General features: G+C 40.3%; 3 protein-coding genes across 4 annotated transcripts; 1 reads left to right on the top strand and 2 right to left on the bottom strand.

Annotated features, from left to right (window-relative positions):
• Positions 1-23,353: 23,353 nt before the first annotated feature.
• TRAM1 (translocation associated membrane protein 1) lies at positions 23,354-42,327 on the bottom strand. Its single transcript, XM_015855718.3, has 11 exons — positions 42,065-42,327; positions 40,351-40,414; positions 39,632-39,753; positions 39,324-39,440; positions 38,366-38,424; positions 37,908-37,992; positions 34,941-35,011; positions 34,747-34,851; positions 34,004-34,147; positions 33,121-33,281; positions 23,354-29,718 (listed from the first exon to the last, which is right to left on the bottom strand). Exons 1-11 carry the CDS (start codon positions 42,185-42,187, stop codon positions 29,645-29,647), a joined length of 1,125 nt encoding a protein of 374 aa, XP_015711204.2. The 5' UTR covers positions 42,188-42,327; the 3' UTR covers positions 23,354-29,644.
• Positions 42,328-44,489: 2,162 nt separating this feature from the next.
• On the bottom strand, positions 44,490-56,161 carry LACTB2 (lactamase beta 2). The gene is made up of 7 exons (XM_015855734.3): positions 55,982-56,161; positions 55,424-55,587; positions 54,543-54,669; positions 52,539-52,717; positions 49,077-49,225; positions 48,430-48,511; positions 44,490-45,401 (listed from the first exon to the last, which is right to left on the bottom strand). The coding sequence occupies exons 1-7, from the start codon at positions 56,101-56,103 to the stop codon at positions 45,358-45,360; spliced, it is 867 nt and encodes a 288-aa protein (XP_015711220.1). The 5' UTR covers positions 56,104-56,161; the 3' UTR covers positions 44,490-45,357.
• Positions 56,162-59,536: 3,375 nt separating this feature from the next.
• XKR9 (XK related 9) lies at positions 59,537-69,970 on the top strand. Of its 2 annotated transcripts, XM_015855731.3 has the most exons (5): positions 59,537-59,685; positions 61,138-61,893; positions 62,156-62,614; positions 68,215-68,438; positions 69,049-69,970. In XM_015855731.3, the coding sequence occupies exons 3-5, from the start codon at positions 62,340-62,342 to the stop codon at positions 69,684-69,686; spliced, it is 1,137 nt and encodes a 378-aa protein (XP_015711217.2). In that variant the 5' UTR covers positions 59,537-59,685; positions 61,138-61,893; positions 62,156-62,339; the 3' UTR covers positions 69,687-69,970. The 2 variants fall into 2 exon arrangements, with proteins under 2 accessions (XP_015711217.2, XP_085393450.1); XM_085537324.1 differs by lacking the exon at positions 59,537-59,685 and having other exon boundaries at positions 60,665-61,893.
• The last annotated feature ends 1,938 nt before the right edge of the window (positions 69,971-71,908 follow it).

Raw genomic sequence — 71,908 nt, 5'->3', positions numbered from 1 at the left:
ATATAGTCCCATTGCTGATGAAGAAAAGAGTATACAGGCCTGTAGTATAGCATTTCCTGCCAGTGGAATTGTATCTCTCTATCTTAGCTTGCCCAGACTTTGAGGTCTTTAAAAGTAAGCATTATCTTTTTCTTAGGCTAGCTGGGAAAGGAACATTCAGACTACACATGGAAAGCTGAGATATCTTTCAAGATGAACAAAATAACAGAGGAAAAATTAAAAGAAAAGAAGAGAAAAAAATAAACAAATACCAAAACAAACATGTAGCGTGGATTCGCTTACAGTTCCATTAAGAAATGAAGAACAGTTCTCCAAGCAATTCATCTGGAGACGCTGAGCAGACATTTGTTTTCTTCTGAGCACGGGTTTTCTGACGTGTATGTTTGATTTCATTAGAAACTGAACCAGAAGCCACATCTCCAAGGATGATATTGAAAGAAAGAATCGTGTCTATATTAAATACTTTGCATAGACATGACAAAAATAAATGCCACCACCAGCAGCAAGAGAAAAACAAATAAATAAATAATCACTGTGCAGAAAGCAGAGTGCAGTACAGGAGAGCGTGTTCTCTTCATGAGATCAGTGAAAGAATGTTGATTTCCTATGAAGAAGACTTGATAGGAGTAAATGAATGTGAGTAGAAATGTAGCAGGATCATAACAACTCCAGTTTCACCACAGGAATACCAAGGTAACCATAAAAACAAAGTGAAAAACATTTGATTATGATAAACAGGCAAGAAAATCATTTGAGGGAGGAATTTAAAACTGGTGTCTACATATTTTCAATTAAGTAGAAATTGTTATGAAATCGGTAAACCACAAGAATTACACAGCAGCTGAAATTCCTTAAATTAAATGCTTTCTACTGCAAATGCATAACAAGAAAAAAATAAGCTTATTATTTTTATGCTAGATTATATGCAAAGTACACAGTATTATCTAGGGAAATGAATCTAGTAATGGCCAAGATTTAGCTGTTGGTAATTTCAGGGTAATTGAAATTTTAATGTGGTCTGTTCTCCTGTCCTCAGTGCTTTCTAAAATCAGGTCCCCTCCAATGTTTCCACAAAATCTGGGGCACATAGAGTAGCTGGCAATTTGTCCAAAATGTGGCCTGAAAGTACCTTCAGGAAATAGATAACCTCACAAAGCTTGGTGCATATTCTAGCTGACTTCAGTGCAAATTTTGAGCAAATACAGAATACTCTGAAATATCAAAAGATGAGTATTAGAGTGGGAGATAAAAGTCACCTCCCATCAAAATAAAAACAAAAGGTACAGCATCACATCTGATAAGGTTCTGAAGAAAAAATCCGAACCATATATGAAAAGGAGAAACAATCTCCCCAGCGCGTCCCTTGGCAGAATAATCACTAACAAATCAAACAGTGTCAGATATATTAACTAACTGCTCTCAGAAAGTACCAAAATAATACCAGAAATGCCCGATGACTCTAAATTTAACCATCTAACCGTATCACTGTGCAACAATGAGGAAGTTCTCTCTTCTCACTTCACCACAATAATATGTTACTATCTGTACTAGCACCACAGTGCATTGAGGTGCTCTAAAACTAGAAAATGATAACAGCTATAGTTTTATTATTACCATTACAAAGCTTTTTATATTTTATCTAGATACGCGTATTAAAGTCTTTGAGAGGTATGACTGTACCTGAGTGTATAAGGTAGCCACTACAGAAAAAAGAAAAACAAACAAAAAACTAATTCATTTTGAGGTTATTTTCCAGAAAAACTTAAGAATGCTCAGAGATACTGAAATATAGAGTGGAGAAAGTTAAGATCTGATCAGACCTAAAACACAAACCAAACACCACAACAAACCCATATATATAAGGCTCTACAATTAAGTCTACTTAAAATCTTACTTTTCCCTCATCCTTGTATCAAGCAGATTTTGTAGTCTTCTGCCAGGCCTTGTAGGCACATGGATGCCTATTTTCTTGAACTGAAAGTGCATTCTGGAGAATAATTACCCCTTATGTGCCCTTGTGATACATGTTACGAATAACCTGACACAGGAAATGCCAAGGTGCTTTGACTTTTGTTGCAAAACATTAGGCCAGAAGAGAAAACAATTGCTCTGAGTAAGATACAGCATCAGGCCTAACGCACTACAAAGAAATCCCAATGACTTACACAAAATTGATGGTACAATCTCATTTAAAATGCTTAAAATAAATTGAAGGAACACCTGTAGTATGCAACCAGGTTGCCCTCCTGCAATAGCAGGGCCTGTTTCACAGGTTTTTGTGGGGGTTTGTAATGTGTCTTCTTCATCTTCCCTAAAGGGTGACTACAAGCTGTTTTTCAGGTCTTGAAAGCCATCTATAGCCATCTTTAAAGATCAGAAAGTTAGAACAGTGATTATTATTTAAGCTTATTTAACTGTGTTTAAGCTTAAGGAGGTCTGTGAAACTGGTTTCACCTCTTTCAGCATCTTCATTAACAAAACTGGGTGCTAATCACATCAGGTAATACTAAAATAAGAGGTGCTGGAAAAAAAAGGTAACAGAAAAAAAGAAGCCAAACCAAATGAAACCAAACCAAACAACAACATGAAAAGACAATCAGTGAGGATGAAAATGCTTAAATAAAATACAATCAGTCTTCTAAAAATTATTGCAGGGAGAACGTTTCAATCACCCTGATATTTACTGAAAAAGAAACACTGCCAGGCACACACAGTCCAGAATGTTTCTGCAGTGCGTGGGAGATTACTGATGTAGGTGTGAAAGGAGCCAATGAGGAGAGTTGTACTGCTGGACCTTGTTCCTACAAACAAGGAATGTCTGGTTGGGAAACTGAAGGTTGGGGGAAGCCTTGCATGCAGTGACCATGAGGTAGTGGAGTTCAGGATTTTACATAGAAGAAACAAGGCAATTGGTAGGACTGAAACCCTGAACTTCAGGAAAGCCAACTTTGACCTCTTCAAGGACCTACTTGGAGATATCCCTTGGGTAAGTGCATTGAAAGAAAGGAGGCCCAAGAGAGCTGGCTGACATTTAAGCACCTCTTTCAAGTTCAAGATAGATGCATCCCTATGAGTAAAAGATCAGGTAAAGTTGGCAGTAAGTCTACGGAATGTGGAAAATGGGTCTGGACACTTTGGGGGAGACATAGGAACATTGTCAGGCATACAGAGATGCAATGAAGAAAGCTAAGGCCCATCTGGAATTAAATCTGGTGAGGGAGGTCAAGGACAACAAGAAATGCTTCTTTAAGTACATTAATAGCAAAAGGAAGACTAGGGAAAATGTGGGCCCACTGCTGAATGAGGTGGGTGCCCTAATAATGAAGGACACCAAAGAGGCAGTTAGTGAATGCCTTCCTTTCTTCAGTCTTTCTACCAAGACTCACTCTCTGGAATCCCAGACCCTGGAAATAAAGGAGAGTCTGGGCAAAAGAAGACTACTTGGTCAAGGAAGATCTGGTCAGAGATCATCTAGGCAAGCTTGACACAGAACTGAGATGCAACAGCTTATTTTGGATGTCATCTCCAAGAAAGGAAAGAGAAAGAGGATATCAGAAGTAGTCAACACAGGCACACCAAGATGAAATACTTGACCAATTTGGTAGACTTCTGTGATGCCATGGCTGGCTGGGTAGATGAGGGGAGAATAGTGGATGTTGTTTATCTTTCAGCAATGCTTTTGGCATTGTCTCCTATGACAACCTCATAGATAAGCTTAGGAATTGTGGGATAGATGAGTGATCGGTGAGGCAGATTGAGAACTGGTGGACTGTCAGAGGTCAGAGGATTGCGATCAGTGGTGCAGAGTCTAGTTTGAGGCTTGTAGCTAAGCTGTATTCCCCAGGGGTGGGTACTGAGTATGATTTTATTCAACATCTTCATCAATTGCCTGGATGAAGAGATAGAATGCACCTTCAGCAACTTTGCTGATGATACAAAGCTGGGAGGAGTGGCTGACACACCAGAAGACTGTGTTGTCATTCAGCAAGATCTGGACAGGCTGTAGAGGTGTGCAGAAAGGAACCTTAGAAGGCTCAACAAGGTTGAGTATGGAGCTACATCTGAGTACAAATAGCCACACGAATCAGAACAGATTAAGGGCTGACCTGCTGGAAAGGAGCTCTGCCGGGAAGGACATGGGTGTTTTGGTGGAAAACAGGATGGCCGGGAGCCAGAAGTGTGGCCTCGTGTCCAAGAAGGCCAATGGTACCCAGTGGGGTATTAATGAGTGTGGTCAATAGGTTGAGTGAGGTTCTCCTTCCCCTCTACTCTGCCCTAGTGAGGCCACATTTGAAGTGCTGTGTTCAGTTCTGGGGTCCTCAGTTAAAGAAAGACAGGCAGCTTGTAGAGAGAGTCCAGCAGAGGGCCACAAAGATAGCATCTCCATTGTGAGGAAAGGCTGAGGTTGTGGAGTCTCCTTCTGTGGAGATATTCTCTCAATAATCCTCAATTTATTTCAGGAACCAAATTCATCACAGGGACAGAGTAGTTCATTATCTGCATATTTCATGAGAATTCTGACCAAAATTTAAAGAAATATGTCATTCTGAAAGCTGGCACTCAAATCAGGTTAAATTGTCTGAAGAGAGCCACAAACAGCCATTTAACAGAGCACAACTACCAGAGGACCTGGTAGTTCCTCATGCCACAAAAGCTTCCTTTAGATCGTGCTGTTCCTATCTCTATTTCAAGGTTTTCCAGCCCTTCTCTTAGAACCAGTGCTTAATGTAATGGATGTAACTGACAGCTTCCTTGATCACTGACAATTTCAGGCCTAGTGTGTGATAAATATTAGTGTAGTTGGTAAGGCTTCAGTAGGATTTGTATGCCACCTTTTCCTGTTAAAGTGATCACTGATGCTGTTATTCTCTGAAACTTTATAGTCACTATGTAAAATGAACCCATCTTCTTTACGAAGAAGGAGAATGTATATTTTAATTAGTAACTATCTGAAGCGCTAAAAACAGAACAACATGCACCTAATGCAACAAGAGCACCTCATTCTTAATTTTATGCACTCAGATTAGAAAACCATGAATCATAAGATTAATCAAAGGACAGTGCGGCTCTGCCTTTTGATTCAAGACAGAAAGTCTTGCATGCCCTGTGAATCTTGGGCTCCAACTACATGAAAAAGAAAAACGCTGACTGGATCTAATCAACCCAGCCAGCATGCAAAGCAGAACTGGAGAAGATTCAGTATTATATATCCAGTATCCCTCACCCCTTATAGCTTCTTCCTTTTGGCCATTCCCCATGATAATCAAAATAAGCATATTTACTCGGCTTACTCCTGAAGTGCACCTTCAGCTGTGGGATCTCCAGGACTCCCACTCCTCTCAAAATACAACCATTTTGTGCAGTTATCAGCAGCAATAAAATCAGTGGCAAACTCTATTGCTTTGCGTACACTTACATCGTTTTGTTCTTTAAACTGTTATTACAACCAGGACACATATTTAGGAGTGACAACTTTACCATGCACTCTTTAGTGACATAGAAAGTGGTCACATATCTCTGCAGCAGTATTGATCTGTGCAATAAAAAAGGCCTTCTTTTTTTTTTTTTTTTTTCCCCATCAGAACTCTGTACATGGGAAATTTCAGCACACCACAGGAAGCAACAGTATGTTGTCTCTGAAATTATATATTAATAATCATGAAAAAGGAAAAGAAAGGAAAGGAAAGGAAAGGAAAGGAAAGGAAAGGAAAGGAAAGGAAAGGAAAGGAAAGGAAAGGAAAGGAAAGGAAAGGAAAGGAAAGGAAAGGAAAGGAAAGGAAAGGAAAGGAAAGGAAAGGAAAGGAAAGGAAAGGAAAGGAAAGGAAAGGAAAGGAAAGGAAAGGAAAGGAAAGGAAAGGAAAGGAAGGAAAGGAAAAAGAGAGGAAAGGAAAGGAAAGGAAAGGAAAGGAAAGGAAAGGAAAGGAAAGGAAAGGAAAGGAAAGGAAAGGAAAGGAAAGGAAAGGAAAGGAAAGGAAAGGAAAGGAAAGGAAAGGAAAGGAAAGGAAAGGAAAGGAAAGGAAAGGAAAGGAAAGGAAAGGAAAAAGAGAGGAGAGGAGAGGAGAGGAGAGGAGAGGAGAGGAGAGGAGAGGAGAGGAGAGGAGAGGAGAGGAGAGGAGAGGAGAGGAGAGGAGAGAAAAAGAAAAGAAAAGAAAAGAAAAGAAAAGAAAAGAAAAGAAAAGAAAAGAAAAGAAAAGAAAAGAAAAGAAAAGAAAAGAAAAGAAAAGAAAAGAAAAGAAAAGAAAAGAAAAGAAAAGAGAAAAGAAAAGAAAAGAAAAGAAAAGAAAAGAAAAGAAAAGAAAAGAAAAGAAAAGAAAAGAAAAGAAAAGAAAAGAAAAGAAAAGAAAAGAAAAGAAAAGAAAAGAAAAGAAAAGAAAAGAAAAGAAAAGAAAAGAAAAGAAAAGAAAAGAAAAGAAAAGAAAAGAAAAGAAAAAAGAAAAGAAAAGAAAAGAAAGCAGAAAATTAAATGAAATCTGATTTTAATTCACGATCTTGACTTCTCTTCTAAGCCTTCCTGACACTGGTTCAGCCTCCCCCACTCTGCATCTCGCTGCACTGAATGCTGCCTGATCACATGGCCACAATTCAAAACGAGACCAAATGACGCAGAAAACTAAAATTGAACTTTAACCCCACCTCCTCCCCTCAGCTATTTCCCCCCTGCACTGACAGCAAAAACATATATTTATATAATAATGAGGAGAAAAAAGATCCCAAGCAAGTAATTCCCCGCAAGTACTGAAAACAAACAGCAACAAAAAACCTCATACATTTAATCTGACACAAAGACTTTTCTTCTTGCACAGTTCTGTCAGGCATATTATCTGCGACTGGAAATAGAGCATTTAGAATGAAGAGCAGAAATAGAAATGTAGGGGTGGGGACTGTGAGCTCAGAAGATCCTTTTGTCTGGCGATACTGTGACTAAAGATAATCTTTGTTTATCTTGTATGTTTAACTTGTGCCTTGTATATCCAAAGTGTTGGAAAAAAATGTGGAATTGCAAGTGAGTAAGTGAGCAAACCCATAATGCAGGGTATAATTTCTAGGCATGGCAAAGGCAGGAAAACAAACTCTGCAGTTATTACGCTGTATTTTTTCTTCACAATAATCTCTCCCAGACTTGAGACGCAAGAGCGTTGCAGTTACAGCGTACCTGAAGTGAGGATTTTACAGCAGAAAGAAACAAAACGATGGTCACATTTATTCATGTGCTAACGCAGAAAAACGTAGCTGCAGCGCACCCCAACTATGCAGGTACAGTTTAAAGATAAAACTTTACGGAGAAGAATGAGTAAGCTCAAGGCTGTGGAAAACTGAATAGGATTTAAGTATTTAGTGTCATCCAATCAGTGAAATATGATTAATGAATCTGGAGGAGTACACTGCTTTTTAGTCTGCAGAGTAAAACGAGCATGGGGGGAACATATTTGAGCTCTTCAGTGATAAAAGAGGCAGCAAAATTCTGCACAGCTAAACTCCACGTTATATCACAGTTGCTTATTTCTCCTCTGTGTGATTAGAGCCTCCCTTTCCCCTCATTACAGGCTTGATATTATTGAAGCAAAGCCAACAGCAAGTTAGCAAGCCAGCAGGGGAGCAAATTGATTATACAGTTAGCTGTGGAAAAACTGAAATTCTTTATTAAGGGGAAATGAAATACAGTTAATTTATGCTCCAGCTCAACCCCTCCCACACTACACTTACTCTGCTGGTACTCTGAATTTTCTCTGAAGCTACGAGACAGCCAAGAAATTACAGAAGCTTTATTGATATAAAAATAAGTCAGGCCTTCAGGATTCTTTTAAAGGGCTTTTCTATTGCTAATTACCATAACTCACTCACTATATAGGACAACGTGGCATTAAAACTAGAAAGAAAGGTGGAAGCGTTTGGTTTAATGTACACTAAAAGACTTTGCTATCTGTCTTCAAGCATCTTACAAAGGCGGTTCACAAATAAATGTAAACACCAACTCATCCATAGAAAAACAACTTAACTTCTGTGGTTATCTCAATTACAGATCTTCTTCCCCAAATGCAGGAAGTAATCCTTTGGGACCATAAGTCCTTTTCTGAAAGATACATTAGGCCATTTACTTTATGTCTGAAAAGAATGGCATGTTAAGCAGACCACAAGATAAAATTCACTTCTGAAATGAGATCTCACAGGAGACATCACATGGTGTCACCCTTACCGTGGCAGTGATGGTATTGGAGAAGCTCAGTATTCCTTATAAAGCAGAAAAGGACCAAAACCTCCTGTGCAGATTGCACCTGAGGACACCTCCTCCTATATTTGCAGCCCTTTGTTCTCCCACCCCAAATGCTTGCCCTTGGCAAAGCCCTGAGAAATGGGGCTCTCAATGGGACCCCACTGAGAAATGCCTCCTCCCAAGTCCCTGTCACATCCCACTGTTTTCATCTGGGCTCTGGCCACCGGCTTCCATTCCCAAAGGCAGCCACTGCTCTTTCTAATCTATTTTTCATCATCCCTTTCCATCCCCTGATGGGATGAGGGATACATCATCTTCAGAGGGCACCTTGCCTCCTGTCCCATGGGGCGTGATGGGTGGGGGAACTTCTCAAAGATGAGCAGTTTACTAAGAGACAGCCCACACGAGAAACCCACAGGGGGAAATGTTTAACCAGAACACTCCCAAGGAAGGAAAGAAAAACAAACCATCCAACATGCTTTTAATAAATAGTGTGAATCAGTCAGGATTCACATGCACCAACACAGCCTTCATCAGAGTGGTGAGAAGAGGCAGCACTAATTGCTGGCCTGCTGCAGGTACACCCCTCAGTACTTCAGCCTGTTTGCATCAGCTTTCCTTCTGCTTTCTGTGTTCTTCTTGCCACAGCACTTGTACATGCAGTGCACCAGATGCTGATTAAGGGCTTTGAGATTTTCCCCTCATTTTCAGACAAAACTTTAACCAACACTCTGCACCTGTCAACATCTTTTGGCTGAAAACATTCAATAAATGCATTAGTATAAAAGCAACAAAGCCTTGTTTGCACTACATGCTACATGAATAATAATAGCACTACAGGAGAAGTAAAAATACATGTTATGCTTTTATTTCCTGTTGCCTCTCCCTTCCCCCAAGTACTGCAGAAAACAAATGCCTCATTTCTTATTTGCTGTTATAATACCCAGTGACTAAACCAGGGAAGTGATAATAAATGCAAGTGAAAGTTTGCATACAACTTGAAGTGCAAAATGGCTTATTTCACTGAAAACTGGATGTTCACCAGGAAACAAGGAGGGATCCAACTGCCCCTGCAATTGCTTGAGATATATTATTTTTAAAGATGGTATTGAAGTAATATGCAGGAGGAAAGAAACTGTTTAAAGGATAGTGCCAAGACTGGCAAATCTAAAATTTCCTACACACAGTCACACTGCAGCTATTTTGGGAGCCACAATCACCTCTTGGAAAAATAAATACATTTCCACAGAACAGCAATTCTGCATGTTGCACTTGGCCAACTTGTCTGAAACCAATGGGGTAATGACTTTTACAAGCGGCAAAACCCAGTCCTTCCACAAAAGCAGCCCCTTATCTCAAGAAATACAGAGCTAAAAGAAAAGAAGGCATTGGAATGTGATTTTACTTAAACGTACATCTTAACAGAATTACAGGCATTTATTGTTTGTTAAAATTTCTCCAAATTGCAAATCTGCAGTACACAAACTAATATAAACAATCATTGACAGAAAAAGATGATGCTCTTGTTCTGAGAGGTGTTTTTAAAAAGAAAAAAACCTAATGGCTTCACCAACATACATATATATATATATATATATGCATATAAATATCAATGAAACAGATTTCAGTTAAATTCTTTGTGCCCCTCTGAACCATCTTTCCTGATCTATGGCTGCTATGCATTTTAAGTAGTACTATTCACATACGATGCAAAAAAACTATAAGGAAACCAACAAACCAGAAAAAGCTAACCCAAAACCAAACAGTCTACCATAGCTATTACTGGGATGCATCCAAAAAGCACCCAGAAAGAAGTGGGTGTATATATGTGCGTATATATGGAAGTATATCTGTGTGCCTATATAAAAATAGATTAAATATATGTTGTAAAAATATCTAAAAGAAGTCACAAAACACACGAAAACTAAAATAAGACACTGAAAAAATGTAGGAGGAAAGCCTATGCAAAATAGAATATTGAATGGGAGGGTGGCAAAAGACTGTGGGAGAGCTGTAGCTCTTCTCTTTTTGCAAGGTAATGGAGGCAAGGGCTGGAGATAAGTCCATTGTGAAAAGCAGCCCTAACATGGCCCAGTTATGGGGCCTAGCACTCCTTAGCGAAGCAGGGACATCTTAAGGAGAGGGTTTGGTGAAACCCACAGCATAGGCTCCAATTTGATTAGCCCCATCATCTGCAACACGCTTTCCAGACATAGTCAGTATTACATGATTTCATAGTGCATGACCAAAAAAGCTATGATACATGAAAAGCAGAAGGGACAGATGCTTCCTGTATTAGCAAGAAGTTGTTTTTCTAGGGTAGGGGCTGTATGTATTTAAGTGAATTAGATTACTAAACATATCTGTCCATGTGCAACAGATCTGGAGTCTGCAAACGGTGTGAACCTTCATCTTTGTCATGATGTATCCAACCCACTTCAGTCTACGTGGTTGGCCTTTTAACCATCCAGGGTCATAGATATCCCCAGATTGCTGTCAAGTATTTTGTGGCACAAGATCTCCTTTGGGTGACCCTGATACTGGTCTTCAATATGAAATAAAATATGATTTCTTATACCTTGAAGGAGTGGAAAAAAACACACTTCTGTACAGTAGGCAACAAAAAGAAAGGTGGCTGAGAGCACAAACCAAGTGAATGGCACAGCTAGTGTCTCTATCCTAGCTTTGCATTTTGTATAATACAGTTTTCTAATGCTTTCACAGTTGTTTCTAGTGCTTTTTCATTGATAAGCTCCAAATGCTTTGCAAGGATTCAGGCATTTCGAAAAATCATTACTGATTTTGAGGGCAGTTTTCTGTGAACCAAAGTTGAAGTCCTAAAAGAAAAGATGAAGAAGCTGACCTGATATTTAGTAAAACAGACATGCATCTCAGAGGCAGCTGGTATCAAGAAGTGACAGGACTGAAGGCACTCAGAAGTTCTCAGCAAGTTTCAGAAAACTGTCACTTGTGAGTGCCATTTCCTGCGTCTTTAAGACACAATAAGTCACACTTCAGCATCAGAAAATACCTGACTGCAGCTAGAGCAACAAGCATTGCTGATATCAACTACAGCTTTGTCAGACATAGGACCTTGTACTTAAATGATTGTTAAATGTAGGTGATTCCTCGAATCAGGTGCAGCGCAGAGGACAAGTGCTTTTCCATCACCTTACTGACAGCTGGATCCTGAAGAGGTGCAAAGTCCTCATCTACCTCACTACCAGAAGCGAAAACTAAGAGTGAAATTTCCTTACTGAGAAAACACTGGACCATTTTTTTTCTTCCCAGTTTTATACTGTTTGATAGGTCATATCAGTCTAATTTCACGAATATTCCTAACAATCCGGAAAGAAAGTTGATCAACACAAATTAAAAGAACCCTAAAATGAAAAAGAGATGGAGAGTAACATTTTACTGCAGTAGAGCTCTTCTATTAACATCATCTATTGAGTAAGGCTGATGCACAGCAACCTCGGCTGTTTTGCTGTAAGTGGAGAGTTACCCAAGCAGAATGTCTCTGCAGAAATGAAGAAATGCAGCAGAAAGGTGAAGATTTGAAAAGGAGGATCTGGTTCTTTGAAGGAGTAGAGCAATGTAAGAACAAGTATAAGAATTTGGAGAAATGTTTCTTATCATTCTTGAGATGCTAAGAATAATGTTGTAGATTTATAGTCTGTATAGAGTCAGCTCTGCATCGTTTAGACTACTGGAAGATTTTAGAAACCCCAGACAACTGGAAAGCTCCAGAAGAATATCTGGAGCAATAGAGCTTGGCTGATTCCCTATGGAATACTAGGTAATAAATCCCATCAAATGTAAGGTTATATGGGGATTCAAGCTGAGACTCAACAGGAAAGAAAACGAAAGTAAAAGGAAAGAGAGGGGCAAGAATGATGATTGATGTAGTTACAAAACAAAGGTTTTTCTTTGCTAAATTCCTGGATATAATCAGGGCAAGTTGCATTTTGAGATATTACAGGTTCCTTATGGCTGAAAGATTTTCAGTCTCCAAGCCAACAAGGATGTTATGAGGCTCAATAGCAACTGTTTGTTTCTTTTATGCAAGATTATATACTTGAGAACATGGAAGTCTGGAACAAGGATAAAAGGGGTAAAACTATCAAACATTCTTACAATTTCTGTAAACCTTTTCTTGTCTGGGAAGAAGGCAGCTCTGTCTGGTGTCAGGAGATCATTATCATAAGCACAGTGTTAAAGCAGATAAATAATGAAGCAGGCAAAACATCCAACTGATGCTGAAAAAGCAGCTCTGAAGTGAAGGTATCCAGAAGTGCCCAATGGTCAGGGGAAAATCCCTATTTTTAAGATCTACTTTTAATTCAGTGGTATTTAAAACACATTTTCAATAAAAGTGTTTTTAAAAGCAGTCAGAATTTACAGAATGAGGCCAAAAGGTGAAGTCCTGGATGACTTTTGGTTGAAGGGGGAAAGAGAAGGGGAATCGCTGGCACACACGTCTCAGAAAGATGGCCTTGCCTGCATCCCTGGCCAGATACCAGTTTTGATAACCACTCTCAGCTTCCCCCAAGTCAACTTTTGGCTCTGCCTCCTGCTCAAAGCTATTGTGCAAGATATCTCTGAGTTGTCAGACTGATACTGCTCTTTCAAGCAGAAGTAGCTGTGATTCAGCCAGTAGTAGAGTAACCCTTCTGAGGCTAAAGCTCCCCCAGCTCAGCTGGAATTAAAGGTGGTATTGTAAACACAAAGAATTTGTTTTTCTAAGCTTCTCCACAATCACTGGATTGTTACTATCTTTGTGCATATGATGTCTCATTGGTAATGACCAACCATGTGCTGCTGAACATCTTTCACTATAAACAGGAATAAGGTTGGGCGTTTCACAGCAGCATTTTAGTAGCATGAGCAATATTATGAAATGGGTTTTTCATTTGTTCATCATGTCATCTCAAAAGAACAAGAGAAAAGAGGATGTTCTGGCATTACAGAAGCACTTGCAGTGGTGGGGCTGGCAAAGCAATGACTTGAAAGCTGAGACACTGCTCTAATCAGTGTTTCTTCAGCATCTCCAACAGCAAACCAGAATTTCCTTTAGGTTCTAACACAAGCTGTTTCCTACCTGTCACCCACTGTTCTTAGTTTGCTTTCCAGTATGCTCAGAAGGTTGCATCTGCAATGTTTGATTTTCCTAACCCAATTCAAACTTCTGGTCATTGGCAGCTGTACCTCAGCACTGATTTCCTCTTACTCTCCCTTTTCTGACTAGTTCACTAGAAAGACTCCTTGTTTCTGTGATGCTTTCTAAATTGTTTAAACAGTTCTAAAACAGCATTCCACTTTTCCATATCCTCCAAATAACGCTGTTGTTGACTTACTTGTGGTACCTTTGTGAGTCAAGGTTAGTACTTTATGGAGAAAAACACAAACGTTAAGATTCAGCTTGCCTCCAACATTTTAGAAACCAGAATATTCATACATCAAACATCACTATAGTAGTCAATTAGGAGAGCTGCTCCTGTTAGCTTTTTCTCCATACCACTGCCTTTGTCATGTGAATGAAAGACCCAGTATGATGCCTCTAACAGTGATGGAGGGAATCTGTGTTTTCAGAAAAAAAAACCTCAGGGACAACTTACCACTGCAATTTAGTTTCTTACAAATGAATTGGAAAGGGAAGAACAGGAAAGGAACTAACCTCGGGTCTCTTAAGTGACGAAGCTTCCATGAGAAATGATGCAGAGAAAATAATCAGCAAAGCAGCTAGTCGTAGGTATAATAAAATAGTTTTTGTACAAATATTATATATATATGTAACTCACGATATTTTTCTCTACAATGTATGTGTAAAGAAAAGCAGATCAAAACTGCACAGTTCTGATTTAAAGCATATTTTTTGGTTGTATTACAGAAAAATTTCTTTGGGCTACACCCATTGGTAAGTTCCAGCATTTTTGGTCATGTTGGCTGTCAAATATGCACATGGAGTTTTGTTCATGGGAAAGGTCCATTTCATGTTTCCAGGCTCAGACTCTTATTATAGCTGAGATCAAACCTTGTAATAAAACCCTCTACAGCCGCCAATTCTATCATACGCAAATACTTACACTTCCACTGAATCCTCTAGCCTAATCTACCATCTACAGCTTTACTTACCCCAAGAATATTGCCAAAGGTGCATTTTTTCCTCATCGTTTCATATTCCAGACATGGCCAAAGTATAAAATTCAATCATTTCGTTCATCTTACAGCAGGAAAGCAACAGCCTTAACAGTACAAGCTCACAAACAACAACAAATTCAGATATGCTGTTACAGTTTAAAAGCCAGCTTTCAGACCCTCATGGCTTCTTTAGACAAAGAAAAGAATAAGAAAAAACAAAAGCCAAATTCACAACTTCCCCATAATGAAGAAATAATCCATCTCTTTCGTTCTGCCTTCTGTACTTCTGCCTGTGCAAACTCTGTGAATTCCTGGGAAGAGTGTGGAGTATTATCAGGCTTACTTGCATGAAAACCCCAAAACCAAAAGCACACCTTTAAACTTCACTTAAATTTTCATCACTTGACAAGTCAAAGAAGTGCATGTGAAATGTTTATGTGGAACTGGAATGGGTACGCAGGGACAACAAAGAGCATTCTGTTAAATTATATTCCAATCTGTGCCAGATCATCTAGATGAAGCACTGAGGTATGCAGGCCACATAACTCTGTATCTGTCTTGTAGGTACATACAACAGCCATTTGGTCATGCCTATGAGATGTGCTGCTAAATCTCCATGCTGCACACCCCTCCTTTCCACAACGCTCTTTCTTTTTCAAGCCTTATATCCCACCATTCTCCCAGAGCAACCAGCCTCTTCCCACCTGCTGCTCCCATTTTGTGCTGTTTTACGGCTGCTGTCATACAGCTGGTGCAGGTCCATTAGTCTGTGGCTAGTGGAGGTAATCAGTCCTCCCCCATCAGCCTTTTCAGCTCCTCTCCATGGGTGTTTTTATCCCAGCTCAGGGATCACTTAGTGAGGATGCCTATGTACAGGACTTCAACTTTTTAGTAGATTAACTAGAATATTTTAGAGGTAAAAAAAAAATTACAAAAACCCAACATGGAAAAAATGTACCAGCAGCTTGGAGCAGCAAAAAAGAATCATTTCCTTTCTGAACTCATTTGCTGCTGAGTAAATTATGAAATAAGATTATATTTCCAATTGCTGCCTTAAGGAGAGCAGAAGAGAATTGGAAAGAAAAGCACGGTGCTGAAGAATGGGGAGCTGTGAGTGCAGTTTCCAGCTCTGCTGCAGGAATCCCCTGACGGAGGCCGTACGTCAGCCAGGCTGCGGGTCGGGCACAGATTAACCAACGTACAACAGAGACTCTGGAGCTCTGTGCAGCTTTCAGGTGAAAGTCAACATAGTTGGAGGCTCCTCATCAGCAATGTTGCATTTTAAGGCTTTTAACTTAGCGCTCTCTTTTCCAGGCGCTTTGCCAAGAGATGTGGAAAAACGGAAACAGAACAGTGATAAAGACTGAAAATGAAGAGTTTTTACTTCGTAAATTAATGCTAATCCCTCCTGGTTGAAGCCACGTTCTCAGTGATGCTAAGCATCGCTCCCTCTCGTGGCTAGAACTAACCATTGCTAACTTGGGGGCACTTGGAAATCTTACTGTGGAAGTTCATCTGAAAAGGAATTCTTCACCTAAACTTCTTTCTCAGTGCATGGTCACATACCCGTTCACATGCACAAAGTATGAGTCAAACAGTACACCATGCTTACAGTTCATACTGGGTATACAATGTCATCAACGGTCTTGATGTTGAAAGACTACAAATATTTATCTCCCTCAAATGGCTGATAAAACTGGAAAATAAAACTTACCAGGGTCTGATATTTGTACACATTCAGCTCTGTACAAAAGAAGTGAGTTTGGCAGTGTTTGCTGCCTGAAGTGCTGTGTCCAATTGCCAAGAGTTAAACTGACAAACTCACTTGCAAATTAAAGATGTGAAACTGCTGGATTCCACTGCAAGATTAAATACACACCCTTCAGCCTCCCTACCGAGGCTGTGCAGAATTCTGTACTCTGCTTTCTGTGGGCATTTCAAGACTTCAGTTGCTTCATAGACCTCAAAAGTTTATTATTAGTATTTTTTATCACTCTTCAATGGTTATTACAAATCCAGCATATAAAGCAAAGGCAGTCCTTACGAAGTGAAAGTTGAGTTGTGTTATTGGTGTTGTTTAACAGTGCAATGGCAATGCACTCCAAGGGCCTGAAGCCCACTGCCCTGCCCTGGCTTCCAGCCTGCTAACAAGACAGAAGATGTATCTTATTCTGTCTCAGTTCACCATAGGCTTGCATGAGGAGACAAAACTAAACATAAAATAAGCTGCTCTATTTTCCAGTCAAGCTGCAATTCCATCAACAATACAATGAATTATTTGCTGTGCTTCCAGTGCTAACAAAATTTACAGAAAGCACCAAGTGTATTTAGAATTTTTTTTACATGAAATATCATTATACAGTAAATTCTCCCCAGAAAACATTGCTGTATGAAGATGGGAATAGAAGACTGCAGACTAACCAATATTTATGTTCTCTTTCAACTTAATAGGAATTTATCTGAACAACAACGCATTATTTCATGGCATAGAATGAGTAATACAGCCATTCAAAGGAGTAACAGCTAACTCAGATATTTCAAGCTGATATCAGGAAACATTCAAATTTATCTAAAATACACAGCCACCATTAGATTTGCTGCAAAGAATGGTCCGAGACCAAGAAAGAAACTACCTTGAACATAGGACATACGAAGTCATTTGATCTCCAACATAAAAGCCAATGTGCATTCTGGGATTTTTCCAACCCCACCTTCTGTAAAGTTGTATTCAAGTTGCAAACATCCTTGAAACAAGGAGTATAAAGTTGATATTTTGGAAACAAGCTGTAAGAACCTATATCCGTAATTGCCAGGAACTTGCAGTTGTTTTTCCTCAGCAGTGGCTGTAGCTGACTTTGTTGGAGCCATTACATCCTCCTAAGGCAACTAGAACCATCTCTTTGGGAGCTCCCCTCACACTGTCTCCCTGCCCTCCCTTTCTATTAAGGAGCTGTAATTCAAGCTTAAATACTTTGGAAAGGAACTCATTTTGCTGCAGCAAAGGAAGACTGATGCACAAACATTAGAGGAATCTAATTTTAGATCCTTCAGACAATACGCTGGATCCTTCCACGCATTATTTAAGCCTATTTATAGGTCCCTCAGACAGCGCTGGAAGCACAGCCATCCATTGTAGGGCTGCTCAACTGCGCTGTGTCACAGGGGGGAGGTGATCAAGAGTCCCATTGTTCTGGGAAGGCAGGTATTCAGGTGTTAGATGAAATGTTCATTTTGCAGCCTGAACCCAGATCAAAAGGTTCAGCCGCTTGGCAACTCGGCCGCTGCCAAAAACTGCAGGGTTGCTGTAGAACTTGGAAGTCCCAAACCACACCAAATTACAGGCCCAGATACAAACATTACTCACAGCTGCAGGCACGGAAAAGTGACTGTGTGCCAGGGTAAGGGGGGGGGGGGAAGCTGAAAAAGTTTTCTTTCCTCTGGGGATGCTTTTTGGAGCGGTATAAATGGCTGCACTGTACCCCAGGGGCTGAGCGGAGCACTCAGCAGCTCCCTTGTAGGCATGTGACAGCTGGAACAAAATTCTCCTTTCTGGTATAGCCCCTTGAACACTCTGATCTAAAAGTTGGCACTTTCCAGTCTCCAGGACTTGGTTATCAGAAGGTGCCTCACACCCCAGCCCTTCTTCACTTCTTCTTTTTAGTTCTATATTGTTTTTTCTGCCCCCTGTTTAAATGAACATAAATATCATCACTTCTTCTGACTGCAGAAGGAATCTGACAGTGCATCTTAGGCAACGCTTCCACCACACCCATGCAGGGGGAGGACGAGGTGGGGCCCTTATATACGCTGAGCAGGCCCAGCTCTCTGTAGTGCCACAGAAGCCTTTGGACCATTGGCTCCAGTTGTGCTGTAAGATGAGAACAGTATTTTCTCTGCGGTCCTTCTCATCTCTAACTCATAGACCATCTTTTATCAGATTTTTACTTAGTTACAAGTCCTCAGGTCTTCAGCTATACTGGAGCATATGTGCTGTTTGAAGTTATTTTTAGTTATCCAGGTCAAAGGACTTTGAGTTGGAAGCATGGAAAATCCAAGGCACTACGGCACAGCAGCTTGTTTTCAACATGCAGTGTGTCTTGAGTAGAAAAACAAACAAATCTGCTTCTGAAGTTATGGACAGTCTGAACAGAAATAGCCTTCCCATGAAGCTGACTCACCTGGCCATGCAGAACCCAAAGCATCACCATTCATCTTTAAAACAGCAGCTGCAAGGCACAGCACAGAAAACACAGGGTCACAGAACGGCTGGGGCTGGAAGGGACCTTAAGTCCCACCCATTTCCAGCCCCCTGCTGTGGAGAACACCCACCAACTCAGGCTGCCCACGGCCCCATCCAGCCTGGCCTTGAATACCTCTCCAGGGATGGGGCACACACAGATTCTCTGGGCAGCAGTGCCAGTGCCTCATTGCCCTCTCAGTGAGGAATTTAATATCTAATTATAATCCCTCCTCTCTTAGTTTAAAACAGTTCCCCCTTGTCCTTTTCACCATCATCAGACCAGGTAAAAAGTTAGTGTCCGTCCTGTTTATAAGCTCCCTGAGATCTATCTGTAGGTCACTGAGATCCTTGGATGGAAGGTGTGTATGGATGAGTCAGTCACTGTCCTAATATCTACACGAGCTAAAAATAACCCACCATTTAAAGAGGAGCAGGTAGGAAGTTTGAAACGACAGGTCTGAGGTTCACAAAGATGACAAACAGATTCAAAGACAGAACTGAACTCATCACTGTTTTCATCTTAACCTCTTAACCACCTTATGCAGCAATTCCATTTATTGTGAAATCAAAATCCATCCTTGGAGCCAAACTGCTGATAGCTCCAGAAGACAGTTCCACACTGGGAGAGAACAACTTGGCATTTTATGAAACATTATGAAATTATCAGGGACAAAGATAAAGCAAATATGTACATACATTTTAAAGGCAAAACAAAACAATAAAGTTGCTCTGTCTTGAAGGTTTTTGCTTCTGAATTTATGGCTTGAGATTAGTTATGACCCTGTAAGTGTGAGCTGACCTCCAGTGGAGATCGAAGCTTCTCTTGGTAACTGGGGCACACTGCCACACTCCTGCCAGTGGGGTTAATTTGTTATGCTGTCTTTTTTTCAGGTACTCGTGATCCCAGACCTTTGCCACTTCCAGTGTTTGCTATTGAAACACTGCAAAAAAGTAAGGCATTCCAACCAGCTTAGGACTTCTTCCTGAATATCATCATTCAAGGATCAGACCCTGTTTTTCAGGTATACACGCTGTATTCTGGACTCTGAATTTTTCTGAATCATTTGAATAATGTCATACTAGCACCAGCAATAACAGCACCAGAGACCAATCCCTGCCCAGGAGGCTACAAACAAACCCAACAGAGAGGAGGGGTAGGCAGCACAGCCAGGACAGACCTGCATGCAGGACTAAGCCTCTCTTCCATGCTGACAAGTTACTGCTTGAAGTGGTTGTGTATCATTGAGCAGCGTGCTAAAACAAATGCCTCACTTCCAAATTGTTGGAGGAATGTAACTACTCAACTATCTAGCATGGAAACGTGCAGTGAAAGCAGAAGAAGAGATGTGAAATATATACTGGAAGTTAGCTTAAGATCTGAAAAGAAAATGATGTCTCTAGCAGGGAACGAACTGTTAGGAACTACTTCTCAATAAGGATGGATAAGGCCCTGGGCAACCTGATCTAGCTGTTGTGTCCCTGTTCATTGCAAAGAGTTGGACCGCATGGCCTTAAAAGGTCCCTTCCAAGTCTAAGGGTTCTGTGATTCTATACAGGAAAGAAGAGGAAAAAAAAACCAATAGTATTTAAGTAGATGAGGAAAGATATGTAAAAGTGGCAGAGAGAATCAGATGGAAAGAAGAAAACACAAAATAGATAGGGAATGCCTGGGCTTTAAACAGAGAGATACATAAAGTTGTGCGTAGCATGAAAGAGATGAAGAGGGAATGATTTTCACAGCTCAAGACACACACAGAAATCATCAGGTCTAAAAAAACAAGCCAAAGGAAATACATGCTTTTTGAAAAAGGCGTCATTAAATTGTGTAACCAACTGATCCTTGTGGATGCCAAGTATTTCAATGGGTTCAATAGCGATCATACGAATGCATGTAGAATACTTCCATTGGCAGCTACAAAAACAAGGAGTAATAGAAGTTTTGATGCAATTGGAAGAGTCAGAAGCCCCTCAGCTGTTGCTCACCAAACATGGGGTGAATGGAGCTGGCTGACAGCTCTCTGTCTTGCCTTCCTTTCCCACAGATCTGTGAAGCCATAGCTCTACACAGGCATGCGGGCTCTGGGTTTTCCCAGGACAGCAGCTCTCTGCAGAGCAATGCAGCTTTAGGGCCTTGGAGACAAGAAGTCTGCTGGCCCCTACAAGAGGAACCTGCTTAGTGGGTGAAGCAGCTTCCCACGGCCCCACGGCTTCCTGGGCAGAGCAAGACTGAAGGAGTGAGAAGGGGCAGGAGGGATGTGGCTGTGTCCACGTCGCATCTAGAAATGATACAGCATTTCCTTCTCCTTCTCAACCTTCTCCTCTAGAAAGCCAAGAGCTTTCTTGACAGCACAGTTTACAATGTCTGATTTTCTTTTAAGATCCCAGTGCCAAGAGTTAAGATGATTTACATCATTCTCTCCAGGGTGGGGCACACTGCATCCTTCATTCAGTTAGAGGCTCCTAATAACCCCCATGCTGCTGAGCTGCGTTTACTGCTATAAATTAAAAGGCTTCCATTTCAAATCTCTTCAGTTCTCGAAGGAGGGCAGATCTGGGGGTACAGCTTCCAGTCCTGAGGGGCTCAGCTGGTCTAGCATGACCACAGCTCCTGGCTCTGCATCCTCCTGCAGGTCTGTATGCAGCCATGAAGGAAAGGAGAGCGCCCGACCTCCCACCTTCTCAGCACAAGCACCATGCGCCTCACAACCCATTCCCAAATGCATTTACATTGATGCAGAGCCACATGGATGGACTTGCTGCACTTCTGCCCTGCTGGTCAGTGCAGTGCTGCTGAGCTGGGAGCAGGCCGGGCGGATGCTGAACCCGCCCACGACCATTTAATGAATTCCAAATCAGAGCACGCTCACAGCTAATAATGTGACCCCGCTCGTCTGCCATCCCTCACCAGGACTACCCCAATCCAGATGTTCAGGACAAGTTGCCCAGACTCCACTAAAGTCCCAAGACATTCCTGAAGAAAAGCCTTTTTTAATTATTCTTCCAGGGCTAAATTATCCTGCTCCACAGTGCTTTCCAGCAGACGAGGGTAAAACAACCCAGAAGATACCAGAGAGAACATATTGCAGACAGCTTTCCACAATCACCCTGGAACTCCCTTCTACTACATGAAAGTGGGCACATGCTGAAGAAAACAGACCCCTCTGTATTACTGAAGGCAAAAAACTATAAGCTGACAAGTTCAATGTGTTTTTTTTTCCACTGCAATTACTTTAACTGCAGAGTTCTTCTACAGCATCTAAAGGGGGGTGTCCACAGCCAACGCTCCTGCAAAGCAACGCTCTCCTATCGGCAAACAAAAGCACATTTATTTTCAGCACAGAAAACAGATTTACGGGATCATCATCTCAACATCTTGTTCTGAAATCACCAAAAATTGCTGGAGATGAAAAGAGCAGGTTTTTTTCCTTCCCCCCCCCTCCCCCCCCTTCCACACACAAGCAAAGAAATCAGCATCTGCCACAGCACTGTGTACTTGCCTGCAAAACCACGCACAGCCAGCAGATCTAATTTGAGGCTTGCATTGCATTCTGTACTCTGTTTTTAATGCAAGATGTTGCAGCTTGGGAACAAAATAAAGCTCTAACAGTGAAGATCTACATCCTGCTCTCCCAAACATGAGTGAGGAAATAGTTTCCATCCCAACAAGATTGTCTTTTGAGATCTGCAGAATATCACTTCTCTTAAAAAAATAAATTAAAAACTAATAACAAATAGGTCAGCAGCAAGACCAAAACTACAAGGAGTTGTGACTAATTTAATTCAATGCTTGGCTTTCTGAGTTACAGCAGAAATGCTGCTTAGGAGGAGATAAAAATATATACTCTTCTTTGCAGGAAGGGTAGCAGGACTGAGGGCTTCCAGACACCCAAGTTCAAACCCATCTGCCAGAAAGATTGTGGTGGCCCCTAGCGGCTGTTTTACCCCCCCACACCAAACTCATCACACGCTGGGCCCAGCAGGTTCCAGATGTTCCACCTCCCACCAGCATTTTCCAGGTCACCCACCTGAGAGGGGCAGCAGGCGAAGGTGAGGCAGGCGTTTGGTCTGGATGATTCTAAGGTCCCTTCCAGCCTTACCATTCTGTGACTTGTCGGCCATCCTGTGTGCCAGTCATGCAACCTCCACCAGTCCTCAGCAGGTGACCTGACAGCTACATCTGTCACTGAAGCAGCTCTGGTTCTTAGAATTAGACAGTCAATGGAGAATATATAATGTGATTTCATCTCAAGCTATGAGTGTCTCAATGGTAACTGACCCAGCTGTAATGAACCTGAGAACAAGATGTGTCTTCATGGATGACTGGTCACGTAGGATTTTAAAATGATTAAATTGTTCTTCACAAGGACTCTGATTTATCCAGAGCTGAATACGGTGATTCTTCAGTCTGTTCTCAGCCCCTATTCCATACGGGGATCAAACTCATCTGAAGGCAACACTTATGCCACAGATTTTCTGCAGCTGGTCTTCACTTTCCCTTAATTCGGGTGAAAGCTTCCTACTGCCTGGCCTACATCGCCAGTGGTTGTCCAGTTGATGGTAGGTGGAAAACTCAGCCTTGAACTGCCGACAAACGTTGTACAAGCTCCAGCTCCAGCCTCAGCTGCAGCGTATTTCTCTTCAGCCTAAGGTTGACTCCTGGTTGCATTCACCCATTACAGAGAACAGTGAGCATCTCTCTGCTACTGGTGCAGCTTGACTGCAGGCAAAGCTCCATCATTTAACAGACTACCCAAGCACAATTTTAAGTAGATACTCTTTATTATGATATCCAGGAAAATGATAACAAGGTGATTGCTTATTACAGCTTCCACAGATTGGGGCTCGAGGCCGCATTGTCCTGGGTACACACGCACACACACACACACACACACAAGACAACTCTTGCCACAAAGAACTTACAATCTAAATAAACAAAACAAAGGTAATGATGAATCGAAGAAACAAAGAGGAGGAATCACCTGCATGAGAACACAAGGTAGTTTTGGTTTGGCTTCCAGCCTCAAGTTCAAGAGTTGAAATTCCTATCCCATTACAATGTTCCCATCACCACGGGCTGAATTTGTAATCAGTTAATTACAACGCGAGATACATTCTTCAACATTCATAATCAACGTACGAAGACACAGACAAAGATCAAAGTCCTTGACCACGGTTTGCCAATACCTTGGTTGTGTAACAGCAAAACTACTTTCTACAGACACAGAAATCCTATGTGCCCAGTTTCCTAAATGAGAAAAGCAGTAACAGTGAACGGTAATACAGAAAAATTGGGACTAACAGAAACATCCAGGAACACCATTTTTTCCTAAAGCAGTCAGGACTTCTGTTCCCCCCCCCACCACCATTTCAGTATATCGTGTTGCATAACGTTCTTCTGTTTGGAATAAAGAAATGACAATTGCATTGTGCTGCATGACAGCACCCGACCTTAAGTGTTAACCGCAATAAGTGAGAAGAAAAAACCGACCACTGAAAAGCTACCAAACTATAAAGCTACGCCTTCAATGCTCTGATTCTGCAAAAAGATTCTAACATAAAAAGAAGAAAAAGGAGTTGTCATTTCTGGCACTCACATCACAGATGTTCCATTCTCGAGCTGGATACAAATAAAAGTATTTGCAGGTACCCAAAATAAAAGTGACAGGACACGCTGCGCGAGATCAAGAGCGATCATCTTAGATCCAAAACTAGGGAGCACTTTATTTCTTTCAACTTGAAACGGGAGTTGTTAACTTTTTTTCTTGTCGACATCAAAAGAAACTTCCCTAAGAGGCAGGAAAAAAAAAACCTACTGCAGCTGCAGCCCAGGACTCCTCACCCATCACTCACAGAAGGGGAACCGACAGTTGTAGATGCTAATAGTAGTTCTGTTTCACGGACAGAAAGGCACTTGCTATCTGAATGTGAGCTAAATTCAAACACCTCACCTGAAATACAAGTTGTATCAAAATGCTATAAAGAGTTTCAGTTCCCATTAAAGGGGTTCTGATGACACCCTGTATATTGCTTTAATGTGCTTCTTTCTTCTTACGTGTCTGCTCCAGAAACGCTCAGGCACTGCTTCTATTTTAGTTCTGAAAAGTATGCCAAACTCCTTAATGCGCACAGAACCAGGCTTATTAGATCCTAAATTGAGTAGCTTGGGGAGCAGTGAAAAGGGAGATAGCGATGAGAAGAGGGTGTGCCCACCACAGGGATCCACCACCACCACCCACAGCAGAAAAAGAAAACGAAGAAAGCTACTAACAAAGCCAAGAACGACCACGACAAAAGCCCAAACAAACAAGCAGTATAAGAAAGTCAAATACAGCAAACATGATAATGGATATCAGTTCGTTCAAGAGTCCTTTTCAAAGGATCATGCCAAAATTTCCACCCTCCCAGACTAAACTCTGTAGGACATTGTCACACCCAGTGCAAGAAATAACTTAAGTACTTGTGTAACAGGATAACTATTATTGAACCTATAGGCTTTAAACTACTAGCCACTAGAATGCAGTATGCTCTGTATGCTGACTCGCACCGTGCCTGTAAATCAGCATGACTGCCTACCTGGTGTTCTAACTCCTCCAGCACTGATGCTTTCCACAAAGAACCATGAGGCCAGCAATGACCAACACAAAGAGAGCAGCCAGGGAAGCTACTTGTTTCTGCCTTCTGAACACAGGTCAAGGGCTGAGTCACAAACAAAACAAATATGAGTATGACCTAGAAATGGGCTACCAGCTTCCTGAAAACAGAAAAACTAACTTCAAGACAAAATGAACAACCCTCCCTCCCCGATTCCTCAACAGAAGGACAATGTGGTTCTTGCAAAGCTCTTTGGAAGACCTGCTTCAACACAGAAAGGGTTCACAGTGAAAGGGAGCTGTAGTTTCCCAGCTGTTAAGGAAAGTATCTTGGTCCTTGATCCAGAAGAAATTCTGTTTTTGGAATTCCTATTTCTACACTACCAGTTCCACTGCTTGGAAACCCATAAACTGAGATGGATAAAATGCTTTTCACTACAGAATACTGATTGTTTCTCCTTCACCAAAATACCTGGCATAAAACCATAAATACTTAATCAGTTTGGCATGTCAGAGCTACCAGAGAGCCCAGTTTCCTTCGTGTATTGAAGACTGGAAGCCCTTCAATAAGGTCTTCCAACTTACACACAGTGTAATCTGTCATCTGCAACCAAAAACGCAGCTGAGAAGGGTAGCTGCCTTACATGTTGATGCCTTACATCATGCATGCTTTTCCAGCATCTCTTCTTCTTGCTTATCTATAAAGATTTGTGTACCTCCAAGGATTACTCTTGGGCAATTAATTCAGTAAAGAAATGACTAAGCAAACACGTCAGTTTACAGCTGCATGGACCATGCAACGAAAAAGGTTTGTGCTAGAAAAAGAGAAAGGGCACAATCTACAGTATTTTAAGTTTATCACGGCCATGGAAGCGCTCCTTCCCTGCGACACCAAATTTGACTCCCAACAAAACTAATTCAGGTGCAGTTAATTTTGCTACGTTATTCGCCAAAAGGGCTGAAAATGTACATTAACTCTTTCTATAGCAGCCTGATTATGGAAGATGGATTACTTTTACCAGAGTACTAAACTACTTACTAGAATTCAAGGTCGTGTAATTCCATAAGCACAACTTATATTTCCAAAGAAAAAAGCACTTCAGAAAAAATACCAGCTGCTGATATTCTAAATACATTATCCCAACATACTTCATTTACTTTCAGTGCATTTTAACACCACAGCCCATGCATTCTCTCTGCACGAATCCCTTCCCTTCCTTGATCGCTCCTAAGTTCGGGCACGGGATGGCACAGAAAGCAGCTGGTGAAGTGTCACCCTTGCAAGTAATTTACACATGGGAAATCACTCTTTGTAAGAAGTTATGGGGAGAAAGTGCCTTGACAAGAGCAAAAGCTGAAAATGAATGTCAGCAGCTCTGCACTCCCTGTTTACGCTTCAAAGTTGCATGAAATTATTTAGTAACAGTAAAGGCCCGGCTTTGGTAAATTAGTTCTGGCACATAAAGCAAACATACATTTAGGGCCAAAAAAATAAAGAAGACTCATCATCATCATTAGCTGCAAGTCTAGAAAGAGTTCTTCCAGTGTTGGGGGAGAGAGGTATGACGATAACATTAACACCCTTAACCACAGTCTGTGTGGATCATTCACTTCACTTCTATTTACTTGGACAAAGCCTCCTCTTTGTGGGATCTAGTAATTGATCAGGATAAGCTGCCACAGCCTAAGCAAAAAGCATTTTATTAGGCATAGCAGTGTAATAACAAACTCTTCAGTTGTTCCCATTTCTCATTATTCTGATACCGTAACTTTGAAAGCATTATTAGACAACCGATCTTCTATCCTAATGAATCCCAGACTACACACAGAGCGATGAAATGTGATAAGGTTTGAAAATCAGAATGTAAGCAACAAAAAAGAAGTTATCCAAACAGGCAAGGATAATCTTATGCCAAAGCAAGTAACAAATTGGAAAGCGAAGTCTCAAAACGTTTTAAATTCACAGAGGTTTTCACCACAAGGTAGAAATTAAAACATTATTGCTTCTACAGGAAGTCAGGAATGACTCCTCCAAAACTATCAATATGCATTTTTAGCTACGACGTGAGAAGATGAAAGAAACTGGCATCCAATGCTCTGTTCAAACTCAAGAGAAATCATTCTATATTACTTGTCGGAAAACAACAGGTCCTATAAGGCAAAGATGAAGATTAAGCCATCATGGAATCAAAAATTCTTTTTGTAAAGTCCCAAGGCCAAGAACATCCAAAAGGCCAACAGGAAACAAAAAGCAAAGTCAGTAACATTAACAGGCAAGAACACGCTCTCCTCAAGTGTCTGGAAGTGAATCTGAAGTTCACATTTCAAGACTCCCGTCACAAAGTATGAGCTTTACAAAAGCAGTTTGCCTTAGGGACACAGGAATCACAACCCTCAGACTCCAATGTATCAAAGAGCAGAAGAAGTACCTTAAAAGCTCCCTTTATTACTTCTTTCTCATCACTTATGACTCTGACAGCACCAACACAACCAGATATCAGACACCAACACAACCAGATATCAGACTCCAACTTGATTTACAGTCAAAGTACCAGACAAGAAGCTTTAAATGTTTGCCCCTTTCGGCTTAAGGTACAACTCGAGAGCAAGGCACACAGAATCTATGCATGTCTCTGTTAGAAATATCAGATGTGAAATGTGACTTTGTGCGGCACTTCATTTATCAATTCCCTCCACATTTCCGCATTCCAAATTTCCAGTTTTAAGGTCAGGTTTGACAGACCCACAGTTACATCATTTGAGTTTTCTGTGTTCTTTTTTGTCGGATCAGTACATAAAAATAACAACACCTACTGAAGTAGACTGGGTGCATTAAAGGGCGTGCTGCCCCACAGTTCTCAAGTTCACTAAGCTCAAGTCTGCCGAGTACACCTCAGGAGCTGTTGAAGCAAGTACTTAAAACTGTGACTTGAACTACCTGGAACATGTAACAAATTATACGGTAGTCACTCTAAGCAGCGCTGTATGACTGAAGAATGGATAGTTACATGTAGACAAGATTTTGTACTAAAATGTTTATTCTGTATAGTAAGCAACCAAACTGTGTAAGATACAGAATGCAGCTTTTTGTTGGGTAACAAACTCAACTATAGTAACAGTTTCCAGTTAACCTGTTTATCAGTTTGATTGCTTCTAATTACTCCTATTCAATCCACAAGCAGTCTAACACTGGGGTTAACCTGAAAGCCTGATTTAGTAACTTCTTGAGACTGAATAAAAATCTTTAACTCATTCCCAAGTCGAACGATTCCCACTGCAAAAGGATACACAAGAAAAACATTAACTGCATATTAAATTGGAAAATTAACTGGACAAGGCTTCACATTTAATACAATTATGAAAGACAGATAATGGAAAAAATCTTAAATCCAGATTCTTCAGGCTGTAGCAGAGGGCACACACAATATACCAATTTTAAGAAGTTGTAGCTTTTAAATATTCTTTCATAAAAATATATATATAGGAGAAATCAAACTATTTCCTAACAGAGGCGAAACAAGGCAAAGCGTTTAGAATAAAGGAATGTTTGTATAAACTTGATCCACTGATCTAACAAATTCCCTCTTTATGGAGCATTAGATGCCTCCCCACCTAAAGCAAACAACACCATAAGAATCTCCACCTTCTAAAATCAGAAAGACAGGCTTTGAAAGAAGGTCCAGCACACAGTAACTGCCCAAGACACGCACACTTCAAAAGCATAGACTGGAGTTAACAGTGCTACTCAAATCAACTCTATGACGTACGCCTTTCCCTTCTAATTTCCAAGTGCTAAAGCTTTATCTCAGAAAGGTTTCTCTGTTACTTCTAAGACACTTCTAACCAACAAGCAAAAAGACTCCGCAACATTTCCAATGAGTTCAGTTTTGTTTTAATGACAGGGGGCAATTCTTAGAGCAGACACTGTGTAGCTAACAACTACAAAATAGAAGAAGTTTACTGGTGCGGTCTTAGAATTCCAATTTAATATTTGAATTTGAATCAAGGTAATTAACTTAAAAGTCAGAGTATCTGAAAATGCACACTACATTTTTACTTCCATTTTGTAATATAATCGAAGTTTTGAAGAACTAGGAAAAAGCGAAGTTGGAAAACAGTATATATCACCAAGATTACAAAAGACTGGAAAGAAAGAATACATTGCATCAGTGATCCTCATTACGTGAAGTGATTTCATCACAGTAAGTGTTTAAAAAAGTGTCAATGTTATTTAAAAAGTGTTTTGTCCCCCCCACCCCCCAAGCGCTTGTTTGAAGACAGATAAACCTTTTCTCTTAGTCAAAATGGCTTTTAAAAAAAGTTTCACAAAACAATAGCAATAATCAAAAAACCATGATTTGTATTTCCTTTAATCCATTACATCGCTAGTGCTGAAGGGCCATCCATGTAAAAAGCAGATTCTTTGGGGACACTTGTCAATTAACTTAATAAAACCCAGTTTTACGAGGATTTATCCTTCCTGCTACGAGGCGAGTCTGCTCCATTTGAGGTCACTGTCCCATTTATTCCATTTTCTACAAAAAAGAAATAAAAAAAAAAATCAAGTAGAAGACACTTTATTATTTTACTACATTTGAGTACATTCTAAACTGTCATTAATATCTCTGATGCATCTTTTTTTGTTAAATCTCATAATTACCATTTATAACACGAACCATACCATTCATTACCAACCGGAACAGGTTGCCCAAGGAGGCTGTGGATGCCCCATCCCTGGAGGCATTCAAGGCCAGGCTGGATGTGGCTCTGGGCAACCTGGCCTGGTGGCTGGCGACCCTGCATAGGGTAGCCTACAGGTAGACCCTGTAGCAGGGGGGGGTTGAAATTGGGTGATCATTGCGGTCCTTTTCAACCCAGGCAATTCCATAACACAGCACTACAATGAAGCTTTTACCAACTGCAAAATATAAAGTTTACTAAGACAACTGAAGCATAGTTTCCTGACATGGCCAAATACCGAAATGTTTGTGTTATATATATATATATATGATAAACTGAAAATCAAGATTAGCCAGATAATCTCTGATAAAGAGAAATATTCAACCTGTAGTTAAGACATGCCTGTGAAATTCTGGAGTCAGCTGGTACACCCCTTGTGTTGGTTTTCATTCTTTTTCCTATTTCATTTTTTAATGCCTAAGAAACTCGCACTCCTTTACTCACCTTTACAAGCCTTTTATACATGTAGAAAAAAATTAAGGTTAATTAAGCATACACTTAACAAAAAATACGCAGAGGTCATTTTCTGAAGAAAATATTTAAATAGATGGACAGAAGTAAAACATTAGTTATAAGAAAAGTATAGAAGGAGCTCAAGCGTAAGACATCTAAGAACAAGGCGAGAAGCTGATACTATCAGCAGCTCCCTACTTCTATCCCACTTCTGGATCAGCTCAAGAGTTTTAATATAAAATAGTCAACAAGTGGTATCAATGCATAGCAAACATTTACTCTGAACAATGACTTTGGTCTATGGGTCTATCGTGCCTTCATGAGAGTCAAAGAGAGCAATGTGATACCACTGTGAATAAAAGTATACCCTCTATTTAATGACACCACAACCCATGGAAGCACAGCTGCTTCCTGACAGTAACCGAATTTATAGAACAGATCAGAAGAGCAGAAGTGTGTAGTCAGCTGTTCTGCTTGCATCTCTGCTCAACTAACTTGCACCACCACTCTGATTTCAAGTGACTGCTATATCGTCCTGCACAAATAACAGGTCAAGTTCATGTTTTCCATCTCCAGAAGTGTTGCAGATCACCAGTGGGAGTGGCCAATCCACAGGAATAACTGCAGATATTCCATCTCCCCTCCTTTCCTACACCTGAAGCTCCCATGCATGCTAATAAGCAACTGAGGTAAAAAACAAGAACAAAAAACAAACCAATCAACCAAACAGTAGCATGAGTGAGAAAGAAACCGGTCACAGGCTTGAGCAGTCATACAGGAATAGTCAAAGTCTCTTTATTTGGCTGTAAATGACACCAACATCTCAGGCTTATGTCAGGTGATCTTCGGGTTCCTCTCAAAAAAATGAGGTTATTCTGGATTTCTAAAGCTCACAAGAATCAAGCTAGATGCGAACCAGCTGAGATCACATTATCTCAACAGTTAAGTCAAAACAAGTAAAAAGAATGAACAAATCAACAAGTCAGTGAGAAATCAACAAGTGCTTGGGCATCTCACACACATCACCAAAATACTTCTGCTATTATTGCTTGCTTCTGGCACAGCCTAAAAGAAAGGCATTTTGTGCCCTGGCTCTCCAGATGCAGCCTGCTACACTCACATACAGCTGCTCCAGAAAATAAACATCAAAAAAACCTGTTTGAAATACAACTTAATTGCATGTAGTAGTTCTCAGAAAAAAAAATGCCATGTCTTGTGCAAGTGTTCTGAACAAACAAATTCAGCAGGACACCTACAGGTTCAATCGATAAAAACACCACTCAGTTTTTTTTCTAATATCACAGAGTGGCTTAGCTGGAAGGGACCCCAAGGGTCATCAAATTCCAACCCCTGCTACAGGCAGGGCCATCAACCTCTGGGTTTAATACTAGACCAGGCTGCCCAGATCACCATCCAACCTGACTTTGAACACCTCCATGGTTGGGGCATCCACAACCTCCCCGGGCAGCCTGTTCCAGCACCTCACCACTCCCTCTGTGAAGAACTTTCCCCTGATATCCACCCTAAATCTTCCCTCCTTCAACTTGAAATCATTTCCCCTTGTCATGCTATTATCTAACCTTGTAAAGAGTTGAATCCCCTCCTGTTTGTAGGCTCCCTTTAGGTACAGAAAGGCTACAATTAGGTCACCCTGCAGCCATCTCTTCTCCAGGCTGGACAAACCCAGCTCCCTCAGCCTCTCTTTGTAGGAGAGGTGCTCCAGCCCCGCAGTCATCTTCGTGGCCCTCCTCTAGACCCTCTCCAACAGCCCCCTGCCTCTCTTGTGTTGGAAGCCCCAGACCTGGATACAGTACTCCAGATGGGGCCTCATGAGGGTGGAGCAGAGAGAGAGATCATCATCTCTCATACTCCACCACATGTATATTTTAAAAACCTACACCCTGCCCCCAAAAACCCAAATCGACCTGAAAAACAATAAAATAAAAATCAGAATCAAAAGCAGAAGAGGTCGGCAACAAGCAGTTAGCAGCAAAGGATCACATGGAAATAAGCTTTTGAACTGACTGAGTTCCAAAGAAGTTTGGGAATTATTCAAGCTAACACTTAACTATACAGAAGCTCAACTGTATGACAGATTTATTTACATAAACTGAGTACATAATTTCATCGGAGGAAAAGGCAGACTGTTCACTTCTCATTTCCTATAAGAAGAGTCTGACACAAACCAGGAGTCATCCATTCATTTCCAAAAACTTTTACAGAAGGTTAAATTAGTAAGCAGTTGTTACCTATGCCTTTAAAGAAGCATTAAAATGCTATTTTTAGTAAAGACAGCCCAACGTGAGCTTATTTAGTGGATCTTCACTCGGTGGCACTGAAAAATATGCTTGAAATTCACTGCAAGAAAAAAAACCCCCTAAAAGTGATCTTGAGAATATCTAAAAATGTCTGTTCCCTTTTTATATCTGAACACAATATAAGCAGGACAGATTTCGTGCAAGTAATAAAATTAGACACAATAAAATGCAGTGCTGCATTAACTGTAACAGTGACTCCATCATTCCATCAACTACAAGAGGAAGCCAAGCTCACCATTTATAGATCAATCCGAGGTGTTTTTTTTTAATCAATAAAATAAATTAACCAATACTGCTTCTGTAACTGAACCATCCCATCTGAGTGTGAAACACAGAATTTTTTGAGCAATTTTATCCTAAAAGGTTCTCTACTATCTGAAGGTGCTTTCAAGACACCAAAGAAACAGGAAACTTGAAAATACAAACCTCTTTCTTTTCTGGAGGTCTTTCCTTTAGCTGTGACAAACTTCTTTTTCACCGATTGAGGCTGAGAAGAAGAATGCTCTCTCCATCTCCGAAGTTGGAAATTAATGAATTTCCACATCATAAATGCCTGAGCCAAGCAGATGGAGGCCAGTACGCTGATTCTGAGGAAGAAATAAGTACAGGTTTAGCAGTAGGTTCACCTTGTTGTTCAAAGGCAAAAGGAAAGCAAAACAGCACATCATACAGTTTGTTTGTATATCAGAAATGGCCTTTTTACTTTGGCTCTTCCAATCTAACAGCTGCTCTTTCTGGATGACACATCCAGAAACTCGAGGTACCCTCATCTGAACATGGGTCTTCCAGTTCTGAATATTTGGACTGTAAGGTACTGTGGATACTGGCAATGTTTTAATAAATTCCTTTTCTGCTTTTAATTCATAAAAAGGCTGAGTGGTTGGCTGAATATTCTGCATCAGACAGCAGCAACAATAAAGCAGCATAATAAAGGCAGAAAAAGAGGTGAGAATCTTCAATGAGATCCAAAGATGCTCTGGATATGATGTCCTGTCACTGCAATTATTTATAGCTCAATTTAATAACTCTAAGATGTGAGAGGCATCTCTACAGTTGCATATTCCTTTTAATCTTGTTTTATTTCCCTAACTCATAATCAGTTATAGATTCCTCTGTGACAGACTGTAAATTCTTCCATTCATTTCAATGTGACTCACAAGTGTTTTTATCTTCCTCTTTTTTTAACCAAAGCCATGCCCATGGATCCCAACAGGTGCATGAAAACACTTCACCATTCAGTACTACCAACATTAACACTATGCAGGTTTAGCACACATCACTCTTAGGAGACATTCCAAGTTTACTGTACCTAACAGCCAGGATATTGAAGTTTCCAGTGCTGAAATTCAGCTGCTGATTTTCTGCTCTTGCCAGACCAAAGCCAAAAGTGAGGACCGAAAGAATCAAGGTGAGAAGCCTTCCCAAAACAAAAAGGACTGCCCACAGTGAAAATCTGCAAAGAGAAAGACCACAAACATGACATGAATTCTCTGCACACAGCGCAAGTACTAACAAGGCAAATATTTACTCTGAACTCTAAGAACTCATCTGAGAATTAAGAACTCGACTCGATCATTTTTCACTTATCCTAATCTTGTATTTTCAGTTATTACAGGAGATAAAAATTAAGAAAAGCTTCAGTGAGGACTTCTCCTACAAACCAGGACTTTGTATTGGAAATTATTTTCAACTCAACAGAAAGTGCCTGCCATGGCTATCAGAACATGAGTGTCTTATTAGTTTATTCAGAGCTGCCTGCATTAGCAACCCAGGCTTTTGCCTTCTGTACAAGACACGCACCTGGAAAATGTTTTATTTTTAATAGAAGTAGTACAAGATGTAACTTTCTTCTATGTAGATACTAACATCTACTTGTATGGGTGAATAATAATAATAATAAGAAGAAGAAGCAAAAAATTAACAGTTTTTTTTTAGTCTGGAGGACAACGGCCTCTAAGGAAATACAAGACAACCTTCCTTCTAATTCTGGCTTCTGCTTAGTTAAAATGCAAGACAGAGGTTACGTGAATTTGAAAGATGCTGACTACTTACCCTTTCTGGTATCTTTCATCACTGAAGTAGAAAAGACGAGATATGTGGAAAAGAAATTCAACGAAGTAATGCAATACCAGGAGGACAAGTCCGAGATGGGTCAGGCTATTAAAACAAACAGAACATGCATTCAAACGTTTTGTTACACGTTTAAGACAGTGAATGAAGACAGTAAAACTTCAGAAATGACTTACTTCAAAAGATAGGCTCCAGCAATATGAAAGAGATAAAGTCCAATGTAGACAATTTGGCGAAAGATATCCTCCTATTAACAAGAAACAAATAATTACACATTACACACAGTGCTATACGATGTTACAGTACAGACTGCTTTCTAGTCCTAGAAATTGTTGTCTTCTCATCTACCCCATGTGGCCTGTTTCGGCACTGAGTTATTCAACCTACATCACGTAATTCTACACTACTTACTTACCAATAGTATACAATATTTTCGATGTACACCTTTGTGAGAAAATGCATTTGAAAATGCTTTTCAAAAGGTAATTAATCTCTTTGTTAAGACTTACTGAACTTGTAGCAGTTATTACAATACATAATTGGTATGAGCTATCGTGTCCCTTCTGTAGTTTGACACGTCTGCTGCCATTCTGATTCTATCAGATTGTTACAGGAATAAAGTAAAAGCCTATGAACCAGAAAGAAAAAAGGTCACAACTGTTGTTACGCATCTTAAAAAAATCAAGACCGTTCATGATTTTGTGCACCGCTGGCAGTAAATAGAATAACATTACTAAGCATTGGTATCAGGTTACTTGGTCACACTTCAAGCTTGGTTTGAGTCACATCCATTCAAACAAACGCTTCAGAAAAACTAAGTAAGGAAAGAAACGTGAAAGAGAATACATAGAAACACCACCCGTGAAAAGAATCATAGAATCATAGAATTACCCAGGTTGGAAAAGACCTTGACGATCATCAAGTCCAACCACAGCCTAACCATAGTACCCTAACTCTAAAAACCCTCTGCTAAATCATATCCCTGAGCACTGGGAGACTCAGGGAAGAAGACTTACTGAAGTATACGGTATCACAGTATGAGTATTCATTCTGAAATGGTATGTAGAACATATTCTTTTGTGCTCAAGAACTCTTAAAGATTCCCTGTGCTTCAGGTAAGAGGCTTTCAGTTTTATCATACACATATGTAAATTCAACCAACCAAAGAAACACAAGAAAACCTCCTGAAAATGTAATCTTTTAAGATCTACACCACATCTCCAATGCTTTACCTCAAAGCTGACTGATGCACAAAATGAAACATGCGTTACAACACCTAATTACATAGAGAGAGGGAATATAGTTAAAAACCTATTCTAAGTGATCCTAAAGACAACAAAAACAGGTTATGTCAGAGAAAACATGAGTGTACTCACTATAAACACTCCAGTTCTCCAAGTACTATCAGAGCAAGTCTTTTGCACTTTATCTTCAGAACAAAGGTAACATTTAAATAGCCTGTACTGCCTGCTTACATAAACTGTCAGACTTAAGGCCTATTGCAATGACTCAGGCGGAGCTATCCACCACTATACAAAAAGCTAAGTTGAGAATCTCCACATTTTCCTTTTTTAAATGTCAGAAGTAGAAACAACTGGACCTGAGCAAAATAAGCCAATTCCTGTGTGAGAAGTAGGGCAGCAAATCAAGACCAGAGAGGTGAAACCATGATTAAGGGGGGGCGACAACTGGAAACTTGATAAAATAAAACAAACAACCTTAAAACGTAACCTAAGAGCTAAAGGCCCAAATGACCAAACAAAACACTACTATTAAGTATTTCTGCCACTTACGGCAGCTTTCTTAGAGTCACATTAAAACAAACAGAAAGCAGAACCAACCAATACTTAGATATTAATTTAAATTCTGGAGATATCACTGCCCAAGCATGGCAATACTGGAGCATCAGCTGAAGTATCTGCAAAACATCACTGCTGATACTGTGCTCAGCATGAAAACAATGCTTCTCATTACTACTTTCCCAAGCCTGCTCTAGGCCCTGGAGTAAAGACCTGTGGTTACCTAACATACGTTTCATTTCCTCGAATAAAGCAGAACCCTGACAGCAGAGACTCAGTGTAGTCACAGAGCAACAAGAGTTTTTAAAAGGAAGTCGTGCATGCAAAATCAACCTCAGCAAAGAACATGTAAAGAGACTATTTAAGTTGGTCAAGAAAGGCAAAAACTGCGCTACAAAAATCTACAGTGAACTCAATGTTAACAGTTAAATTCTGAGAAACACAATGGACAGAACTCTCATGAGGCAAAGATGCCGTTCAAACACTCACTACAACACTAACTAGAAATCCTGCTGAGGACAGTGGCATTTGCAACAAACCCCAGTAGTTAATATTGCTTGGATTTAGCACGTTATTCACTGCTTCCATTCAATACCTGTATTGCGATTCCTGAAGCAATTCTGTATTTCAATGAGATTATTTGACCTCATTGCAGCCTTTCAATACCTGAAGGGAATTTACACCCAGGAGGGGAGTAAACTCTTCGAAAGGGCTGACAATAGCAGGACACGGGGAAATGGTTTTAAGTTAAAAGAGGGAAGATTTAGGTTGGATGTTAGGGGGAAGTTCTTCACTAGGAGAGTGGTTAGGCCCTGGAACAGGCTGCCCAGGGAGGTTGTGGATGCCCCGTCCTTGGAGGTGTTCAAGACCAGGTTGGACGGGGCCCTGGGCAACCTGATCTAGTAAAGGTGTATGTCTGGTGGCCCTGCCAGGCAGGGGGGTTGGAACTACATGATCCTTGAGGTCCCTTCCAAACTGGGTCATTCTGCGATATTAAGACAAGTAATTATAGGAAACAAGAAAAGATTCTAAAACAAAAAAATCTCCCGTACATTTGTTCAAAGGAAAATTCAAGTTCTTTCAGTAGATGGGATATGCCAGTGATTGCTATTTACACAATAGATACACAGTGATTTTACTTCAGAAATACAGGGTTTAAATGAAATCAAAACCTTTGCATTCTCACAGGTACATCCGAGCACCCAAAATTCCAATAAGGAAAAGCTTAAATACACAGATAAGAAAGGAGTTGGAAATGGAGGGTAACACACTTTCCCAAAGAGATGAATCTCTGCTATTCGGGCTGCTTTGTTTGGAGTTCTTACGTTAACGTTTTGAACTTACTTTTTTAGTTTTCTGGAAGTATAATTCGGGAAAAGCATGAAACCAGTATGCCAACTGTAAGATGTAGAAAAACTTCATTTGAAACCTGTACAATACAGCAAGAATTGAAGAATATTACTTTCTCTTAATAAACTTCAAACACTCCAGAAACTCTAGTGAATATATTTAATCACTCTCTCTAAACAAAAAACAGATCCTTGTTGCCAGTCAGCTTTGTTCTCAGAAAGATCAAATAATAAAATTCACCGCAGCTTCATTCTATAAATAAACATCCTACATTAAGATTACTGTGTACTGCTGGCTGACAGAAAGTAAAGCTCCTCTGTCAATACAAACAAGAAAATAAATCAGTGACAAATTTCATGTCAGCCTCGTTATTCTATGCAATCTGTATATGACTTCAAAATGCCAACACCCCTCTCGTCCCCCAGAACCGTCCTTTAAGGAAGAGGCCTTACGGAATCAGAGTGTGTGGGTAGTCCCTCCACAGAGAGGTTGGATCTGATATGTAGTTCTCCTAGAAAACAAAAGCACAGCTTCTGAAGTCACACAGCGTTGATGTTTCCTAGTTAGTAATGATGAATGGACACACACACGTGTATTTTTATACATCCAATGTGCGCACATATAAATACCGACACAACCACACACAAGTAAAAGCTGCAGATCGATACACTCACAAAATGGGAACAACTAAACACAAGTGTATTAGCTAAAAGGGAAAAAAAAAAAGGCACAATCCAAGTGCTCATAGAAGAAAACATTCCTTCTGAGATGGAGGTCACTTCATCACCACAGACAGAAGTCTTCCCTTGTAAACTGCTGACAAGCTTCAAGCTTAACTAAGACAAGGGAAGTTTTTTTAGCTTTTAACTTAAACAATAGGTTACTCCCCATAAGGAAAGAATAATTTAGGAGTTTACAATGAACCAGATACTTCTCTGTAAGCACCTGTGTAAATGGGAACAAGGGCTGGCTCATGACTTCTGAAAGCAGAAACTGGGGTGAGTACGAACACAGCCCAGTGCTAGCACAGGGCATGGCATCTGACAGGGCACACTCACCTAAACCTACAGCAACTTGTCTGCTGCCCATTCCTTAGGCTGACAAAATGTGTGGCATAACTAATATGTTAAACATTTATTTCACAATAATGAACAATCACACAAAAAACTATGGAGGATGAAGCGTCCCAATAGAGTTTAGAAGTCAGTGCTTATAACAGCAAATTCAGTTCACTCAGACGGAGTAACAGTAACACCACAGGGCTTCATGCTTAGTTTTGATACAACTCATACAGAGTTCTGAAACCGGCCCCTGCTTTAATATTAAAATCAGCTGAAGCCAGAATAAGCTGGAATCTTATTGATCTTCTAAAGTTGTAGTCTTCATAAGAAACACAAGAAGCGTACTTACAGAGACAAGAATACTTGTGCCCCAGACACAGGAGAAAAGGTAGAACGCGCTGAGCTGGCCAGACTCATTGAACTTGCTATGCTTCGTTTTGGAAAAGTGCATTTTCCTGTTAATTTTCTGAAACGAAAGTCCACTGTTATTTATATGTTCTTGTACTAAACATCACCTGTTACCTGCATTAGAACATCTGGATGCTCCAATGAATGCCTTAGCATTTTAAAAGGTAAACTTTAGCATTAAATTATTTAAGTTAACGGTCAAAGTCTGACTATTATTGTGATTAAAGGAATTAAGTCTTTTGTACTTACATCCAATACATACTCCTGAATAATAGCGTGTATGATTATTGCTACGAGCATATAGAAGAAAATCGTAGCCAAGTCTTTGATGCCATAGTGATAGAGAGAGATTGTTTCTGCAGATTGTTCTTCTAGAAGACAGAAACAGAATTAACTGTTAGTTAGGCACTGATACAGTTTTATGGCCAACAAGTTTGTTTCTTAACGTGAAACCTTTCAGACAAAAGTCATTTGTTGTCAGCTGAACAAATCTAAGTCCAATTAAACCACCATCCTGAGCTAGGTCACTAGACTCCATTTACAGTAATCTTCTCCATCGCATCAGAAACTCAATTTGATTTTGGAAGGATGTAATATAAAAATGGAAACTCAAGTGCACTTAGGAAGCTTAGACAAATGCACTGAAAGGGAACTATAAAATTACATTCAACTAGCAACCCTCCCCCAAACTAAGTAGAACAGATCATCACTTGCATAACCAGAGTAAGAATATGAACTTATTAACTAGTGAGACTGAGCTTCAGGATTGAGAACGAACCCAGAAGAGCAGAAACATTTTCCCCAATGCAATTAAAACTCTTAAAACTCTTTCCTGTCTATTCAAACTCAACTCTTTCCTGTCTATTCAAACTCAGTACCTTATCCTCAGTTTAGGGCATACAACACGTTAGCGGTATCTGAGGATACAACCCCATGACTAACCAAGCACCTGCAAGGCACATACATACCTGTGGCAGGAATGGTAACGTTATACTGAAGAGTGACAAAAATGACAGCTGCTTTGGCTGTAATCTGAAAAAGAAAAATGCACAAGTGCTGTAGAATCTCACCAACATAAACTAAAAAATCTTTGTTCTGAAGTCTTTTTGGGGCAGGGAGATGATACCTTCACCAAACGAAACAAAAGCAGCAATTCTTGTTCATCAACAACAATTGCCAAGGGTAAGACATTTCACTACCTGAAGATCCCCACCACATTATTACAATGATTCAAAGGAAACTGGATTTCTTCTGAAATCTTTACTTTTTTTTTTCCCCACTGAAACAGCACTGTCAACAAGCACCAGGTTTTCTTGGAACCGTCTCTGTGTAACTTCTGAGAACCCAACTAGACTGACAGAATTGGTTCAAATGCCCAGGGCTTGCTATCCATGGAAGGAGACTCCAGAGGACTCACAGCACCAGCCAGTTCTTACGTGCCATGCCAAGGCTCACTCAGCTAACACTGCTCAGCTGAGCAAGGCCAAGGCAGCATCAATACCGTACCGTACCAGCACTGACTGTGGCAGGTGAAATCCAAGGCCTGTACATAAGCATTTCTGAGACCCTGGCAATCTGCTAAGCCTCACCATATGTATAACAACAGAAGCACATGGTCCATCTATGCCAAGACATAAAGTAAATGTCCTGAAGTGAAAATCTGGAGACTAAGACTTTGGCACACCTAACCCACCCAACGCTACCAGCAATGTGGTAAATAAGCAATAAGCATACACACATAGGAAGGGTTTAGGTCTGTATCTTTAACCTCAGTCTCCACAAAACCACACTGTAAGGTCTGGAGTGATTTCTAAGTGACTTCTGATAGTAAAACCACACAAAGCAGCATCTCGGTGTGTCCTATCTTTACTTTTGAGATGTTGGGAGGTTTTCAAGCCCCACCGTGCCCCTACACCTAAGCAGTACAAAGGCTGGGTAAAACTCTGCAGAAAGCCATCTATCTGCATGGGTAAAACACCCACTGGCTGGGGCTCTGAAGAGCCACAACCGTGCCAAGCGGACGTGTCCTGCTGCGATAGGGCACGCTGGGAACACCTCACGACGGCTCTCATAAGGGAAACCCAGCACGGCACACTCGGCTCAGCACACCCACACTGGGTTTCTGGGTTACTCGGAGCTCCGCAGGCCGCGTGGGCCGGGCCGGCCGCAGTGAGCCGGCGTTGGCCGGGTGATGCTCGCCCCTCGGCCCGCTTGGCGGCCGTAGGTACACGTCACCGCTGGCCGCCCTTCCCCCTGCGGGCTGCGCGGCGCCGCGCGGCCTCACGGGAGTGGTAGTGCCGGCGGGGCCGTCCGTGCAGCGCACACAAAGAGCGCGGTAAGGCAGGGCAGGGCCGGGCCGCGCCTCCCCGCCGCCCCCCTCCGCCTCCCCCGGTCCGAACGCGGCCACACGCCGCGCACCCCTCCCTCCCCCGGCCGAGTGCCACGTAACCCCGCCGTGTGGCGGTGCACGGTCCCGCTCTAGAGGAGGCTGCGGCGGGCAGCGCGTCTCCGCGCCGAGGCGGCGAAGAGGGCGTTCCCGGAGGGGCCGGGCCCCGGGGAGCGGGGACGCGTTGCCCGCCCGGGCTCCCCCCCGTACGGCCGCGATCGCGGCACCGCGCTGCCGCCCGCCCCCGGGCCGCACGGGGCTCCCGGCGAAGGGGGAGGAGGGAGCGGGAGCCTCACCTCGAACATGAGCCCCAGCAGGAAGATCATGGCCATGCAGGACACGATGTCGGCGTGGTTCTGCACGATGAACTCGTGGCTCAGCACCGGCGGGTTCTTGTTGCTCTTCTTGCGGATCGCCATGGCGGGCCGGGAGCTGGGCGCCGCCGCCTCCCCGCTGCCAGCACAGCTCTCGCCGCGGCCAGGAAGAGGCGGGGGGGAGGAGGCGGCCGCGCAGCAGAGGAATGGCAGCAGCCGCCGCTTCACCCCGCCCCGCCCGCCGCGGCCCCGAGCGGCCCTTCCTCCGCTGCCCGGCCGCTGGGAGCAGCCCCCGTCGCTGCCCGCCAGCGCCCCTGCCGGCCGGAGGGGTCTTCGGCCCGCTCGCCCGCCCGCGGGGAGGCGGTGGCTCGCCGCCTCGCAGCCCCCGACGGCGACGTGAGGGGCGGCCGGGGCTCCTCGGACGGCGCTACGTGGCTGCGACCGCCTGCCGGCCTGCGTTGCACAAAGCCGCCTTCGGTTTTCTCTTCCGCCTCTCTGGCGAAGTTTAGTTTCCATGAGGCCGTCGCTAGCTGGTCGTCGGGTGAACGGAGGATGCCGTTAGGAAACGGCATTCGTTGGGTTTGTTTATGGTTACGGCCTCGGGGTAGGAACTAACAGCAGGTTCCTGCCAGCCCATAGCACGGAACAACACACATCCAAACAACCTGGAGTCCCAGGACGAGAAAAGTTACCCCATTAAAAGGGAAAAAAAGCCCCTAAATCAGAAATATGGAAGGGATCGAGCATTTTTAACAGCCCTAAATGAGTTCATGAATAAAAGCTGACAGTACAAAGCAGAGAATGCCCTCAATGATGCATTTTAGTATTACAGGAAATCATCAGACATCAGGAAGAACTTCTCGATCACTATCAGTGCTGATAAGATAACAAAAGGTGACAAGGAATTAAAAATGCATCCTGCCACTTAACATCTGCTTGCGTTAGAAAGACAATACTCCAACTGGCAAGAACTGAACAAAATAATAAAGAGGGATGAGGGAACGGACACGGGGAAATGGTTTTAAGTTGAAAGAGGAAAGATTTAGGTTGGATGTTAGGGGGAAGTTCTTCACTAGGAGAGTGGTGAGGCCCTGGAACAGGCTGCCCAGGGAGGTTGTGGATGCCCCGTCCTTGGAGGTGTTCAAGACCAGGTTGGATGGGGCCCTGGGCAACCTGATGTAGTAAATGTGTATGTTTGGTGGCCCTGCCAGGCAGGGGGGTTGGAACTACATGATCCTTGAGGTCCCTTCCAACCCGGGTCATTCTGTGATTCTGTGTGATTCTGTGATCTGTGAATTAAGCAATTGTGAGAAGGGCAGGAGAAGGACTGAGGATTCTCTGGGTTAAAGAAGTTCCCTGAAAACAACGGCAAGACAAGACATCTTAGGTTGATCACTTGCTGGAATCTGTAACATTCATCCATCAATTTTCTGAGAGCTGTTTAGATTGACAGTGTAGCTGCACTGTACTTCATTAGGAAAAAGGAAAGTGAAAACCATTCAGCAGCAAGAAATAAGGTTCTGAACTTGGCACACAGGTGCCACCTAAAATCTCACAGTCAGCAAGGAATCTTAAGGCTTGAGCAATGTCACAGATGCAAGCGTACGTCTTAGTGCAAACTCTGCTTTAAACAATTCAGAGACACCATATATATACCACGAAGGACACAACAAGTCTGGTCAAGCTGCTGTTTCCCTCATCCCTCAAGAATTCTGGGTGTTGGCTGCATCACAGTATAGAATATGTAGTTCTTTACATCACATCTCTTTCTTCACTGTCTGCAATTTAACTCAGTTCTGAAGACATTTCCATAAACACAGTCAAACAGAAGAAAATGGTTCAGTGACATCTGGGATGCCAGTAGACTTCTTTAGCTTGGGAAGGTAATGAGACATCAACACAGAATCACAGAATACCCGGGTTGGAAGGGACCTCAAGGATCATGTAGTTCCAACCCCCCTGCCTGGCAGGGCCACCAAACATACACATTTACTAGATCAGGTTGCCCAGGGTCCCGTCCAACCGTCTTGAACACCTCCAAGGACGGGGCATCCACAACCTCCCTGGGCAGCCTGTTCCAGGGCCTAACCACTCTCCTAGTGAAGAACTTCCCCCTAACATCCAACCTAAATCTTCCCTCTTTTAACTTAAAACCATTTCCCCATGTCCTGGCTTTCAACACTTCATAACAAACCCTATTGTTGTTTTAGGTTCTCAGCCGTATCACCGTGACAAAACCATACCATTTCACTTAAATTTCTCTTCTCCTGAAGCAAAATACCATCATTATGAGCAAATGTTATCAAATTCATCAGATACTGATAGCTATTAAGCTGTGCCTGCTAAAAACACCCAAACACACGTTCCACAAATGAAGATACAGGACTGAACTTGAAAGGTTCTCAAGGATTTTTAAGAACATATATTTGTCTTCAGTGCTTTAGAACATCTCGGGTGTGACTTCTTTAAGGTTGGACCAGTGTTAAAAAAGTGAATCAATCAAAAACATATGTTAAATGCACGATATAATACAAATATTTATATATTACTCTGGAAGCTACACAGAAAACTAAAGTTTGGATTCATTTTCAAATGTATTTTAGTACACTATACAGTATCTTACAATCAAATACGACCTTTAGTTAAAATATTTCTTCATTAAATGGTGTTAGTAATACAATTCGAAGCTTGTTACAAAGTGATAGAAAAACAACCTCATATTGTTTTACAATATACATCTCAATTTAAGTAGCTTTTTAACCACATTCTTGCAGAAACAGAAGATATAGAATTAAAGTCTGCCCTAAACATGCCCCAAAACACGCTGTGCATGTTTTGACATTAATTAGGTGAAATTAACGATCCTTGAAATATCAGAGCAATGGTGTTTCCATGAGAAAACAGATTTATCTCGAAGTACCCTCAGCATTTGTTCAAACAAATTGCTGTGAGCTACCAGCAAAAACAAGCACAGACAGTTACATTATGGAAAAGAACATGAAAAACAGCATTTCCACTTGTTAGCAAAAATTGGTTGTTGTTAGAATTTACAGTCGTTATCAGAAAGCCGCTTCTTGAAAAGCACAATGAAAGCAGCTTAAGTATCAGATCTTCTTTTTACTATCTCCAATTCATTAAGTTTAATAAACATCACTTTTAAATTGTTAGAACCTCAAAAACAAATGACTTTTACTTCACGTATCTGAGCTCATCCATCTCTTCTTTCATGCAGCAAATGTGCAGAATGAAAATGCTCTCGAGTGAACTTGTGCAAGTTACAGATTGTTTCTCCATCTGAAGCTGGCAGAAGCATCGCGTACTGTTAAGAGACAAAGAGACCAAATTAGTCACAAACAAACACTCAGATGCTACGTCTCTTTTCAGTAGTGCGTGGGGACAGGACTAGGGGTAATGGGATGAAACTTCAGCATAGGAAGTTCTGCACGAATGTGCGGAAGAACTTCTTTACAGTGAGGGTGATGGAGCACTGGAACAGGCTGCCCAGGGAGGTGGTGGAGTCTCCTTCTCTGGAGAAATTCAAGACCCGCCTGGACGCCTTCCTGTGTGACATGGTGTAGGGAGCCTGCTTTGGCAGGGGGGTTGGACTCGATGATCTCTAGAGGTCCCTTCCAACCCCTACAATTCTGTGATTCTGTGATACGTATAAACAATAGACTATTTAAATCTGCAGATATGTGCATGTCAGAATATGTCATTTTCGATGGAAGATCAACCAGGTAGGCTATAAAACTGCTTTCTTGCAGGCCAGCACTGAATTTTAGTGGAAACTGATAAACAGTGACTGTATCACAATGTAAGTTCTAGCGATATTAATTAAAACAATGGGTTTAATTAATCTTGCAGTTAATGTTTATGTATTACAATTGCTAGGCAGTCATAAACTTGAGACAGAGGAACACTTGTTGCATTTTGTGACATTTATGAGCTTGAGAAGGGTGCTGCTAAGTTTATAGCAGTTAATTGGTTTTTTTTTAATCTCCTCATCTGTATTTTAAGAATTTAAAACAATGACAACATTCCAAATACGAGGGAGTTTACATGTATGTATTATGCCATGCTCCTGTATGCAAGGCTTTATTTTTCTGTCTAAAGTGAGAAAAACAAATGAGTAAAAGCCATTATCACTCTTAATTGAAGCTATAAAAATTATGTACCCATGTAAACTGCACTCCCTAGAATGAAGTGGTAAATTAACGACTGCAGCAGGCAGCGTATGGTCATAATCTGCATGGAGTAGCTCTCCAGTAACAGTGGATTATGCCTGTCACATTCATTACCAACACTGACAACACGTTTCTTTGAGATAATACTTTGTGAAAATTAAGCAAACAGCACTACAGCTACAACTCCTGGCTTCCATCGTGACAACAACATCTGAAATGCTGTAAATCAGACCACATGGTAAGGACAGCACAGCAAACAAACATGGAAAGTGGCTACGCGAGCATTTGTACGCTACGTGCTGAGGACCAATAGAATCAATTTTCCTTAACAGACGTGCTTAATTTGAACTGAAAAACCAATAATGGTCACATGATGTTAAGGGTTCAAATCCCCCCTGTGGCACAAGTGGTAGAAGTGCCGCTCTGCTACACAGGAGGCTCGAATCCCGGGAGTTGGACTCGATGATCTCCAAGGTCCCTTCCAACCCGCACGAGACTGTGAGACTGTGTGTATCACAGTCCAGGTCTAAGCCCATACTGAAAAAGCCAGCAACTATTTTCTAGGCTCTAGAGGTCAGCACACGGATGTCTCAAGTTTTCTGATGAGATGGCTTTCCTCCTTGTCTGTGAGCATGAAACGAAGATCAAAAACCAAACCAAATCTAAAACCTTCAAAAGGCACTTGTTGTGCTCCTCAGAAAGCAAGAGAAGGCAGCAAAATTGTGTAAAAGAACCAAAGTTAATCTGATCAATTATCTTCTGGCTACTACGACTCTCTAATGGCTTCAAGCAGATGCTACTTTGTGAACTGACTGGAGCTCCTTATCTGCTATCTCTTCATCATTCAGAGGTAAGCACAAGTGGTAGAAGTGTCGCTCTGCTACACAGAGGCTCGAGTCCCGGGGGTTGGACTCGATGATCTCTAAGGTCCCTTCCAACCCGCACAAGACTGTGATACAGTGATAAGCACCTTTCTGAGGAAAATGGTGTCCACTAAACATGGAATGTTGTTCTGAACAGAACTGGCTTAAAAGAAGAAAGTAAACAACTTACTCTGAGAAATCAATTCCTGGATGTTAAAGATACACACACACAGTCTACTGTATAAAAGGCTGCAATTCTACCGCTGAAGAGACAGTTATTTTATCCACCACTTCATTTAAACCTAAGATGCTGTTGCCTGAGCTACTCCAGCAGTGAAAGTGAAAAGTTTAGTCGACAGCATCTGATACCTAGGATACCATCCCAGGATGCCATACTACTCTGCATAGCCAGGTTGGAGAAACGTGTAGGTTTGTGCTTTTCATTTCTTTTCATTTATGAGGATGATCAGGGGGCTGGAGCACCTCCCCTATGAGGACAGGCTGAGGGAGTTGGTCTTGTTCAGCCTGGAGAAGAGAAGGTTGCGGGGTGACCTCATTGCAGCCTTTCAGTACCTGAAGGGAACTTACACCCAGGAGGGGAGTAAACTCTTTGAAAGGGCTGACAATAGCAGGACACGGGGAAATGGTTTTAAGTTAAAAGAGGGAAGATTTAGGTTGGATGTTAGGGGGAAGTTCTTCACTAGGAGAGTGGTTAGGCCCTGGAACAGGCTGCCCAGGGAGGCTGTGGATGCCCCGTCCTTGGAGGTGTTCAAGACCAGGTTGGACGGGGCCCTGGGCAACCTGATCTAGTAAATGTGTGTTTGGTGGCCCTGCCAGGCAGGGGGGTTGGAACTACATGATCCTTGAGGTCCCTTCCAACCCGGGTCATTCTGTGATTCTGTGATTCTTGGCATGAGTATGATGTTATAATAACAACAAAAAATCATTCTCGATTTTTCAGTCAGAACTGAGCCTGCCAGACGATTCATTATTAAAATAAACAGGATGTCTGCAATGGAAAAAAGGCACCAATTTCACATTGCTTACATAGGCAAATGATGACAATTTTGAACAGATAAAAATGTACTTATGTAATGTACAGAAATAAATATTTTCCTCAGCTTGTAGTTGAAAGCGTTTCCAATTGCTCCTGCCATTACAGAAAGAAACTACTTCCTTTTGTTCACTAAAGGCAACAATGGAAAAATAATAAATGAAATACAGTTGCTCTGCTTAAGTACCGCGTTAATCACAAAGTGAAAAAATTAACTATTTTCACATCCCACCATCCCCAACTTACACACTTTTCCTTCTTTTTCCAACTTCTTCAAGTGGACTATGAGGTTGTGTTCTGCTGCTCGAAGTAAATTTTCAGGAATCTCCTAATGGGAACACAAATGTATGTTTTGTATTTGTTAAGCATCTGCCACGTGTATACATATATTTAATACATTGATACAATTGTTTATTAACATAGTTTATCCTATTCTAATAACTGTGTTGCACATTCAGTTAGCTATATGCAGTGACTAAAACCTGAAATGACTAAATCGATTTCTAACCATCTAAACTGTAGGCTGATAACACATCCCTGTTTACTGCGCCCATTTTTTGCATCATACACTGTCTTTATAGAAGCTTTGGCTAACTCTAAGACTGTGTTCTTCTGTGTTTGATCTACACTAGGTTGTTAGTATAGCTAAACATTTTCCCACAGGTTTCAATGACAAAGTCAAAGATGCTTTTCTCCACAGATACCGATTACTTCCATTTCATGACAATATTTGCATGGATTTTAATATTCTAGCATCTTTGGATTCTAGCATCTATGGATGCAACTAGCATCCATAAATGTGTAAGCAATTGGAAAACAAAGCTTCAGGAGGACAAAGTGTATCTTAAAATTATACAGTGCTTGGTAAGTAATAGACTTCAATCAATAATTACCTTGTACACCATCTTTACAAGCTCTGAAGACGTATATGATTTTCCAGCATTCTTCTGGAAAACATTCAGAATTTGTTCTTCACGTGCATTTCGGTGAGAAATGTATCCTTGAATTCTAGTATTTGCATCACGGATGACTGGGCCATGACCTGAATTGAAGCACACACACACACACCAGAGTGCTGTTAGTTCCATTCGGATTTAAGGATGCTATAGAATAATTGACTCATTTTTATATAAACTTTGGTAGGCTTTAAGAACTGTGTGAGAGAAACAGCATCTGTATGTATCACCCCAAGTATCCCTGGTGCAAAACTACAAGATGCTCTTTGCATCACAGTCTGCACTTCAATAGGATTTAAATGGAAAGGGAGAATTAGGAGATCTCAAAAGTCTGAATGTGCAAAGGGAATGCTGTTGCTAAGATAAGAAAAAAACACCTACTTTATACTGCTTGATACAAATATAGAAAAAAAGAGTTTACTACTGAATACATTTGAAAGATGAGAGATTATTATATTGCACCTGATTGTCTCAACCTCCACAAAGGATACTGGTATTGATGATTTAAATTGAAACTGGTCTCTCTACTGTAATGACTGAGGCAGAGACTCACACACTGTACTACCATTTCTGTTACGGGTGGTAACAAACACCAGCAAACACAGAGGCGAAGGAAGTAACGTTGCAAGAGATACATTTTCTATGAGGTACCTTCAGAACTCACTCATACACAGTGTTGAGTGAATATTTGTAACGTGCTTTTTATAGCAAGGTTTCTTACCTCTTTATTTGCATACATCACTTAAAAGCAGCAGCAACAGCTTCTGGTTCTACCAGTCTAAACTCCAAGTCATTTTTGAAAATAAAATATAACTTTTCTTTAAAAGTAAAATTAACTTTCCTTTAGAAGTTACTGGTTACCATCCCAATCAGTTTCCTTTGATGCTCTTGGACTCTTTCTGAAAAATCATCATATTGTCCACTCATAGTTTTGGGTTGGCTGACCAAATAGGTTTTCAGCTTTCAGCTAGTTTAAATTATGGTTTATTTCACTTGAAGGCAGGCACCCTATAGAAAAGGAGCAAGTAATGTTCATAATCTCAATCTATGCTTTAGCATGGGCCAGAAGTTTCTTAACCTGCTCACTCACTTCAGCAGACTTCAAGTAAAAAATTATCAACAAAAGACATGTTAAGGCCAATATAAAACTGTGCTGCCACATGCACTTATTTTTCATTATGTTGATTATATTTAATGGGAACTTATTTCTCCTTATAAAAAGAGTGATAAATATAACAGTGGCTTTTGTAAATACACTGTTCATAAAAAAAAAAAAAGTTTCAGTGTAGAAAACCATTAAAATATACAGATCAAGGACTATAATGCTGACTGTCCTCTTACATTCTCTAAAGACAGAAGGCAAAATAAAGTACTTAAGCACTTTAAGTACTTGAGCACTTAATGTTATAAAGCTTGGAATTGAATTTAGGTGTGGATGTTTCACTCCTGCAATTTTTCAGTGATACCAACATAATTAACTTCACTAAAAAAATATATCTACATAAAGTACTTCTCAGTATTTGAAGAAGATACCTTAAAATATACCTTTAAAAAAATAACTTAGACATTAAGTCAGACAGCTTCACATTGGAGGCCTCTGTATATCCCAGGTGATCACATTTATTCTTATAGCATCCTGCAAAGCAATACAGCTTCTCTTGTTTCACCCATGAGAAACGGAAGCATGAAGTATAAATCTGAAGACAAGAACTGGCTCCTGAATTCTTGCACAGGTTTCTAACTACTGTACCATTTCTCCTATGCCATCGAGTAGCAGTGCTTATTATTACAGAATAGGGCGCCCTCTGCTGGCCCAGGGGCCCTTTTCTTCTCCCAAGGATTCTCGCCAACCAAGAGCTGTAAAATATTGTAACAAGCGCTGTGCTCTAAGTCATTTCCACATTCAATTTAAGTCAAACAAACAAATACATCCAACACGAAAAGGGAAGGTTTGGCAAAATTCAGCTTCTAAAAACCAGCCAGTAGTCACCTTGTTATAAAAATTCATGTTCACCTGTATCTACTTGAGGCTGTAATGTGAATGCCATGCACTGAGAAAAGACAAACTACGGAGTAATTATGAAGATGTAAAACCGCAATGTATCGAGGCTATCTCGATCTACTGAGGCTATACAGAATGTGTCAAGAGTAAAACAAACTGTACATACCAGTAACACAAACAATTGTTTTGACCTGGCAATAACTATCTTTTGCACAGTTGCACTTGCATTTATGATGTGTGGATAAGGAAACAAAGTTGGTTATAAATCACATCAATGCCTAGCTACTCATCAGTGAAAATGAGTAATATCCTACTCTCTTCCTAATTGCAAGCAGAGCATGAACATATTTACAGCAGTATTGCAAATGGTTACACATAAATGGGACAAACATTCAACCTTGGTGAATGTGTAATCTAGACAAATAATGAGGAAAGAGAGAGTGAGACACAACAGATAGAAGTGATAAACCAAACACAATTTTGCATATATGGGGTTTTTGGAAGACAGAAATTCAATTAAAGGAACAGGTCGTGCTATGCAGGTTTAAAGAAAAAAAAGTAGAACCTCTGGTTGACCAATAGATCGAGATTCAGGAAGCTCAAATACTCTGTTTTACTGCTAGTTTCATCAATTACTGTAAGTACTATTTATGTTTGTGTCAGCTTCCACAACTATGGAATATTTCTCCTAAATTGCATTTTCATGATGTTAGATCTTCAATACCTACTGTGCTTGTATTAAAAAAGAACACAAAAAAGATTTGGTTATGTAGACTAAACATAGTTAATGGGCATAGACAGAAATGGGAACGTAGAAAGTCACTCTGACTAGGTGACAAAGCTGAATCAGAAAAGGTCAGAGAAATTCCTGTGATGTAACTGAGAAAGAAAGTGATGAAGTTAAACCTTCGTTACATCACACATCCTTAAAAATCCGTTCTTCTCAAATAGAAACGGACTCGTGGCTTATACAGAAATTAAACACACCTCCCCCAATCTTGGGGAATATAAGGAAAAAAAAAAAAAAAAGAAAAGCAGAGTTTTAGACTGAATTAATCAGCTATTTATTTTCAGAACATGATGTTTGACTTGTTGGCTCTTGGCCCAATTAAGCTAAGTCATTAAGTAATATAACTATTTGACAGTCCTGCAGCCTTCTAAGATTGAATTTGTGATTCATCTGGTTGCAAAGGACAAATTTCTCTCTCAAAAAGCACTGCATAGCGGCTGAGTACATGGGCAGCAGAGGACCAAAAGAACAACTATTTTCTAGGGTAACACCAGTTATAGATCGGTTAATGAAAGAAAAGCCAACTTCTTATTGTTACATTAATAATAGTGTTTGACTGTAAGAGATGATACAGTAACATAAAGCAGTTCAAAACAGAACCACTAACCTGGATATATTAAATCTGGTTTCATTTGTAGTAACATTTTCAAACTTTTCATGTAATCATGCAGGTCTTCAATTACTGTTGTTCCTTCCCCTAAAATACAGTCACCAGAAAATATAGCGTTTTCCTCTTCTAGATGTAAAGACATATGATCATCAGTGTGCCCAGGTGTATATAAAACTCTGTTTAAAGAAGAACAAGAAAAAAAGTTGAAGATTTTTATTCAGCAGCCATACAGATCTTCTACCTCCATTTTCAGATGCTAAAAACAACAGTGATAAAATCATACCCTTACAAAGGAGCCTACAGGAAGAAGCACAAAAGGTATCATACTGAGAATTTCTGAAATGGCAGCGTAGACACAATGACACTTTGTTTAATCTCAATCCATCTTATACCATATAGAGAACAGATGACCACCTATAACGTGTTTTGTCATAGTTAACACATCACAGAGGCAGTATGTTACAGCAGCTGGCTAGTCATGTAAAACTTCTGTTAAAGAAAGCTTTATTCTGATAGTTTAAAAAGAATGACAATTTGTTTTCAGATGGAAAAGTTCCTGACATACACACTGCACTTGGCAACAAAGGGTAAGGGTGACGTTGCTGACTCTCTGAGAAATTCCTTGTATATTAACAGACATAACACAAATAACATTCTGTCTTCCCATATTTATTTTACCATGAAGGCCTCATGACACAGTGGAGCAGAACTGTAAAATACAAGGACTGGTGGTCTTTTAGCTCTTTTACGTGCAGGTCATGAAATGTCCGAAAGGTATGGATTTAAGACACCAGAGCTTGGTGAAGTACTGTATTAAAGGACAGGTGACACATATACAGTAACCAGAGCTGCTAAGGAGCTACACTACAGTTTTTGAAAGGCAGAAATCCTCTGACTCAAGCTCAGACCAGCATCGCTGCTTTAATTCAGCATAATTTACTTGTCAATGGGATGCACAGAGCTGGTGCCAAGCATGGTGTATAACCTAATGCTAAACAGCCTCAGACACATCAGCACAGAGCTGGGAGGCTAGAAGCAGAGCACTGATGCAACAGCTCTCAATTCTGGAATACCAAGTGCTGTGGAAAGCAGGTGAGTCATCGTCCTGCTGAGGCAACAGAAAATGAGCTGCATAGCTTTCCTAATGTAACTTCACCAGGAAGTTTCAATGCTAACATGCGCAAAGCAAAACATGAATGAAACTAACACAGGCTGTCATCCTCCTAGAGAAACTGAAAGTTGCTAACTAGATGTGGCCACTTAGGACAGTGAAATGTCTTCGATATAGCCATGCCCTCTCTACGTATCTTTTTAAAACTTAAAACTTTTCATCAGATATATTCTTTATCTTCATTGTTTTTCTACCTGTCAGCCAGCAGGCACATTCTTCAAGTGGGATACAATTCACACCTATATTAAAGAAAACAAGCAAAGTTCGTCCTGAGGTGTGCAATGCATTATGGATGAAAGAATTCTTAAGATATAATTCTTCTGTTTTTTGGGGGGTTTTGTTTCAGACTGACCCAGGTAAACAAGAGAGGCAATGCACTCTCAGGGAAGAATTCTTTCTTAATTGGTACACCCCACAAGAACCTTGGCAGGAAAAATGATTAGAACGCAGCATTTTAATGCTAAACACTTTATGTTGTAATGTTTCCTTGAGAAACATTTTATGACACTTACAGAGATCATCAGAAACATCACCGAAGTATCAATTTCACATTAGAACTATGTATCTAAGAGTAAAGAGAAGTTACATAAAATCCTGTGTGGTTTTTCCCTAAGGAAATATTTCTCAAGGAAAGTGTTTCTCTGGTGAGGCCAAAGGCTGATTCCTGATAGTACTCATAGGAACATGCATAAGCACACCCTGCTGAGTCACAGAAGGAAGTCTACATGGGTAAATGTTGGCAGGGTCAGATGTATGGATTACATAAACGCACCAGATCTCTGAAGAAACGACTTATAAAACAAAGCTGCAGAAATCGAATTGCTGTTTACCTGAGTGTGGCTCCCTCCGTCTGTATCACGTCTCCATCTTTAAGATATAAATATTTATGTCCTCCATCTCCTATTATTTCTTCACAGTGAGGGACACGAGGAAGCTTACAGATGCGATACTCAGAGTCTATTTAAAGAAAGCAAAGAAAATAATGATTCGTATTTTGTCACTAACAAAGCTAATACCAAATGGTTTGGCACAAAACCTCTCTCAGCATCTTTCATTTCTAAATTGCACGTACTTTGATTGCCTTGGCTACAGACAGCACACAACCTCGAAATCAGGCACTTATGCCTCTTGCAAGTCAAGATGAGCTGTATTATCTACATTGCTTACTCTGTTCTCTTAATATCTTCTCAGCCATCACTACAGAATATGCACTTGACATTAGAACTTATCATAAATAACATCCCTACCTTCTTCTCATGATTTGAGGCCTAAAAGTTTGCCAGCAATTACTAATGGTCTATTGTATTAAGTCTCAATGTTATGCATAGTTTTTTTAAAGAGATTATTTACTGCTTTTTACACAAGTGAAAATAATAGTCAGTTTGTCACTACTGTCAGCACAGAAAGGAAAAAGCACTCTGCTCTTCTCATATCTTTTAATATTATACAAACTGCTTGTAATTCACATGTAAGAAAAACACCCTTTGAAGTTAAACACAGGTACTGAAGAAAAATATGGTACTGTAATTATGATGTTCAGACTATTCACTGTCTCATTCTACACGGTATAGTGGTACAGTGAAGTCACACGTGGATTATGTGGAGATTGCAAACGATTCTTCCAATTGCTGTGCAAAGAATCAATGGTTTTAAGTTGCTTCTTGACACATATCTAACATACGTACAACAAGATCCAAAACCTATAGCCTACCATTAGGGATGTTTGTGCAGATGTCAGGTATCCCACCAGTGTGATCACGATGCCAGTGTGTCACTAAGATCTCTTGAATTGAGATGTTGAACTCGGACAGGGCCTGCTTCAAACAGCCTATATACTCAGGAATAGCTGGCTCACCTGTGTCAATAAGGATTCTTCTACATATGGGCCAATAAATAAATAAGGAAAGAAGAAAACAAACAACCACAATGTTTAGAGCACTCGTGTGAGTTAAACAGTGTTTAAAAATAAAGGGAAAAAAAAGCAACCACATCACTGCACGTTACTGCGGCAACAGTAGATACCCCCAGATAAACTCTACTACTACTTCAGCTTTTTAGCCATTAGAAGCAACGCGGCTTTAAACTGTGTCCTTACAGACGATCACAGTTTACTTCCACCACCGACAGAGCACGGCCTTGGCTCCAGCACCTTTCCCATCGGCTGCACCAACACTCAGGCAGGCTGACCCGGGCTATTACACACATACACCGCCCAGCCCCGCGGCCGCCCGCCCCGCTCTGCGCCCAGCCCAGCCCGCCGGGCCGCTACCTGAGCCCGGTGCCCACCAGGTAGGTGTTGGTGCCCTGCAGAGTCATAGGCCCCGGGTTACAGCCCAGCACCCGCACCACACGCGACGAGAGCCGCTCGATTCGCGGCAGCAACGACGCCATCTCAGCCGCTCGGCCTTCCCAACACCCCGGGCCGCCGAGGGACAGCCCAAGGGAAGGCGGAAGCTGCGCTCCGCCTCGCACCGCCCCCCGGCCGCGCTCCTCCTTCTGAGGGCCGGCACCGCCAGGCTTTGTGGGGGTGTGTGCTGTTGAGGCGGGTTTATGCTACTTCTGGGCCCTATAGGGGCCATACGGTATTCAGTGTTTCAAAGCATATTGTAGAGCTGTTTGCTTTTCCAGCTGGCCTCCAAGGTTAGAGAGCAAACAGTGTTTTCAGCTGCCAGGTTAGACAGCAGCGCTGTATCTTCACTGTTCAGGTGCCAGCAGCATGATTGCCTCTATGCTGCTTTGTCGTTGCTAATTTAGCTGCATGTTAGTACCCTTAGACTGCTCATCAGCCCTTCAGCTACTCAAACTGTATGAATTATTTGCAGTCCCTCATTCAGCAAAACAGTCTGTTTTGTAATGCACGAGAGGCTTTTTGGCAGCATGTTGTGCAGGTCTATATGTGCAGCAATTAAAAACATCTACTCCTGGGCATAGACTTTAATTGCAGCTGTTAATTCCCAGGCATCAGAAAAGCCACAGACAGCAATTGGGCCACAGAGCAGATACTGGACAACCCTGTGTTTAGGCCTTTAAGCCAATCTCCATTATTCATCTGAATTATTCCTATCAAAACATTAAGGTTACTTTTTATTTTCAAATTCCTCAGAGCATAACACACTGACATCGTACAAGGATGTTTTATGTGGGAGGAAAGAAGCTTTTGTGTGTGCACGTGTGCTACTGGGATAAGGAAGATACACTATATAAAATATTTCAATATTTCAATGTCTTCCCATGTGATTTCCCAGTCTTGCTTTATAAAGATGTGAGACTAAACCCAAACTTACTCACGAGGTACTCGATTATGCTGACTTTGTAACTCATGTATATACTCATTTGTTGGTACATTCAACCCATTTTCATTCCCTAGGTGAAGTTCAGTTGCTCTGCCATTAAGCAAAGGTACTATCTAATCAAATGCAAGTATTTCAGTATGGCGTAGTAAAATCTTTTGTTCCATTATTAGGTGGGAGCTCGGATTCTGTTTTGTCTGTAGGTGGCAGCAGTGGGTGCCTTTGGAGAATTAATTCCAGGTTCTTTCTTTCATTGCGGTCTTCATTTCCTGCACAAGCCCATGAGCTTAAAGTTTAATGTTTCTTATATAAAATGGGGATAATAGGAACGCATTGAAAGTCTTGCTATTATGCTCTTTAATTTGGTACAATCACACGTGGGTGCAGAGCCTCAAGATGTTCTTTGGTTCACTAAATTGCTGTTTTACATGGCCAATACAAATGTTTGAGGGGAAAAGTAAGTGCTAGTCCTAATGAGGACCTTAGTTTCTGATGTCTGAAATAAAGTTGACTATCCCAAAGGTAAAATATCCATTGTCTTCTTAACACTAATCAAAGCAGAGAGAAAATGTCCTTCCTGCTCCTTTTGGAAGCAAATAACAAGATGTGTACTGAATACCATAGGATTTTGGTCGTAATGTGCTTTCCTCAATGGCAAGTCTAGCTAGAAAACAAAGAAGTCATCCAACCAGTAATTTAGCTCATGAGTTACTTGACTAATAAGTCCAAGGATCAGATAGGCAAACCTCTCTCTCAGTCTTTATTTCTCTGTACTACAGAGTTTGCGTAATTTGTTTAATAATAACAAAGGTCACAGCAATGCCTCTGTGCCTTGGCTAATTTAAGATGCCTTCCCTTAAAGCCACAGGAGCTTGGTTACCATTTGGATAAACAAGTTGCAAAGCTTCGTTAGAAATATTAAGACCTGAGCTTGAGTTCTAAGTATTTAAACATGCAGCAAACACATCATGTAGTGTATTTCTTGCTCTGCTGCTGAATTATGAATATTATTATCATTCTGGTAGAACACATACCTGAAACGATCAAAAGTTCTTTCATACTTAATAGGGTTGTGTTAGTAATTGACTAAGGTTAGTGAAGTTTTTCAAGCTGTACTGGAGGGTACCTGCTTTTCACATCTGGCCCAGCCTCATGGAGAGGGGTAGTCTTGGTAAAAGTTGCTCACTATAGGTAGTCTAGTCCACAGCCAGGTTGTCACAGCCTTGTCTTGCTTGTGCAGTTGCATCCATCGAGCTCCTGGTCAAATGAAAGATATATTCGCAAATACTACATTCTAACCAAGTGCTTGTATTAATTTGATCATTTATAGGACTGAGTAGGTATCATTACAGTTGTTGAGCTGCTTCTTTCCTGAAGTCACCTGGATTTTGCTGCAGAGCTGTATAAAACTGTATTTTAAATAAACTTGTTAATGATGCTCAGAACCACAATGAAGAGTTTGTTTGGCACGTATGCAGCAGCTCTATTATCTTTGAACCATCCCTGAGATCTCATATAGGCAGAAAGACCTCTGTTTCATCTTCCAGAGGGCAGTTATGGATAATGCATTCACCCACCAATGTCTGAAGACGTTTTCCTAATGTGTTATCTCATAGATAGAATGAACCACATACAATTGAACCAGGAGTTCTAATGGACTGCTTGAGATTCAGACACTGTTCTTTAATTGTGAAAAAATCTCAGATAAATTGATGCCTTTATTTAAATGGTACCATGAAAATAATAACTATCAGGCACTGAAAGAACTTCTTAGTATTCTGATCTATAGATAGAAGGGAGCACAAGAAAGGGAAAGCAGTCATCTTATATTCCCTATGAAGATATTGATTTGGTTGCGTCTCCTGCCCTAAGATCTAGAGCTATAAACTGCTCTTGCTAAGGGCTTGTATCACCCTGTGCGGCGCAGAGAGGCTGAATACCAACACCTGCTCATTGTATCCTGCAGCTCTTTTAAATGTGCTCTGGATTTTCTCAGCAGCATGAAGGCTGTGTTGAGTGCTGATAATACAGCTGGAGCAGACTCTTGCAAACACCTGCAGTTTTACCAGAGGGCAGTTTTAATCACTCGTCACTGGACACATTCAGTGTCTTCACATATTATTACAAAGAAAAGCTTTTCATGAATACTTTAAAGTGCATTTTATTATATCTTTCTACTGTAGCCAAAATGATTTTTTTTTCATAAATCTTTGAGCTACAGAAATGTGCATACAAGTTAATAAAGATTTATAAACTTCTGTATAGACACATCTATACAGCACACATATATTCATATATTTCCATATATATCTATTGCCTTTTGCTCAGTAGGTCATTGTTTGTTTTTGTTTTGACCCTCAAGAAGTAAAGTGTCAAATTCATTTATTGAAGAGAAGTTTATAATATATTAACCACAGACAAGGATTTATAAATAGACCCTTTCGAATGGAATTTTTATTATGCATTCATAAGAATAACAGTTCTTGACAGGTTGAAAATCATTAACTATGTCACATGCTTTGCATATGGTTTTAGTTTCAGTTTGTGTTATGTCAGTAAGCCTTGAAACTTTTCTTGTATTGTGAGTCTTCAGGAAGTCTGGATGGGAAACCTGCAAATATGCAAATCTGTAGGTTTTTTAACATGAAAAATCTGTTGCATGTTTATTGAGGCCAGTGTTATGGTAAGTCTGCATTTTGTAATGGCACTTAAAAAGAATAATGAAAATGGAAACTCTAGTTAATAACATTTTGTTGGTCCTGCTTTATTATAAACTGATTCTATTGAATTATTTTAGCTTTCAAGGCAGGCTTACATTTCTGTTGGGTGATATACTCTATATTCTGCTTGCTTCTGTCATGCTAGCTCTTATGTGTTGAAGACAAGATAACTTTGTTGATGACAAGATAACTGTGAGTGATATAAGGCATTCTCTCTGCTAGTATTTAATTGTTTCCCAGCTGGTACACAACACTTTTCTGCTCCTTGGAGTGCTCTTGTGGATAAAATATAGGGGATGTTAAGAGCTGAGATCTTCAACAGAGATTTCACCTGTGAGCAGACATTCATGCCTGGTCATAGAAGCATGGAATCATAGAATCACAAGGTTGGAAAGGACCTATAAGATCATCTAGTCGAACCGTACTCCCACTCTAGTCAAACTGAACTTACTCCATAAAATTTTCTTTCTAATTAGTGTTAATAAGACAATAAGACAACTCTTACTTGTGAAGTACTCACAGAAGTATGGAAAGGTTGTAAAGATGGAGAAGTCCAATTACCCTTGTTATTCATTACGGGTATAAAATTAGAGGCTACTCTTCGGCACTCAAATTTCTAACACACTATTATTTATTAAATATAAAACCTATTATACTGCCTTCTTTGGCCATTAATTGCCTGCCCAAGGGAATTTCAGTTTGCAGCCAATCACTGACTTACCTTTTACTGTTGTGTCTTCTACACAAGTAGTGAACCCTGTTCTTTTTTAATTGGTTCAAAAAATCATGCATGATATTCTCGTCATAAAAAAGGGCTGTATGTCCAGTTGCAGACTGACATAATGCTCTTCTATGAAGTAAATACAGGACTTTTGCATTCAATTTTACTGAATGAGCCCAGCTTATAAACTTTTAAGTTGATTCATACATAAGTATTCAGCTTATGAAACATTCATAAAGCTCAGTTTATGTTTGTACTAAAGTCCACTTCCCTGAATCTGCCTGTTAGTTGGATGTAGTTTCACTAGTGATTTGAAAGAGACTGGTGATGTTTTGGAGAGGATAGGGAAGGATAGTGAAAGGATACCAGCTGTCCTAACTATGAGATCACCTTATTGACCTTTACTGGGCTAGGATGTGCAACCTCAGTAGGAGATATAAAAGAGGCTAGGGATAGCTAAGACCTAGATTAAATAATAGTAACAATAACAATAATGCTTAGAGACCCAGACCCAGCACCTATTTAGGCTGTTATGTCACCCTTGTCCTCTATAGGAAATTAGGAGCTTAGGTTCATTTTTTAGTTTCGTACCCGGGTCAGGATGTAGACAAACTCAGTCAACACAGCTTAGAGCAGTCATTATCTTTCTGCAGGTTCGTGTGCTGTAAACTGATTGTGTCACCTTGTTCCTCAGGATGGTGTTCCTAAACTCACAAAAATCTGCTGGATGTTGGCCCTGCATGGATTGCCATGATGCAGTTGCCCTCATGGCACGGCCTGCTGCCCTTGGGTAGAGAAAGGACTGAACCTGCTGCTCTGGCACCTCCTGCTTCTCCTTCCTTGGGATTGCTGCCAGCAGCTTTCATTTTTCCTCATAAATGCAAAGAAAACTGTAAACTAATGTTTACAGCTTAGCAGAGGTGGAACTGAATGAGACAAAGGATGTATGTACTTCCTTATAGCTTTTATGATTCACCTGTCTCTGATCACTGATCTGTGGAAGGACTAATCAAATAGATCATAAGAATCCTTGCTATACTAGGCAGTCCACAGAGTTTGGACTGTGAACAAATTCCATTCGTGGCAGATAGTGTGGTTCAGTCATCTGCACATAGCTTCTACTGATGCAGGCTGTGAGACGTCTGTCAGTGAGGTGTAGGAGCAGGCCTTGCTCCTTTCATGTCTCCTTCACAGGGGAAGCTCGGGCCTGTTTGGGACTTTGTTGCTGCGCTGGGGCAAATGAGCACAAAAGGTGAAACCATGAGGTGCATGCACACAAAGTCAGCCACTCAGGTGGAAATGGCATAGTGACGTGTACTCTGATACACCACTGTGTACTCAGGACACGAGTTCTCTCAGCCTTGTGCTCAGTGAGTCACTTGCAAGTTCAAGCTCTGGGATGGAGTTGCTCTTTTTTTTTTCCATAAGCTGGTTTTTAAAGTGATTAGAGGTAAGCTTGTTTCTTACTATTTTGCTACAATTAAAAGTTGTCTCAGAAACTGCTTGATAAGGTGAAGAAAAAAATAGTGGTCAGGAGGGTGAGTGACTGTGGGGTGTTCAGAAGCTTCTTTCACACCGATTGTGCACAGATATCTCAGTAAATTCTGTGTTTTGTATGTGAAGTGTGATAATTAAAAATATGTATATAATTGCTGTGATTCAATTTAAAAAAATATTATTGTTGCTGATGACCTCCCTTTTTTTCTGTTTAGGAACCAGTAAAGAAGAATGACTGCACCAAGTGCAAAGACAGTCTGGACTCATGTTTTATGGAATATGCATGCACCAATGAAGTTAGCTTAATATTTCAATTGAGAACATGGGAAAATGTGTTATTTATTCTGACTTTCCTTCACATAATATGAGGACAGAATGACAACAGTGACAATCTAGTGCATGATGAAATTTACCAAATGGAATTTTATTTTTTTAGTTGGTGGAATTATAGTTTATATAGCTGATATTGGAGTGGATTTCTGGGTTGCTAGTAAATATTTCTATCAGGGACAATATTGTTGGGCGATACTGATACTCTGTTTTAGAGGCCTTTCGTCACTAATAACTCAGATATTCAGTTATAATTGGTTTAAAAATGACTGGAATGGTACTGATCCTGGGAAGCTGAATTGGATTTTTCTAGTTCATTTCTTTCACTGTGGGATTTTTATAAGGTAAGCCTTGTCTTTTTCTGTTTGTTTGGTTGGTTTGCTTTGTTTTTTAATTTAAAATGAGAAATCATGGAGCTTCTAGCCTTTATTTATTTATTTATTTATTTATTTATTTATTTATTTATTTATATATTTATTTATATATATTTTTAAAAAGAAATTCCAGTGCCAGGCTGTTGTGTTAATATTGTTTGAGGGACACTTGTGTTGTTAACAGTGACTGGTCCACATAAGGAAATGGAGGCTGCTGCTTATGCTTATGTCAGGTTTTGCAGCAAATGCAGATTTTTATTTAATTTTACTTATCAGTGATAATCCATTTGATTCATCAACCTTTTGATGAGGTATATTTATAAACAGTTCTTGCTTTACAGAGAAATACTGTTTTAACTGATAAAGAAATGTATTTAAAGTGACACTAGGAAGAGAATTCATTTGGTTAGACTAAGTAGGCGAGATAGCTGAAGTAAGAGGTAATTTATAAATCCAGATGTCCATCAATACTTGGAAAACCACAAGATTTGGGAGAGAAAGGGACTGTTGAATATGAAAGAAGGATACTTTCTTTAGGGACTGCCAAGTTTAATCTTTCTGGTGTCAGGCATTAGAAAAGCTTTAAAACACTATATTTTGGCAGACAAAAAATCCCTCTTCGATTTCTTTGAATGGTTTAATGTTCAAATCCTTGGGCACAGTTTGGTTCATGTGAGATGTACAAAGTTCCAGCCACAGGGACTCTACTACGTTCTGCCTTTTAGGGAGATGTCTCAGGGCCCACTGCAGTACCCTCCTTTTTGTCCATTTCCAAGCCTTTTAATCTTCCTTTCTCAGTTAATCTGAGTTTGTTTCTTCCAAAGGAAATTAAAACTTTGACCTCAGTTTCTTATAACTGATGATAAGTGTTAAACCAGTAACTGCAGTGGCATATGGTAAGCCTCCCTTCTTCCCCTTTCTCTACAGTGACATCATTCTCTGTAATCTGTACATGATTCTGGTTTCACCTTTGGCTTGGTTTTACACACCCAGGTTGCCCCTAAAATCTCCCTCTGATTTGTGCCTATCTTTAAAAACTCTCCTCTTCAGCATTCAGGTTTAAGTTCTGATCATCTACAGTTCTTGGTGATGTAATCTTGATTTAACTCTTACATCAGTTCATCCATTCAAAACCTTGGTGCTACAGACACATTTTCAATGGATTACTTTATTTCCTACTCCTTCAGTTAGTTACATCTTACCACAAATTTTCACTGTTCCCTTCATACAATTAGTGACATCTTCTCTTAGCAGTTTGTTATACAGTAAATGTAAGTTTGTCTTCTGTAGTCAGTGCAGTGAGGCCGTCTTGGTTCCCTTGTTCTCAATTGGACAAATTGTGTTTTCTCTTATGCTGCTACTTCTGCTTGGAGAAAGTTCCCAGGCTGATACATATAACTGAGCCGTTCCTCAAAATTCAATAGTGTGATCATGCACACTGTAAGGTGTAAGACGATAACAGCAAGCTGACACCTGTGCTTGTACCTTGTCATCAGCTATTACATACTTCCTATTACATTTGTTTTCTTAAGTGTGTACATGTACACTCCCCTCCTGTCCCCTCCTCAGTCATCTGATATACCCAGTAAATGTAGACAGTGAGTCTCCCAGGTTTATCTCTATAGTCAGTACAGTCAAAATAGGTATTGTCAAGAGTCAGGTCCTAACTATTAAGGTGAGCTTACCCAGAAGGCAGGAACCTATCCACCCATCAAAGAGGGAAATGGGGCCTAGCCAGTAAATAATGACTCAGCCAGTGAACTGAGGATGCCTGAATTTGGAAGATGTTAATGCACTTCACCAAACTTCATGTCTTTCTTCATTTGTTCCTTCTCTTATGTCTTTTATACCTTCTGCTTTGTCTTTGAAACAAGGAATTTTGCTGTTATGTTTGTATAGTACTGAGACTAACAGGAATTCATCTGGTTTTGTTATCACATCATCAGTACTAAATAATAATTATAGAATTCACATGTATATGATTGTATTATTATATGTTTGAAAAGAAAAGAAATTAATACTATTCAATATCTAATAAGGCTTTAGTTTATTTTAATGGGAAGATAACTGACATACAATTTATTTTTATACAAAATGTTATTCTCTGAATGGAGTTTTTAAAAACAAAATGATGTATATTTTAACCATACTGACTAAAATTATTTTCTGCCTGACCTATTTAAATACATCCCACAGATGTTAATAGAGTTGAGAAAAGACTCCAGTGAAACAGACGACATTAGGAAGATAATACCATCAGTGAATTTGAAAAAAGGAAACACTTCCCTGTAGCAGCATATGAATCCACTGACTTGTAGCAGTTTGCAGCATCAGTCAAGGACACTTGAGGAAGACAAACTTTCAGCAGGGAATAACATTTCTGTCAGAACAGCAGGCCATAGCAGCAGCTGCTGTTGTGATACTGGCAGCTGCTGTTGTACCTCCTGGTGCTTTCATCTTTAAACAGATGACAAGCATTTTTTGCTTATTTGTAGATAAAAATTCTAAGTACATGAAGCAATAGAGCAATCTCTTAAACCTGTTATTATTTCACAACATTTTTTCTTAAAAGTGCAGAGAAAAAAATACAAAACAAAAAACAAACAGAATCAATATAGATGATCTGCAGTGGTACTGGTACAAGTTTGGCACCTGGTAAAACATTCCCAGACCATGAGTGGATCAAAAAGGAGTGACACTCATAATGTACCTCTAGAAGTTTATGTGTGCAACAAGAACTGCAGAATGAAGTTGTTAGGAAGGTGTTTAAGGTACAAAGTCAATGAGGTACAGATAGTTAATTGAAAGTGGGAAGTTTTTAATGCTACCATGAGTTAGAAGTCACATGATAACATGTACTTGCTCATGCTTTCTTAACGCAAATGTACTGCCCCAAGGTATTGACACAGTCAGTTCAGTTTCATGGATTTAATCCAAGCCTTTCGATACTTGGAAGATTAAATTTAATGTGCAGCAAAGAAGAAATTTCCTTTGATTAAAGATTTATTTTAAAAGCTGCAAATTGTGATTGCCTGACCAGCATTTAGAAGGGACGACTGTTGCTACCAGATCTTTCTCACATCCTTCCTCCATGGAACTATATGTTCTAGCTGGCAGCCAAATCTTCATTGGCATTGTTCAGTGAGATGGGATGTATGCTGTAGTACTGGGACTGATTACTCTCTTGGGGAATAACCTTTTCCTAATCCCCACCTGACCCTCTCCTGACACAGCTCCATGCTCATCCCTCAGGTCCTGTCACTGTCACCAGAGAGTAAAGCTCAGCTCTGCCCCTCTGCTCCCTCATGTGGAAACTGTATTCCTACACTAATACAGCTATTAGCATAGGAGCACCATGTTTCAATCCTTTTAAACTGTTTTTGTTACTCTGTGGCTTCACACATCACAAACATGCTGTACTGCCTTCCATGTCACCTACCTCCTCTTCATGTTTCCACTGCAGTCCCAGTACTACAGTATACATCCTATCTCATCAGACTGTGCTGATGAAGATTTGGGTGCCAGTTAGAGACGTTCCACTCTATGGAATGTTGCTGGGAGGGATATGATTTTCACGTTGACGGTTGCTTTTTTTTCTCTTTAGGATCCACTTTGGGTCTTTGTGTGTGTGTGTTTGCCAATGGGCACTTTACTTTCTCTTCATTTACCTGAAGCTTTATATGGATCCAATTTTAGTATCCGTGGTGCCTTTCACTTATGCTAGATGCTATTATTTCCTTCCTTTTGTTTTATTTATTTATTTTTAAACCTTTAAATCTTTTCATCTAGCTCCATGTCTACAGTTCAATAATTGACTATTAGTGATTAGATTATAGCCTTGTTGCCTCCCATGCCTAGGTATCCCTTATCATCCTATACACTGTTTTTAACCCTGTGTCTCCACATCTCAGGATCTCTGCTATCAGACCAAAACTATGTTTCTCTATACTATGCTGTGATGTCAGTCATATATATCTCATTCAGTTTAGAATATCAGGATATTAGTGTTACCTATGTAAAACTGTGACTGCACCACACAGAAACAAACAAAAGCACCAACTGATAGGTCAGGAAAAAATACTTTTTATTTCTGCAGAAAATCCAAGCTTCACCAATTTTGGCTACACAAACGAAAACAAGGTTGCAGGCAGGTCAAGAAAACTTCACAAAGACTAAGCCTGACAAGCAGAACTTTCAAGACCTTGCAAAGCCAGTACAAAGCTTATAGTCTACTGCTAGCAATGACAGTGCTTATTGCTGTGTTTCAGTTCTAACCTACAGCCTGCACAGCCACTTGAAATCAGGCGACTGGCAGGAGAAAGCAAGCATTGCTTTGCTTTATGATGAGAAAGGGCTGCCTAGCAGGAAGTTATTGGCAGTGAGAACCTATTCCTTTGGAGCTGATGCATTTCATCTCTCACAGGTAGAACACTACCTAGCCTCCCCTGGCTTGCAAAACACTAGTGCTCTAAGCCAGATCATTCACAAGGGTCAAGTGTGAGTGACTCCATCAAGTACAACAGAAATACCATATTTTGCAGCAGCAGGATTTCTGGTCCTACATCAGGTTGTAGCCACCATCCTGTTTTCTTAAACACAGATGTGAAGATTACCCCGTACAAGATCTGGTTCCTTCCTTAACTATCAAAACATTTTTATAATTACAATTTAATTGTTCTCTTCCTTCTGACATGCTCTATCTCCTTTCAGGCCTGAAGCAAAAACCTTGGAAACAGAAATAAAATCTAGGCTTTATTTATCTTCAAGCATGGCATTAGAGATATCCCGAACAGAATAAGTTCTTTACTAAGCCAGTCAACTGGTTAATTAATTCGATGTATCCTTGAATTTTCAGTTCTTTTGGAAAAAAATTTCAATTAGCCTTAATTGAAAATAACTGTAACTGTTCTAAAAGTCATTCAGGTGCAATCATTTGCTGAAGCAAATGATGTGTTTATGTAAAACTACTCAGACAATAGAATCTGCAGTACCAGGAGATCCATCTGTCTTGAAAGTAATTTTCTGAAATTAAAGTCTTTGTGGCTGTTTAGAAAAGAACACTTGAGTGGTTTTGTTTGTTTGTTTGTTTTTGCTGAAATCATGTTGTATGTTTGTAGTTCATCAGATCATATCCTTGGGGTTTATATACCTATACGCGCTGGATGTTCACAGCTGGGTATTCACTAATACCTTTAGAAGGATACAAAGAAAGTAAATGAGTATCTTTGAGAGAGTGAGAAGAGCTGCTGAGGGAATATTCAGAATTGTGGTATCTTTCAACAAATAAAAACCCAACAAAGTAATACTTGTGATGTTTATTCAAGCAAGTCTCATTCTCTTCTAGTTTTTTGTTGCATCAGTATCAGTGGGCATAAAAGAATATATGATAATCACTGACACCAGTCATATACCGGTCTAGATTTTATCTTAGCAGAAGGTACATTCAAAGATAAAATGTGAATGGAGAATGAAATGGAAAAAGACTTTGTTAGACAATGTAAATTTATAGAACTATACTTTTAAAAAACACGGTCTAACCAAGTCTCTCTTTTCTTTTAATTTTTAAATAGATATTGGTTTGCCTTGAAGTATGGCAGCCAAGCTGCATTTGGACAAGACAGCAGTGGAGATGTATCAGAAACAGACCCTCCCAACATCATTCAGAAACAAGCTATTGATGTACTGACTGATATTAACATGCTCAGGGTATTCAAGACTTTTCTCGAGACCACACCACAGCTCTTTGTTCAGATTTATGTACTCATGGAACACAACAACCATAACTTCTATCAATGTGAGTATTTCTTGCACTGTGATTTGAAAGTTCAAGATCTTACCTAAAAGCTTACCTCATGTTATTGGATCATATTTTAAACATACTTTGGTCAATGTATACTCCCATGTATAACTGCTTTGCATTTCATTGTAATTTCTGTCTGGAGAGATCTGCACTGTTAGGTAGGGTTCTCTGATAGTCCATGAGTTGACAGGTACTGAGATAAAATGGTCAGATGAATCTCATCTTAAATATGAAGGGTAAAGTCTCAATTATAGATGCTGACATAACAAGCATCCCTGTCTCAATATCAGTTGCCCAAACTCAGCTATTTATGGGCTATCTGCAACACTGTAAGAGCTTTTAAGTCATCTGTGATGACAATCACAATGCACAATATTTATGAGATAAGCAACAGCAAGAGATCCCAAATAACAGTAGATGTCTAGACTTAGGCAGTTAAACTGAGCCTTAAAATGAACGTGTTTTGTTCAGGAGCACAGAGGAAATATAAAGTTGGTATGAAGATATTGCAAAGAAAGCACAAACTTGTCCAAACCTTCAGAAATTCTAATGTAAAAGAAATTCCTTTTCTTAAGTCTAACATTTGTTTTTGTGTTTTGTTTAGATGCTGCCATTATTATTTCATTTTGTGGTATTTCCTTTTCAATGGTTGATTATCAAATATCACTACGAAAATCTCTGCCTGATAAAGAGGAATTGCAAGTGCTCCCCAAGTTTGTGTATCTCTTCTATAAACTGCTTACCATCACTTCTTGGATACTCAGTATTTCACTGATGACTCTACTAAGTGTTAGAAGTTCTGTAATTCTGCTGATACTTCTTTGGAGCTGCAGCTTTGCCTGGACTTTGAAACAGCACACAGCATTTTGCACATCCAAGCGGATGGAATATCTGTACAGAACTGTTGTTGGAATAATTCTACTTTTTACCTTTTTTAACATAAAGGGGAGAAAAACAAAAGCTTGTGTTTCTATTTATTATGCTACTCACACCCTTGTAACTTTAGGTATTTTGCTTCTATGTTTGTTTTGGAAACCTTCTGTTATCAAAGAAGGGCATCTCACAATTGTGAGCATCTTAACTATTCTCAGTCTGGCGTTAGGTATTATTTTTCTTGCTGTTTATTACAAGTATTTTCACCCCACTATTTATTGCAAACAACAGACATTTTTCGATGAAGTTGATAAAAGGGCAGGAGACAATATGGAAGTTGGTAGATTTCAGAATTTCATAAAGCAATGAGCAGTGTAGGTTTTGGTGTAGACTGCAAAGCAAACACTTGCTGCAGAGTGTGCCTCTCTGTCTTTGTTTCTTATGTATTTTTACTAAGTAGCACATAATATACTGAAGTTATTGGCTCTGAATAACTTTTCCATGATGTAATATAAAGCACCTTTATAATGTATTTTTTATGCGCTAGTCAGTGTTACTTTTAAAAAGGAATCCATGTATCCAACCGACCCAATTCACTGTTTTAGTTTTTATCAGTGCAAATAAAACATAGGAAAAGCTAAAAGCAAGTCAAATGAAAGTTAGCATTACTGATGTATTCTGTTTATTTATGCTAATTCTGTTAAAAGCAAGGCTTGCTGGAAGGAAAGAGAAGTGTACTTGAAATATTGAGGGGTGGTGATTCGTGAGTTGGCTGTTTCTTCCCATTACTGTAAGAGCTGCAGTTTTGATATAGATGAGCATATATACAAGCCTTACTGCCTTCTTCTTAAACATCCCATGAAGAATAGCTTTGATTTATTACCCAATCACTGTCATGCCACAAGAAAACATGAGGAGATATTTGAAAGCATTTTATCTTCTAGGTGTTTTAATGACTCCTTTATTGCTTTTGTTCTGCTAATCTTTCACACACCCTTTATTTAGGAGTGATGCCAGTTTGTTTTTCTGGAATACAATAGCAGCTTAAGTGATTTATTGACAGCAACACGTCTCAGAAATGAACTATCTTCCTCGAGGCTTTCCTATCGTCTGAGCTCCAGGATACTATACTTAAATGCTGATTTCCACAGAAGGAGGAAGCTATGCAAGGCATGCAGCGGTACGGCTTCTTTTGTCTTTGTCACCAGCTGCAGCTTCTTCAGAAATAAAACCTAAGGTGAGGTCTCTCAGAGCTGCTGTGTTTTACATCTGAGTTATGAAAAATTGCCTTCTTCTCTCATCCAGTAATTCACATTTGCAATTAGCATAGCCACAGGCAAAGGGAGGAAACAGCGCTTGAGAAAAGACTAGAGATAAGCACAGCTGATAAACTTTGCCAGGAACAAAATCTGTTTGAATCATTGATTGACAGCAAACATCTCTGAAACTCTGGGGGAAGGGCTGATGCTTCAGTTGATACTTACGGTGCTGAAGAGTTGTTTTCTGTGCCTTTTGTCCAGAATGCTGACTGCCCTGTGACTATTACTCTTCCAGCCTAAACAGAGCTTAGTGAAGTTTCTAAACGTTCCCTTCCTGTTGTGTTGTCAAATAATTGCTTTCAGAGTTGTCCTCACAACACCAACCATTTACATCTCCGTAATCCTGTTTGAGGGAATTAGTTTCTTAGTCCTCAGCATGGACTGCATCTTTCTAAGTATGCACCTGAAAAAGCAGTATAGTAAGAAGAAATTACTTCTGAAAATACCTCATCTCCAACTTAACAAAATAGAATCCATGAGGCTTAAGCAATAATTTTCCTTAAATAAATATATAAACCAACACTTCTTTTCACTCTGGAGAGTGAAATGCACTGGAGAATGAAAGAAAATGCTGCAAAAGGAAAAGAAAGAGCATAAGACTCCATCCTTCTTGGTATACCATGTTCATCTCAAGTTCTGGTTCCTTCCTCTATAGTGCATTTATTACCAGTGCTGGTGCTTTGGCAGCAAAAACACATGGTTTTAGGATGAATATGCTATTTTTTTTTCTTAAGTAAAAATTAAAAACAACAACAAAACAATCCTAAATGATGAAGACTAAAATCCCTTTATTTCTGTCTACACTTTTATTGTTTGCTCATCTATAATCATGTGAAGGGACTACAGGAAGGTAGGATAGGAAACTGAGAACGCCATTTTGCAAAAAAAAACAAAAACATTTTTTTTTTCTAACTACTACTTGGAAGAAGACCTCAAATCTTGCACATTATCTGGGAAGCAGATCTCTGGGGAAACATGAGCTTCTGAGAAACTGAGCGTCAGACTTTCAGCCCTGGGGCCTCCAGGTTGTCTGCCTGCCTGCCAGATGCTAGAAATGTGGAGCCTGAGTTGTGCTGCAGGAAGGTTAGTTTATGCTGAAACAAAACAAATTTGTCCCGGCGACTTTTTCTCCCTCCCTTTCAGCAAACTGACAAATTCCAACTGAAAGTATTTAATTGTCATATCACTGTCTGACTCTTAACACCCATTTTCTTTTCATGAAAGAAAAACTGCATGGTGTGCTGGCTTCTATTGCTCCTCTCTCACACTCTC

Source organism: Coturnix japonica, chromosome 2 (genome assembly GCF_054131305.1).
Source record: "Coturnix japonica strain WE chromosome 2, WE-NBRP24, whole genome shotgun sequence".
NCBI classification, from domain to species: domain Eukaryota; kingdom Metazoa; phylum Chordata; class Aves; order Galliformes; family Phasianidae; genus Coturnix; species Coturnix japonica.
This window is presented reverse-complemented; position numbering and strand designations above follow the sequence as displayed.

Bases quoted from the DNA above. Each gene is read 5' to 3' on its own strand.
- XKR9 (XM_015855731.3), top strand. From the start codon at position 62,340: ATGATGAAATTTACCAAATGGAATTTTATTTTTTTAGTTGGTGGAATT. The intron at 62,615-68,214 runs GTAAGCCTTGTC...ATTTTTAAATAG, and splicing joins CACTGTGGGATTTTTATAAG to ATATTGGTTTGCCTTGAAGT. The intron at 68,439-69,048 runs GTGAGTATTTCT...TGTTTTGTTTAG, and splicing joins CAACCATAACTTCTATCAAT to ATGCTGCCATTATTATTTCA.
- LACTB2 (XM_015855734.3), bottom strand. From the start codon at position 56,103: ATGGCGTCGTTGCTGCCGCGAATCGAGCGGCTCTCGTCGCGTGTGGTG. The intron at 55,588-55,981 runs GTAGCGGCCCGG...GCCCATATGTAG, and splicing joins CTGGTGGGCACCGGGCTCAG to AAGAATCCTTATTGACACAG. The intron at 45,402-48,429 runs GTAAGTTGGGGA...GTCTCTTAACAG, and splicing joins GGAAAAAGAAGGAAAAGTGT to TACGCGATGCTTCTGCCAGC.
- TRAM1 (XM_015855718.3), bottom strand. From the start codon at position 42,187: ATGGCGATCCGCAAGAAGAGCAACAAGAACCCGCCGGTGCTGAGCCAC. The intron at 34,852-34,940 runs GTAAGTCATTTC...TTGTTTTAATAG, and splicing joins GCTGGAGCCTATCTTTTGAA to CCTGACCCATCTCGGACTTG. The intron at 33,282-34,003 runs GTACAGTAAACT...TTTCTTCCTCAG, and splicing joins TTCAATATCCTGGCTGTTAG to AATCAGCGTACTGGCCTCCA.